Genomic DNA, 71807 nt, shown 5'->3' with positions numbered 1-71807 from the left:
TCATATTCATAATCATGCCATAGCTTGTTATTTTTGTGTAGGCTAATCTACTCATTCAAATACCATAAAAATCTGATGGTAGACTACTTAGGGTAGTACTGTGCTATGGTAATTTTCTAAGATTTTTCTACGCAATAAAAATAGATGTTGCTATTCAAACCTATTATTAATTAGGGTTTAATCAAGTGTTGCTTTATGTGTGATTAAGAAATTAGTGAAGTTTTGGTGTATCTTTGAAGCATTTAATAAGATGTGTTGACTTAGTATATTAGTAGTAGAAGAGAATGCAGTAGATGACATGTGCTTGTAGTATATGTTCTTGGATGATGTTGACTACCTTGCATTCAAGCATATCCATTGTATTCATTTCATCCGATGCACTTTTTGCATAAGCACTTACGTACATGCATCATACAGGATCGCAAACCAAGAACCCAGTCATCATACCCGAGGAGCCCGAGGAGCAGCTCGAGGTGCAGCCGCAGGAAGTGCCCGAAGCCGACGAGGAGGACGTTGAGGAACTTCCAGAGCGCCCCGATCATCGCCCGAGCTCCTTCGAGAGAGGCAAGCCCCAGAGCATTTTCTCCCGGTTTGCAATGATTAATTAAATGCTTTACTTTAATTGATGCATTACGTTCAGGAGTTGTTTGCAACCGTTGCTGCATTATACCTTGTCTACCTTTGTTATACTATATCCTTGTTACCCTGGTATCTGCAGTCGAGTCAATGCTTAGCTGGCTTAGACTGGTAGAAGTCGGGTGATTTCCTGTCACCTGCGAGCTATAGGTGGTTACCTAGATCTGCTTGGATAACTATGTAGTCATGGTATAACTAAGTGTTAAATGAAGTTGAGACCGGACGGAGACTTACAGAGTTTTGGACTGTAGTGCTTTCCGTCTGTGTCGATTAAGGACCGACCGTTGTTGGGCCTCGAGTCATGTTGAACGCATGCCTTACATTTAGCTGGCCGGATAAAGTACCTTCCGACCGCGAAGCTGGGAGATTATTCGGGCTGAGTAGATTGCCCGCAGCGCACTGTACCGGAGCAGGTGTGGTAGGACACGGGGGCAAGATGATAAGACCAAAGTGCAGTCGGTTGGCCCCTGGGTACATGTGGTTCCTGGCAAACTCGAGATACCTGGATAGTTGACTCGGTGATCAATACCTCACTTTAGCGGGTGAGTGAGGTTTGTGTAAGGAATAAATCACCAGCTGGTTAGGAATCGATTCGAATCGCCATCGCTCCTGTATAGTGAGCACTTGACTTGAGTTACTTCATTGTAGTAATGTTAATGGAACACTTGGACAGTTATAATGAATATGACAATATGGAAGTTGTTAATGATCATTGGTTATCATTATTGGCTTAATCACATGTTTGCTCTAGTATAGGTGCAAATCTAGTCGACAGGTTAATGATAATTAACTTGACAATAATGCTTTTGGAAAGGTTCTTGAAATGCTAAAAATGCTTTCTTTGCAAATGAGTCAGCTACCCTACTATAAAGCCCTTCATAATCCTTGGTGTCACTTATTTTGGTTATGTCGGGTAAGTCTAGCTGAGTACCTTCTCGTACTCAGGGTTTTATTCCCACTTGTTGCAGATGGGCAGATGTATTATGGCTACTGTATCAACTGCCTTTATCCTACGATGGGTGATGCTTAGGACCATGGGCATGGTCATTCCTTACGTCTCGTCTGATGCTTTTGTTGGAGATGATCATTAGCTGGCACTGTATTTGAACTCTGTGTGAGTGCGTGTGGTTTTGAACAAATGGCTTCCGCTACTTTTATTTGAACTCGTTTTGTAATAACTATGTTTAAAACTCTGATGTATCTGAGATGTGAACTTTTATGTAATATGTGATGGTGACCGCTAAACTTATTACGATCTTGGCTGGGATGTGAGTTGGTTCAAAATCTTTCGTGATTTCACGGACTACCGGGTTATATGGGCTTAAGTTTGCTAAATCGTCTGCTCTGGCAGATGATTTTCTTACTTAATTTCGTATAATTGGTCGGTTCTGTTACAGCTGGCATCAGAGCATGGTTTAGCGTGTTACTATTCACAAGTGTATTTAAAACAAAAAGGCATTTGAAAAACGTGATTTCCAAACTAAAAAGTGTGCCAGTGGTCATATCCTTTATGCCCAGTTAAGGACTCTAGGTGGCTTAATTAAGTACTGACTTGGGGTCTTGCATCATATTTCTCTTTCGTCGCTCATACGGCGTGCTATTGTATGAGTGCCACTTGTTTGAGTGGTAGTGTATGGATCAATTGCCTCTACGCCTCGGTAAGTGTGAGTTGTGAGAGCATGATCGGATACACCGCCGATCTAGGGTGAATGCTTATATGATGCTAGAGTAATTACATGTTTGACGCATGTTTTACAAAGGTATCTCATATGTGGGTCTTCCGTCTGTTGAGGCAATGCCGTCAATAGGACGATGGTTTGGGTAGTTACTACCGTTGTACACGTATCTGGGGATTCGTGTAGAGCGTATAGATAAAATTTACTGCTTTTATGCATTCATTGGGAATTGGGCTGAAATGAATCTTCTGCAGGTACATAACAACACTATCATGTAGAACGTATTAGCTACGTATTTGAGAGATCATTTGTATGCCACCGAATTCATCGCTAGAAATTATTTATTTCATAAGTTTGTGAGAACGTACGGCACGTACATACATCATATTACTTGTGCATTTCATTCATGTCATGCATTCCTCCCCTTATAAATTGATTATCTCGTTTTGATAAAAGTTGTATCACCTAAAATATGTTTCCCTGGGGTAATAAAAGAACTTTTGCTACAGATGGCCCGCATGAAGCAGACCGCCCGTAAGTCCACCAGAGGAAGAGCACCTCGACGTCCGTTGGCCCTGAGGGAGCACCGCACCACGGACACCTTCCTGAGTGAGTTTGGCATGCCGACCTTGCTTTGGAGAGTGCTCCATGATGTGGGGTACCCAGAGGGTCAAGAGCCGGCGTACTCTTGGAATGAGAGCCAGTTAGCAGAGGATGGACTTGCAGTAGTGGAGATCACGGTTCCTGCTCTCGGTGATGCTCCAGATTAGGATGGTTGGCACTTGGAGTTTGAGGGTCACACTCCTGCTGAGGGTGCAGAGGGAGCAGCCTTCCGTGTCATCAGGGATATCATGAGCAGATTTCCCAGTGAGCTTGCAGCAGCTCTAGCTGGCACTTTTTCTAGGGATGATCCTCGTGATGCTATTTGGGTTCAGCCTCAGGGAAGTGCCTTGGTCAGAGGTCCAGCTGAGGGATAGGCTAGCGACAATCATGCTATGAGTGCTATGTTTGCTGCCATTAGAGCGTATGAGGGTCTTGAGAGTACCTACTGGACTTTGACTGGCTTACATGGTCAGGATAAGCTCAAGGGGAGAAAGTAGAAGAAGAGACAGGCACGTGCTATAGCTAGTTTGCAGGAGCAGTTGGCCGATATGAACTTACAGCGGAACCAGGTGGTTGAGAGAGGTGATAGAGCTATGCAGCGGGTGCATACGTTGACTCAAGCCAACAACAATGCAGACCGCATGATTGGACAGTTGGTTCAGGAAAGGAATGAAGCCTGGGATGAGAGGGGCCTTCTGCTGTAGAGGGTCGATGAGCTAGAGGAGTACAACGTCAACCTGCACGAGGAGTTTCACGCGCTCTACAATGGGGTTGGCCCATATGCTCCTCCAGACGCCGCTGGCATGGACATCGACGACAACAATGAGGACGAGCCTGTAGTTTCACCTGGGGGCGATGGTGACGTCTCCGATCCCAACAATGGCCCCGAGGAGTAGGCTAGTTGCCTTGCGCTAGTATCTAGGTCCTGTCGCGATGACCTTTCTTTTGTTGGCATGTAACCTAATGTATTTTGCTTCGAACCTGTGAGACTTGGCATGTGATTGGAACTTGGCTATGAATGTGATATCTGAACGCATAAAAGTCTAGTGTATGTATGCTGGCAATTTGGTTGTATGGACGCGATGTTTGCTGTTGAAGTAATTTGATTAAGTGATGTTGTTTTAATTGGGATGCGATTGTTGTGCCTCTGTTTTATTGTATGAATTTATTCTCTCTAGTAAATTCATTACGGCATAATTTTTCCTTCACTCGCAATTATTACAGCCTCACTCAATCATTACTTGTTGCTGAAATATGCAGATGACAAATACTCGCCGTACCACGTATGAGGCCGCTGAGACCGGTGCTAACGGTGCGGGGACCGGTGGTGGTGGTGGAAACCACAGCAACAACAATGAGCCTCCCCATGAACCGCATTTGCCACCTCCTCCCCCGTTTACCCTAGAGATGTTCCTCGCACGGTTGCTCGGGAGTCAGCGCAACACGGAACAATCCCAGAAGAACATGGAGGATTTTCTGCGTACCATCGCCAACAACATTCAGCGCGGTAACAATCAGGGTGGTGGCATTGGGGTGAACCAATATAGCAGCTTCAAAGATTTTATGGACACCAGACCACCAATATTCAAGGAAGCAACAGAGCCACTCGATGCTGAGGAATGGATCAACACTATGGAAGATAAATTCCGTGTGTTGAGGATGACTGATGTATTGAAAATGGAGTATGCTGCACATCAGTTGCAAGGACCAGCGGGAATGTGGTGGAAGCACCATCGCACCACCTTCCCTCCAAATGCTCAAATTTTGTGGAGAGAGTTTGCTGAGGCCTTCCGTGGAGTTTATATTCCACCTGGGCTGACCGAGATGAAGTTGGGAGAGTTCTTGGCATTGAATCAGGGCACCAAGACCGTGATGCAATATTTGCATGCCTTCAACAACTTGTGTCGTTATGCTCCCGACATGGTTGACACTGATGCCAAGAGAATCGCCAGTTTCAAGAGGGGCTCAATCCAAAGATGATGAAGCATGTGGGTACCAACAACCGCGTCAGATTCAATGACTTCATCAGCGATTGTCTGAAGCATGAAAAGAATAACAACGCTAGCACCGCAGCTAAGACTCGCAAGAGAGCCCTAGAAGGTGGTCCTTCCCAAGCACGAGCACCTATAGGAGGTCATCCTCCCTATCATCCATCTACACCTGGCGCTAGGTTCAGGCCACCACAGCAGAGAAGTCAGAATTTCCGTGGACCCCAGAAGCCTTACAAGATGGCAGTACAGCCCAACAAGGCAACCACAACTGCGGTACAAGGCAATTCCAAGGGAGCTCTGGGATCTGCTAGGACCGTGAGGGGACCCTGCTATAATTGTGATCAACCCGGCCACTTCTCAAGGTTCTATCCTTATCCACCCAAGAAGAAGCAGACCTATAATACCCGGGTGCATAGTACGACTGTTGATGAGATTCCTGAGGGAGAGCCCGTAACCGCTGGTAAGTTTCCTGTCAACCAAAACCCTGCAGTTGTTCTCTTTGATTCTGGATCATCGCATTCTTTTATGAGTCAAGCATTTGCACAGAAATATGAACAACTATGCACAGAATTGGGTTATGGTTACCGTATAAGTTCAGTAGGGGCTGATGTTTTGACCAACCGGATGGTTCGAGGGGCAACCCTTGAATTAGGTAGCAGTAAGTTTTGAGTGAACTTGATAGTTATGCCTGGACTAGTTTTGGATATCATTATAGGGATGAATTGGATGAAGGATTGGGGAGCAGTCATAGATACCAGAAGTCGGGTACGTACCCTTAAGGATCCCCTGGGTGAGGGTACTTTCCAAGTACCATTGCCTCAGAGAACAGACCTTATAAGTGTGACATGTGCTACGGCAGTCATTCCTATTCATCAGATTCTGGTAGTGTGTGAATTTCCGGATGTATTCCCGAATGAGCTACCTGGTCTTCCGCCGGATAGGGATATTGAGTTTGGAATTGAGTTAATCCCCGGAACAGCTCCGATTTCAAGGAGACCCTATCGGATGCCTCCAGATGAATTAGCTGAGCTGAAGAAGCAACTAGAAGAATTATCGAAAAAGAGGTTTATCCGGCCAAGCAAGTCTGAATGGGGATGTCCCGCCTTGTTTGTGAAGAAGAAGAAAGAGGGCACGTTGAGAATGTGCGTAGATTACAGGCCACTTAACGCTATAACCATTAAGAATAAGTATCCCTTGCCTCATATTGATGTTTTGTTTGACCAGTTAGCCAAGGCTAAGGTGTTCTCAAAATAGATTTGAGATCCGGTTATCATCAGATCAAGATTAGGCCACAAGATATACCGAAAACTGCATTTTCCACCAGATACGGGTTGTATGAGTATCTTGTCATGTCCTTTGGCTTGACAAATGCTCCTGCATACTGAAGGGTCGAGATGATGGACTAGAGGGGGGGTGAATAGTCTTTTCTAAAAATAATCTCGTCGGCTAACCGATATAAATGCGGAATTAAAACAATCAGACTAGCCAAGACTACACCCCTATATATGTTCACTAACACCTTGCAAATATACTAATTATGCAACTAAGGTGTCGGGGTAGGTAGAGCTCTCCTAAACAATTCTAGGAGCAAGGTTATATAAACCTATGCCACTAGTACTTTAAGCAACAAGGGAGCTCATACACATGCTAGTAAGCAAAAGCACAAAGCTAACTAAGCTCACTAGCAATGCTCAATAATAAGGCAACAAATGCCTAATTAGAGAGCGCAAATACTTAGCTACACAAGCTAAGCAATGTGACTAACAAGGTTACTAAAACCAAATTAGCCACGCAAGGAAGCTACTTCTATGCTACACAAGCAAGAAGGTAATTAGCAAGCTACACAAGCTATCTAATTACAAGAGCAACTACACAAGCTTAATAAGTATAAAAGTAATTGCAAGCTTGTGTAATGGGGATACAAACCAACGGGAAAAACAAGGTTGACATGAAGATTTTTCTCCCGAGGTTCACGTGTTTGCCAACACGCTAGTCCCCATTGTGTCGACCGCTCACTTGGTGGTTCGGCGGCTAATTGGCATCACCCGCCAAGCCTGCATGTCGGGCGCCGCAAGAACCTACCCCTTGAGTGAGGGTAGCTCAATGACACGCTTTACTAAAGTTGCTCTTCGCGACTCCCATGGGGCGAGCACAATGCCCCTCACAAGCTCTTCTCCGGAGCGCCGCACAAGCTTCTTGCGGGCTTCGACGGAGACCACCACCAAGCCGTCTAGGAGGTGGCAACCTCCAAGAGTAACAAGCACCACCGGCTTGCAACTCGATCACCTAGTGCCACTCGATGCAACCTCACAATGCAATCGCACTAGAATCGCTCACTCACACAATCGGATGATCCATATCAAGTATGTGTGAGATGGAGGGCTCCTAAGCACTCTCAAGCATGGACACAAAGTCCCCCAAGGTGCTCAGCACCAGCCATGGCCGAAGGCCACTTCTATTTATAGCCCCAAGGGCTAAACTAGCCGTTACCCCTTCCCTGGGCAAAAGTCAGGCCGACCGGACGCTCCGATCGTGTTGACCGGACGCTAGACCTCAGCGTCCGGTCGCCCACAAACGACCATGTGTCCCGATTCCAACGGTCACTTGACCTGACCAGACACAGCAGCTTCAACTGACCGGACGCAGAATCCTCAGTGTCTGGTCATTTCCAGTAAGCTCCCCGAGGCGTATTTCTTCGACCGGACGCGTCCGGTCGCACGTGATCGGACGCAGCCCAGCGTCTGGTCACACTCCAGCTTCTGCATCACCGTACGTCAGCCTGACCGGACGCACCCTGCCAGCGTCCGGTGCTTTCAGACCCAGCGTCCGGTCAGTTGACCGACGCCAGCGTCTTTGCGATCAACTCGTTTTCACTTCTAACTTCTTCACCCTTGCTCCAATGTGCCAACCACAAGAACTTGCATCCGGCGCAATAGAAAATAGGCATTCCATTTTCCCGAAAGCGCCGAATCCCACCTCGCAAGCTCAACGGGAGGGAGAGAGGGACCCAAACCTATCTCAACCCTGCAAACACCACCTCCTTTGTAAATGTGCCAACACCACCAAGTGTACACCACCATGTGTATGTGTGTTAGCATTTTCACAATCATTTCCCAAAGGATGTTAGCCACTCAACTTGCCACGCCACTCGATCCTAGCGACAATGCAAAGTTAGATCACTCGAGTGGCACTAGATGACCGATATGCAAACAAGTTTGCTCCTCTTGATAGTACGGCCATCTATCCTAAACCCGGTCATAAACTTCTCTACACACCTATGACCGGTGAAATGAAATGCCCTAGGTTATACCTTTGCCTTGCGCATTCCATTCCATCTCCTTCAATGTCGATGCAACACATGCACCAACACGATCAACAATGATATGATCCACTTCATATCATCACGTGATCATATTGGTTCATCGATCTTGACTTCACTTGCTCTTCACCGTTGCCATCATCCATCGGCGCCAAGTCTTGCTCAAGCTTCACCGCCACGCGGTCCATCACTCCAAAGCCTTTGACTTGCCCTTCACGCTTACAACCGGTCCATCAAGCCAAGTCTTGTCTTGATCTTCTCCACCTTGATCACATGACTCAATGTCATGTCTCATGTGCATTTAAGCTCCTTCATCATCACATGTGTGAGCTTTGCAACATCTCCAAGCCATTTTCACCTTCATGGCATATGTTGCTCATACACATGTACCTGTGGACTAATCACCTGTGTATCTTACATAAACACAATTAGTCCACCTAAGTTATCACTCAATTACCAAAACCAAACAAGGACCTTTCACATACTTTATGTTTTTAATGAATACAGTTTTCATGCCAGAATTGGATAAGTTCGTGGTCGTGTTCATTGATGACATTCTGGTGTACTCCGAGAACGAGAAGGATCATGAAGAGCATCTGAGAATTGTCTTGACCAGACTTAGAGATCATAAGTTGTATGCTAAGTTTAGCAAATGCGAATTCTGGTTGAAGAAAGTTCCTTTCCTTGGTCACATTCTGTCAGAAAATGGAGTTTCAGTTGATCCAAGTAAGGTGCAAGAGGTTATGGATTGGAAGGCACCGACCACAGTTCCTGAGATTAGAAGTTTCTTAGGACTAGCCGGTTACTACCATCATTTTATACCAGACTTCTCGAAGATTGCCAAGCCTATGACAAGTCTGCTACAGAAGGATCACAAGTTTGTGTGGACAGAGGAGTGTGAAGCAGCTTTCCACACTTTGCGGAAACTGTTGACCACTGCTCTTGTTCTAGCACAACCAGATATCGAGAAACCATTTGATGTGTTTTGCGACGCATCGAAAACTAGATTGGGCTGTGTTCTTATGCAAGAAAGGAGAGTCATTACTTATGCCTCATGTCAATTGAGAAAGCACGAGGTCAACTATCCGACACATGATCTTGAACTTGCTGCAGTTGTGCATGCCCTAAAAATTTGGAGACATTATCTACTTAGTAATGTGTGCAATATTTTCACGGATCACAAGAGTCTCAAGTACATCTTTACCCAACCCGAGCTGAACATGAGACAACGCAGATGGTTGGAATTGATCAAGGATTACAACTTGAATGTGCGATATCATCCCGGAAAAGCCAATGTAGTGGCAGATGCTTTGAGCAGAAAGTCACATTACTTGAATGTGCAGCCATTACTTGAAGATGGGTTCGATCTGATGCATCCTGCTATGTTACATAGTATTCAGATTAGTTGCTCTTTGGAGAGTAAGATAATAGAAGGCCAGAAAACCGACAAGGGAATATTCCACATCAAAGAGAAAATAAAAGAAAAGCCATCTCAGCACTTTAAAGTGGATGAACAGGGCGTGTTGTGGTTTGACAACCGTCTTGTGGTTCCTAAGGATCGAGAGCTTAGGAATAAACTCATGGATGAAGCTCACCTTTCTAAGCTATCTATCCATCTGGGAAGTAGTAAGATGTATCAAGAACTAAAACCTCGTTATTGGTGGATCAAAATGAAGAAAGAAGTTACAGCATATGTTGCCAGATGTGACACGTGTTGTAGAGTGAAAGCTATTCATATGAAACCTGCCAGTTTGTTGCAACCTTTGTCCATACCTAGTTGGAAGTGGGATGATATAAGTATGGATTTTATCTCGGGATTACCCACTACTCAAAAGGGACATGATTCGATTTGGGTGATTGTGGACCGTCTTACCAAGACCGCTCATTTCTTGCCTGTCAAGACAGAATATCGACCACCTCAATATGCTGAGAAGTATATCGCAGAAATTGTGAGGTTGCATGGTATACCAAAGACTATAGTATCTGATAGACGGCCACAGTTCATGGCTCACTTTTGGGAACATTTACACAAAGGCTTAGGAACTAATTTGATTCGTAGTACCGCTTATCATCCTCAGACAGATGGTCAGACTAAACGAGTGAATGTTGTTTTGGAGGATATGTTAAGAGCCTGTGTATTGTCTTCTAAGGGATCATGGGAGTCATGGTTACCATTAGCTGAGTTTTCTTACAATAATAGTTATCAAAAAAGCATCAAGATGGCTCCATTCGAAGCTTTGTATGGCAGAAAATGTAGAACACCATTGAACTGGGTTGAGCCTAGAGATAGAAGGTATTATGGCATTGACTTTGTAGAAGAAGCCGAGAAGAAAGTTCATATTATTCAACAAAATATGAAGGCGGCTCAATCGCGTCAGAAAAGTTATGCAGACAGAAGAAGGAGACCCCTTGTGTTTGAAGTTGGTGACTATGTTTATCTGAAGGTCACGCCAATGAAGAAGAAAAGGTTTGGAGTCCGAAGAAAGCTTGCCGCTAGATTCGTAGGACCATATAAGATCTTGGAAAAAAGAGGTCCAGTAGCTTATAAGTTAGAATTACCTAAGACAATGAGTACCGTCTTCCCGGTTTTCCATGTATCACATCTCAAGAAGTGTTTGCGTGTCCTGGAGGAAAGAATAGAACCTCGAGGTATCCAACTCAAATCAGATTTGGTGTATCGTGAGCAACCGGTCTGTGTGTTAGACACTAAAGAACGTGCTACTCGGAATAGTGTGGTGAAAACATACAAGATACAGTGGAATCATCATGATGAGGGAGATGCAACTTGGGAAACGGGAGAATATCTACAAAAAGCTTATGAAGATTTTTATAACAAATGGTTCGTAACCCAAATCTTGGGACGAGATTTTTATAAGGGGGGAGGGCTGTAACACCCCAGTGTTATGCCAGCATTTAGGCACTGCAAATCATGCATATGATGCATCATCAAGCATCCTAATCATACATGCCTAATCATGTAAATAATAACTGAAACCCTGTCTCGAAACATATGAAACATGCTCGTGAAACATGAATGTTGCATACACTTGTTTAGAGTTGCTTTTGCCCAAATTATACTTGCTAGGTTAGTAAAACATGTTTGGCTATGATTGTAAATCATCTAGGATTATTTAGCACAATTTTTGGAGCAAAGTTTGTATTCAAATTATTGCCAAATTTTGCTTTAAAAATAATTCTCCAAAATTAGGGTTTTGAGTTAAAATTGACTTTAATTTTATAATTCAAAATCTAGCAAGAATTGGACTTTGGTCATAAAAGCAAAGTTGTAGAGGATTAAATTCTAAGCAACTTTTATTTTTGGGCCATTTTCAAAAGAAGTCATTTTCTTGCTCAAAAGGGTATTTGAAAAGTGCTATTTGAAATTTCCTTGAAAATCAAAAATTGAAAAATGCTTTTCTTCTTTCACGGGCCGTCGCCTCCCTTCTCGGCCCACAGCCGAAGCCGGCCTACCTCTACGCCGCTCGCCCATGCGTGTCTGGCCCAGCAGCCCGCCGCTCGCCCGCGCGCTTCTGGCCCAGTAGGCCGTCGCCTCGGCCTAGCCCCACGTCGTGTCTGGCCTGCCTCCGCGCTGTGCCGCGCCATTCCCTCGCGCCACGCCCGACCGTGTCAGGTGACGCTCGCCGCGTGGCGACCATGCGCCGGCGACGCCCGCCGCATGGCAGCCACGGCCTGACTCCGCCTCCACGCGCACGCCTTCTTCTGCCCGGCAGCGCCGCGTTCCTCACTCGCCTCCCCACTCAGCCAGCGCAGCAGCCTCAGCTCCCGCGCGCAGTGAGCTCTGCCATCGAGCACCGCAGTCGCTCCGCCGGTGACGTGCTCCTCCTCCCATGCCTCATTCCTCGATTCCTCCCGCCAGCAGCTCCGCCTCGTCAATCTCCTTCGGTGGCGCCCGTGTGTGTCTACCGTGGGCGAGGTGAGAGGCTGTGGTGGCCGACTTTCTTCTCCGCACCGCCATGGCTGAGCTCGCCGGAGCTCGTGCCCGCGCAGGCGACCCGCTCCACCTCTATCCTCCTTTTCTCGCGCATCAGCACCGCTTTGCCCCCGCGACCCTTGTGCGCGCCTCCCTGTGGCTTGCTGTGGCCAGGAGTGCCCACCCGCGGGTATGACGCGCCGCCGTGTCGCCATGTGCGCCGGCGAGCTCGTGTCCGAGCTACTCCAGTGCCGCTCTTGGCACCTCAGGTCCGCCTCGACGTGGGGAAGCCGCTGGTGGTGACCTCACCGCCAGCAAGCTCACCGGCGGCGAGAGCCGGTCGGTCAACGGCGACCTCTGCTTCGGCTCCGGCTGACGCGTGGGTCCGGCTTGACCGCGGGTCCCGTGAGGCAGCCTCTCTAGGTGCACTGCACCGGGTGTACCTAGCCTATTTGGGTCGCTGGATTTTTGTTTTAAAGAAAGGGATTTCTAAAATGGTTTCAAAAATTGATTAAAATGCTTGGAAAATGTATATCTCGAGTTATAGTGCTCCAAAATGGATGAAACAAATTTTGTTGTGTTTCTTGTGACTAGATCTATCTGATAAAAATATTGCATGTCATTTTTGAGATACTTTTCTGTAGATCTTTATTTAATCCTTGATATTGCTGATAACTTGAAAAATGTGTAGAAAAACCTATAGGCTTCAGAAAAATATGATTCCAAGTTTGTTAATCTTCTTATGTAATGTACTTCCTAGGAAAAACATGTGTCATGCATGTACTGTAGAAAAATTATGAGGTGTAGTTCAAGTGCCTTTAATGGCTGATTTTTGTTATTTTTGCTAGAGAGCAAAATTTGTATAAAACATGCATGTGATAATTTTTGTACAGTGATTAATTGTTGTGTAGAACATAGGAAAAATATTTCATCTAGTGTTTGACACTTTTCACAGTACAAAGTATTTTCATGTTCATAATTATGCCATAGCTTGTTATTTTTGTGTAGGCTAATCCACTCATTCAAATACCATAAAAATCTGATGGTAGACTACTTAGGGTAGTACTGTGCTATGGTAATTTTCTAAGATTTTTCTAAGCAATAAAAATAGATGTTGCTATTCAAACCTATTATTAATTAGGGTTTAATCAAGTGTTGCTTTATGTGTGATTAAGAAATTAGTGAAGTTTTGGTGTATCTTTGAAGCATTTAATAAGATGTGTTGACTTAGCATATTAGTAGTAGAAGAGAATGCAGTAGATGACATGTGCTTGTAGTATATGTTCTTGGATGATGTTGACTACCTTGCATTCAAGCATATCCATTGTATTCATTTCATCCGATGCACTTTTTGCATAAGCACTTACGTACATGCATCATACAGGATCGCAAACCGAGAACCCAGTCGTCATACCCGAGGAGCCCGAGGAGCAGCTCGAGGTGCAGCCGCAGGAAGTGCCCGAAGCCGACGAGGAGGACGTTGAGGAACTTCCGGAGTGCCCCGATCATCGCCCGAGCTCCTTCGAGAGAGGCAAGCCCCGGAGCATTTTCTCCCGGTTTGCAATGATTAATTAAATGCTTTACTTTAATTGATGCATTACGTTCAGGAGTTGTTTGCAACCGTTGCTGCATTATACCTTGTCTACCTTTGTTATACTATATCCTTGTTACCCTGGTATCCGCAGTCGAGTCAATGCTTAGCTGGCTTAGACCGGTAGAAGTCGGGTGATTTCCTGTCACCTGCGAGCTATAGGTGGTTACCTAGATCTGCTTGGATAACTATGTAGTCATGGTATAACTAAGTGTTAAATGAAGTTGAGACCGGACGGAGACTTACAGAGTTTTGGACTGTAGTGCTTTCCGTCTGTGTCGATTAAGGACCGACCGTTGTTGGGCCTCGAGTCATGTTGAACGCATGCCTTACATTTAGCTGGCCGGATAAAGTACCTTCCGACCGCGAAGTTGGGAGATTATTCGGGCCGAGTAGATTACCCGCAGCGCACTGTGCCAGAGCAGGTGTGGTAGGACACGGGGGCGAGATGATAAGACCAAAGTGCAGTCGGTCGGCCCCCGGGTACATGTGGTTCCTGGCAAACTCGAGATACCTGGATAGTTGACTCGGTGATCAATACCTCACTTTAGCGGGTGAGTGAGGTTTGTGTAAGGAATAAATCACCAGCTGGTTATGAATCGATTCGAATCACCATCGCTCCTGGATAGTGAGCACTTGACTTGAGTTACTTCATCGTAGTAATGTTAATGGAACACTTGGACAGTTATAATGAATATGACAATATGGAAGTTGTTAATGATTATTGGTTATCATTATTGGCTTAATCACATGTTTGCTCTAGTATAGGTGCAAATCTAGTCGACAGGTTAATGATAATTAACTTGACAATAATGCTTTTGGAAAGGTTCTTGAAATGCTAAAAATGCTTTCTTTGCAAATGAGTCAGCTACCCTACTATAAAGCCCTTCATAATCCTTGGTGTCACTTATTTTGGTTATGTCGGGTAAGTCTAGCTGAGTACCTTCTCGTACTCAGGGTTTTATTCTCACTTGTTGCAGATGGGCAGATGTATTACGGCTACTGTATCAACTGCCTTTATCCTGCGATGGGTGATGCTTAGGACCATGGGCATGGCCATTCCGTACGTCTCGTCTGATGCTTTTGTTGGAGATGATCATTAGCTGGCACTGTGTTTGAACTCCGTGTGAGTGCGTGTGGTTTTGAACAAATGGCTTCCGCTACTTTTATTTGAACTCGTTTTGTAATAACTATGTTTAAAACTCTGATGTATCTGAGATGTGAACTTTTATGTAATATGTGATGGTGACCGCTAAACTTATTACGATCTTGGCTGGGATGTGAGTTGGTTTGAAATCCTTCGTGATTTCACGGACTACCGGGTTATATGGGCTTAAGTTTGCTAAATCGTCTGCTCTGGCGGATGATTTTCTTACTTAATTTTGTATAATTGGTCGGTTCTTTTACAGCCATCCATATCGACAATGGCACAAACATTAATTCTTACATCTCCTTTCCTATTTATATGGTCAATTTTGGCCTCCTTATTCACCTTAACCTTAACATGAGTGCCATCCAAAGCTCCGATGCATCTATCAAATAATGGTCACCGCGGAAGGCTGTCGACAGCGACGGGGCGCCCTCACGGCGTTGCGAGGCTGGCGGGGAGGGATTCGCTTACGGCGGCCAGGACGGGCACGGTGAAGCGGAGCTCACGGCCGCCACGGCCCGCGCGGAGGAGAGAGGCTGAGGGGCGAGCGAGTGCAAACCCTAGCGGCTATCGGGGGAACGGAACAAGAGAGGGAGTGCGAATACGGCCGGTTGGTTGCCTTTTATACCAGGCGTTCGGCTAGACCTGGGCCGCCGAACGGCCGGGCTGAACGGCCCAGCCAAAACCAGCCCAGCCGAACAGAGCCTGGAAAACAGGCCGCCACCGTCGCAACGGCCGCAGAGAAGGAGAAGAAGAAAAAAAAGGACAGCCGTGCTCTCGTGTGTTCAGTTTACCCTGCCGGCCGGCCACCGACGGGAATGGTGGCGAATTGGAGTATACAGGGCTACAGGAGTTTTTTTTTTGTTTTGACAACACAGGACTACGCGAGTTGGCGATTTGCCGTGTGCTAGTAGCAGGACGCCTGGTTAGGTTTGTTTCAGTTCCGTGGTGTTCCTCTCCGTTCCTGGCGCAAACGTAACAACAACACAAGCCGACTGAGCCGGTGACGTCCGTATTGAGATCTGCTAGTAATCAATGTCTCTTCCTTTAATAATCAATCAGCTGGCTCTTTGATGTACTAGTACCAAATAATGTCCAGTTGTCCACCCAAACAATATATATACTCAGTTTTTGTAGAATATACATACAGAGGGAGCATTTGGTTCCACCGATATGTGAGCAGTAGATAGTTACAACGTGGAGCCTGCGTACAAATTTAGAGTTTGATTTTTAGTAACAACAAAACAAAATCGTTGGAAGGAGCCGGATCGATGACCAGTGGAAAACAGCACCTTGCCGGACAGCAGCAGCCGAATGGACGAAATGGTCCAGCCCCGCAGCACGGCGGCGGCGGCACGCGGCATTCATCAATCCCCACTGGACCCGACGGCACTTTACGCCGGCCGGCCGGCCGCATATATAGGCTTGGTACGGTCTGTTTCTACTCTTGTCCCACCTGTTTCTACGTTTGTGGCGTCCCGTTTTTTTATTTCACGTTGATTTGTTGTGAAGAAAAATGCTATTATTTTATCAAAACGGTACAGCTGATAAGTTTAAGCAAACAGGTCAAAATACTATGATGTTCTCTGGCTGTTTACGTGGGATCCCATTTTAATGCAGATTGGACCCGTATTTGTCCTGTTTTTATTTTATGCGTGACAGTTAATGTCCTCGTGTTAGGTTAATACACACCTACTAATAATCAAATATATACATGTTAGCATGTTAACACACGTGACATGAAGTGAAAATCATATCGATCCATATATATCTATATTTTTGTGACTCTATACATGCATACTTGAGAATATTAGATTATGTGATTCTAATTTAATTTTCTCGTTTTCTGTCCGTATTTCTCCGTTTTCTAATGTCCGCATATCGATTCTGTTTCAAACCCTGGCTATTCCGAATCCGATCCCATTTCCGTCGATCAAAAAATATGAAAACAGAAATAGGAGAGGGGTTTTCTGTCCATTTTTATGAAAAAATATGTTCGGCTTACCTAGAAACCAGCTTGTTCAGCTTGTTTTTTTTTCAGACGGGACAGTGTTTTTCTTTCACAACAATTCAGCCAGAACAGTGTTTTTTTAGCCAGTTTTAATCAAGTTTCAGCAAGCCGAACGGGACCAAATTGTTGTCCCCACCTAGCTTCCTGGCTAGTTTTGCTTCACTTTTTGTAAAAACCTAGAGCAAGAGCTAATAGTGCGGAGAGAATTTCTTTAGAAAGAAAACCAGAACTAGAAGTACCATGACAAAGAAAATCAACCGTACCAAATAAACAGCAATATATATATATATATATTCCCTCCGTTTTCGTTTACTTGTCACCAACATTTTACTGTAGCAGATTTGACCAGCCGTTTTTTTCTTCTAGAAAATCTTAGATACTTCGAAGTATATAACATTAATCAAGTATGTAAAATGAAGAATCATATATGTGAAAACTTGATGTATCTAAAAATCTTTTGCAAAAAAAAAACGCATGGTCAAAATTGCTACAGTAAAAGTTCGGCGATAAGTAAATGAAAACGGAGGGAAGTAATACTTAGGTCCTATTTAGCGGAGCTTTGGCTTCTCGGTACATGGTAGCTATGTTGAAGTAAAGAGTTTTATTTTTATCTTTTTCTCTCAAATCAAAATCAATCGAGAGTCGATAGATAGATCCACTATTTTAACTTCACGAGCTTTTTCTCTGGCTCTATCTCATCCGCTCCCACAGCAGAGACGGCCTAATGAAGTCCTACGTACCAAACATGCTTTTCCCTGGTTTGTTTTATTATGCTATATAAGTATATAATATATGCCAGTGCCACTCGTGTTGTCTACGTTTTTGTATGGCGCCCCGGTTTCGTTGCTTGCTGATTGAGGCACAATTCACGCTGGGGGTTGGTTGGGTGGGGGGATGCTTTGCCTAGTCTCGCGAGCTCACGTCGAAATCAAAACGCTAGAAGACTATCAAGAGAGATGACGGGGATTCCCGGTCCCACCAATTGATGATGGGTCAATTATTTTGAGGACTACCGATAGGGTGTTTGGTTGCTGAACATATGTAGACTAATTACGAAATTAATTGCATAGTTTGTAACTAATTTGCGAGACGAATCTTTTAAGCCTAATTAGTTCATGATTTGACAATGTGGTGCTACAGTAATATGTGCTAATGCCGGATTAGTTAGGCTTAATAAATTCATCTCGTGGAGTGCCGACGAATTCTGTAATTTATTTTTTTATTAGTATCCGAACATCCCATGCGACACCCTCACGTGACACCTCCTAAATTTTAGTCATCGGATCCAAACACCCCCTTACATACGTCGTTGTATTGTATTCCTGTTAACAAGGAAGGCTCTCTTTGGCACAGTTAACAGTAGGATCGACTTCTCTGAATATTGGCGCGCACTGTTTATTTATGTATTGTAGCATCATTGCTCGTGGAGCTATTGCTACAGTGCCAAAAATGAGAAGCTGAAGCCAACCTAAGCTAACGAAGGAGGCTCTAAGTAACCTTAACTAGCTATAATAAGATATACGCGCTTCCGCAATGTCTTGTAGTAGTAGTTCAACTTCATTATTAGCTGACTCCATGAGGAATACTAGATGGTATGAGTTCAACTTGACAACTTCATTTTATACTCCACGTCCATGAGCCATACTCCATTTTATTCTTCTCTCTCTCTCTCTCTCTCTCTCTCTCTCTCTCTCTCTCTCTCTCTCTCTCTCTTCACGAACTTTTATTTATATGGTTTCCCGTCCAAATAAACTACCATTACTTTCCCTGTTGGCAACGCAACAAATTGGCATGTTTGGCGACCACAAACCAAACAATATATATCTCTGCCAACGTATCAGCCTTCCCACGTCGATAGTGGCACTAAGTATTGATCATCAAAACATACTCTCTTTTTTTTTTTGAGAAAGACACTCAATAGAGGAGGAGATTCATCCATCCTTTGTTCTCAAGCTCTGCTCTTGCCAACCAATCTCGGCGTGCTGTGCCGGCTGACCTTGGCAACGCCCATCAAGCCTGCTGCCCTGAAAGCAAATGGACCCATCAAGCAACGTTGCTGGCTGCCTAATTAATAACCACATGGACCAGAACGTCAGCCGGCCATCAATCCCATCCCAGCCGCCGTTGAACTGGTACAGTACAGGTGGTAGGTTTCAGCTGGCGGGTCGGAGCTGTCAATCCTTGACTTTCTTTGAGGAAACAAGAAAAAAAGACCACCGAAAGGATCGCCATTTTTCGTCACAAACAGATAAAAGAAATAGCAGACACTTCTTCCTAAGTTCGGATCAAAGAAAATGACAGATCCTCATTTTCCTTGAATTCCAGGTCCCATGCAAAGAGATTAGAGAACCTTGCACACAAATTTATTCAAGCTATAAAATTGTTCAGGGAAGCATGAAGATCGTCGTATCTTTCTATATAGCCTCAAAAATTTCATAACTCTAACCAGGGAAGCATGAAGATGAATCGACTAGCAACCAACCACTAACCACTAGTGGTAGCAAACGCATCATCGTATGCCTCTACATCTTGACCTATATGAATGAAGCGTTACAAATTAGGCCTTGTTTAGATGCCACCAAAATTCCAAGTTTTTTCACTCTCTCTCCATCACATCAATTTTTAGCCGCTTACATGGAGTATTAAATGTAGGTAAAAAAAATAACTAATTACACAGTTTAGTTGGAAATCACGAGATAAATCTTTTGAGCCTAGTTGGTCCACGATTGGACAATATTTGTCAAATAAGACGAAAGTGGTACTATTCATCGGTTTGAAATTTTTTCAGCATCTAAACGAGGCCTTAGTAGTACATCTGAATCTTTCAGACTGTGAGGTTCAGCCGGTCATAACTTAATTCACTAGCGCCCAACCACCTGAAGTCGCTGCAGCTGATTTAAGTTGGTCCACGTGTAACCTGGAAGATTTTGTCACCCAGAGGCTACTACTTCTCCGACTCCGGTGAGGTCAGCTGCCTTAGGTTGAACTTTGAGAGCTCTTTGTACCTTTCCACGACTCCAATCACGCATATGGTCTGCTCAAGTGTCAAACAATGATAGCCCATCAGAACTTGCACTGAACTTAGCTTTATGAAAATTCATGCTGACATGACGATATGACACACACAGAACAGAAAGCAGGAAATACTAATGGGATAAAACATAAAAGCATGATGTACCACATGCACTTCAGAGAATTAGGAGCATACAAAGTGAGTCAATCTGTATTAAAATTTGGTCATTTGCTTGTAGTGATGAAGCTATCATTTTTTGCTTGCCAGAGGCAGGCCGCAGGCATGTCCCCACATAGGCACCTATGAATGCACTATATAAGTGACAGTGCAGATTGCTGCCTGCATGAAGATCCAGGAGCAACATTTGGTATTTTCAAAATGACAAACTAGAGCATCATGCAAGTCAACATTTTGAGTAAGAATGGTACACATTATACTAATGTGGCAATTCTGGAGCAACCATGAGGAGAGAAGGAAGATAAGGTAGAGGATGAGTTCCCCTGTCTACTACGCTTTGTAAATACCACAGGAGCGGTTGCCACATGCACAACAGATTTTTGTGCTATCAATTAAATCAGATCAAGGCGGGTGCATTAAATGGGATCTAAGTGGGACCAAAATTAGTTGCCCCTACAACTAATGAAGATGTGACATAGCAACTAATTCAAAACCATAATAGTGCTGATCCCAGAGCTTTAACTGTGAATGCACTTGACAATCATGTTTAAATTCGAAGAAAAATGGTTGGAGCTTAGCATGCCTTGTAGAACTCAAGTCTAAAAGGGCAGTTCACTCATTAATTTCAAGGTTTCAAATAGCAGGCTATAGCACCACTATAGCATTTCTAGAGGGTTGCCACTAGGATACGCAGCTACTACTGATATTGCAGACAATTGTGGCGCTAATCAGCTTAGCTGCAATGTTAATTTTAGCAATGCTAATCTGGTCCTCCAGCAGCAGGCAAGCGCTGCCTCATCGTTGACTGTCTGCTCGACAAGCCCCTCATACGAACCTGCAGCCCTGCACCGGCGCGGCGCCAGCTCCTGGAGCATGACATGCCCGGTCACACCCAGGCCCAGCAGCGCAAGGGCTCCGCGCTGCCCATGCAGTGCAAACTCAGAGATCAGAACAGGACGTCGCACACAGCGGGAACCTCTAGGACATGGGCGCACATCAATGCTGGGGCACTTGTGCATGATCACTACCGGCAGTTATGGACGGTTCTTGAAGGAGCACTAATGCACATTTTTTTTTTTATCGAACACGCAGGAGAGCTGCGTATCATTATATTAGTAGAAGAAAAGAAATAGTCTTACAGAGACTGAAACCCACAAACACCCACACACACCCACTAGACCATAGAAGCTAAATCACCGGAAAAGAGTTACAAGGACGACCACGAACCCCCCCACCCCCTGCAGAAACCTAAGTTGCAGTTCGGGCAGAGATTAGGGAAATCCCCTTAGCCCCTGCCACACTCCACCAAGCAGCCTCCTCCTTGGCCAGGTACAGGACCGAGTTAACATTTGGGACTGCTCCATTGAAAAGACAGTCATTTCTGTGCCGCCAAATGCTCCAGGCTCCTAGGATGACCAGAGAATTCAGACCCCTTCTTAGATCACCTTGAACAGCACCATCAATCTTTCTCCACCAATCATCAAAATTCTGATCAGCAGGTGTTGGAGCAAGGGTTGCAGCACCAAAATGAGAGAGGAAGGAGAACCAAAATATTCTTGAAAAAACACAGCCTACAAGAAGGTGATGAAGATCTTCCTCAAGCTGGTCACACAGGACACACATTTCTGGATGAGGGAGGCCCCTCTTTGCTAACCTGTCTGCAGTCCAGCACCTGTTATGGACCACTAACCACATAAAAAATCTGCATTTTGGGGGCGCCCAAGTTTTCCAAGCACTAATGCACATTGCGAGCCAGAGCTTGCTGCACTGGAGAGTAATTGCAAGGCGATAGCAACTTTGCGGTGGGTGAACGATTGGTGGAAGAGAAGGGGAAATGGAAGGATATAAAAAGCTAGAAGGACCCATACTGAAAAAGGAGATGCTGGGAGTATGGTCATGTGCGTGTGCAGCAGCCAGGAAGCGAGATGCTCTTTTCTTTTGTCTTTTTATAATCCGCTGAATGGAAAAGCAGTGCTATAGCAGCTGGAAAAGCTCATCACTAAACCATTTAGCCTGCTATTATTGACTAATTTATATGAACATCATGTCACCATCATATACAGATAAAACAAGGGCACCAGGAAAAATACCTTGGGAGTTTGTAAACCCCAAATAATATAATGGAATTAGTTATTTCAAGAGAATAATTTCAAAACTCAAATAAAACCTGAGCTGTAAAAACTATGCTATACAAGGACATACAACAACAACAACAACAAAGCCTGTCAGTCCCAAACAAGTTGGGGTAGGCTAGAGTCGAAACCCACCAAAAGCGCCTAGTCACGGTTCAGGATGCTATACAAGGACATGAAGGCAAATATTTGGAATTCAAAAATTAATTAGGAAACATGAAGTAAAATAAGTAACTGCGGAGTTTGACATGTTCTCTCTTTATTTAATAGATGTTGAGTCATTATTCCCTCTATTACCACATGCACATCACCATAGCAAGTATATATCACAAATAAAAGGCACAATGTATCAGTCCAAAAAAGTATATATTACAAATAAAAGCATTTACCTTTGCAATCTGGACAACAATAGTCTTGTCTGGGTTCCTCAGGTCAACTTTATGAGGTTGTGGTACAGATTTCGCTACTGCATTTATGATTTTCATTCTATCAATTCCTGTGTTTGACCTTGCTTCATATAACACTGCAAACTGTATGATTAAAGTTCCGAGTTAGAAACCATGTCCAATTCCAGATAATGAACAAAGAGAACAAAATACTTGTTCAGAATATATGTTTGGGTGTTATAGTTTGTCTGGTTATGTTTCATGCACTTCATTGGATGAGAAAACACAGAAGTATAATTGCAGGGTGATTCATATTAAGGAGCATGACACTTATAAACTGATTCACTGAACTAAATGAAACTTATCTAAGAGTAGCACTGTCATCGCAAAATCAAAACTGTACCTAATCCATTCATAACATGAACATATATGATCTAACACACTACCTCCACAAAAATTAATAGTCAGTACCAAGAAAAGTAAAATAGTCTTTTTTTTGCAAACTTTGTTGGCAACCGGCCTCCCTGCACAGGTGAGCAACCAGATCACCCTTACACAACACTTGGCTAGAGGTAGAAGGAGTTGAGCACAGAACACAGCACACACAAGTGCAGCAACTGAACTGCCCCTCTATTGCATCATATGGGGTATATACTATATATACAAGTAGTGGTAGGAATTTACCAACTACACAAGGTACACTAGTACCTGGGCAACTGCTCTACATGGCTGAGGCAAGCCATGACCAAGTGGCCTATTGCCATACCTACAGCAGTAAGGTGGGTGAGGGAAAGGATAGGCAGGAGTTGACCCAGTGCCAACTCCCTGCAGCAAAACAATCAAAGGAAGCAGCAGATTATCTTACAAACTTCAGACCTGGCTACCATGGGATAAGCTATATCATTCAAAGTCGAAATCCATCTTAGCCTACCCCATAAACCCCTATGATCTTTTTAATACAATGAACAGAACATTTAATGGTAGGACATGAAACAAAAACATTAGACATCATTTTCAAGTAGAGTGCCAAAAACTTCTGACTAAAAAGATAATGGCATTTGAAATAGTGTTCGTATATTAATTCTAGGACTTCAACAAAGTAACAAAGACACTGACTGTGAGGTGCTGTAGGAAAAACTCAGTCAGTAATCTTTCAGCTCGGTCACCAGACAATTCCTCCCTAACAAAAGGATTATAAGAAAAATGATGAAGCAAAGAGGTAGGCAACTTGCCTTATGGCCTGAAGGGCATTCTTTTGGGAAGTATTTTTCAACAAGGGGACTAATTGCCTTTGTTATTTCCTCTTCGGATGCATAGCATGCCACCTCAGCAGGCAAAACTCGCAGAATAAATCTAGTATGCATTCAGATGGGGAGTTTATAAGTGTGAACTGTGAAAGCAACTCAATAATCTGTATCAGCAAAGAAAAACTGCATCTTTAAAAATGAGAATTAACAGTGACAAGGGAAGATGGGCTGCAATAGCACCATATCTGAACCTTGACATATGTTTACGAGTCGAAGCAGCAGATGACATCATGTTTTGTACAATCTCAACTGGACCAGGGTCTCCTGCTCTTTTATGCATTTGAATGAATATGCATCCATTGCAGCCAGACTCAAGGCTTGCAAAGAGCCTCTGTTCATAATACAAAAAGTCATATAAGTTAGCATATAATGCCATAAACCATAGTAGAATTTTTTTCAAAAAAAAAACCAGATACATAGCTTAGTCAATATGTGCTGTTTTTGCATATAATATAATAAAGGGATTGCCAGAAAGATTTCCAGCAGAACTGAACAAATGAAATACACAAGCAGATAAGACCTGGGATGATGACTCAGCTCAAGGTTCAAATAAATAGTTGCTAAAAAGGTGCATATAATACCAATTTCCACCACTTCATTAGTCAAGATTTCCTACATGATCTTCATCCCACAACAAATTGTTTAAGCTGAAGTGTACTGATCTACTTATACATGAACACTCAGTGATGTTGCAACAAGATTAAATCTAGTATAAAGTGATTTGTTAGATACAACAATAATCAACCTCCAAAGTCATGCCTGAAACAATTTTATCCTGTACAACCTAAATTGAAATTTTGAATCTGAGCTAGAGAAGATTATTAAGCACGAGAATATTTGATTGCAGTATCCTAAGGGTCACTATGGGACTTGGATCTACAGTATAAAGTTGTATGATAATAGTAAAAGGATGGACAAGTCTACAGTAGTTTAAAAGCATCCCTAAGTTCCTATGCTGAAGCCCCTGCTTAATAAGAACAAAATTTAGAAAAGATAAATGGATCAATCAATCCTCAACTATGGAGAAAATGCTAGAAACTTCAGTTTATTCTTTGGTATAAATTATATGCACTATACCATAACAGAGGAGCACTGTAGCAGATATCTTAAGCTGTAACCACACCAGAAAGCAAAGATACCTTTTTCCTGTCCCCTATTTCTTTCAGGTCCTCGTCTATTAAATCATCAATATTTTTTTCACTAGACTCTTTTGGTTTATCAGTGGACTCCTTTAGTTCATCAGCAGTTTCTTTTTGCACGGTCTGCTCAGAAACTGGAGGATCTTCCACACGTTGCTTCTTTTCTTTCGGTTCATCAGCAGTGACTGCTTGTTCCTCATTGTCCTTGCTCGCGGTAGAGGTATCAAGTACCTCCTGTTGCTTCTCAGATGGAGTGGTATTGTCCTTGCTCGCGGTATCAGAGGTATCAAGCACCTCCTGTTGCTTCTCAGATGGAGTGGTTTCACCTTTCTTCACATCATTCCCAATCCCATTGTCGGCTTCCTCACCAGAGTGGTCTTCATCCTCATCATCTGAAGAATCAGAGTCCTCAAACTTTATCTTTTTGTTCAGTGGCTTGTCTGGAATGTTTTTAGGCTTCTCATCCGATCCTTTCCCATCAACCAGGTCTTCATAGAACTTTAGAAACAACAATGCAGTACACAGCGTAATGAGCCAAAAGCAAATTAGAAAGCATGGTAACAAAACTTGTAATAGCAAGGCATAATGGCCATGTATAAACCAGGTATAACTGTCTTTGTGGAATTGTGCACATAAAACCCTACTAATGCCTCAACCAGGTATCCAATGGCAACCAAAACACAATCTAAAATTCAGGGGGCTAAGGGTAACGACCTACATCATTAGCTGCTTTCCACATTTCAGGCTTTTGGCCAGTTAATCGAAAATGTGAACAGAAAAACATGCAATATGTGTTGCCACAGCAACACCGAGCACGGCATGGTGCTTCCGCCCACACACCTGATGATAAGCAATGGGATTAATCGACGGCACGAACTCATCACCAGGAAAATCACCAGTGAAACCAGCGACGAGTCCGCTGCGACTCACACCGCCCTCAACCAGACCAGGCAGGCGCGGGAAATTCGACGAACACCTAGCGAGCGTGCAATCGCAAGGAACGGCCACACTACACGGGGGGCAATGACACGCACGGAGAAGCGGAATAGTGGGGGGCAGCTTACGGAGTCAAGGAGGGAGAGCGCCTCGCGGGTGGCCTGGCGCTCGCGGCCGCCGTCGCAGGTGATGAAGAAGCCCTGCACGCCGGGGCGCAGCGGGTAGGCCCCCTTCCGCACCGGCTTGCCGTGGGGAAGGAACTTGCGCTTCCTCCCACCACCCTTGGCGCCACCGCCGCCGCCGCCGCCGCCCGTGTTTGGCTTACCCTCGCCACCGGGGGCCATCTCGTGGTCTCGGGTTTTGTTGGGGGATGGCGAGGTGGCCGTAGGGTTTTGCCCTTTTGGGGCCCGTGGGGATTGCGGCGGCGGCGGCGCTGCGCGGAGGGGAAACTGGTGAAGTGAGGCCGTTGAGGCGGAGCACGAGGTTGGTCGAGCGCTAGATCACCACCGTCGGATCATATGGTAGGGGAAAAAATATACTCCTAATAAGGCCTGGTTTAGTTGAAAAAAAGTTCCAAAAAAGTGCTACAGTACCCATCACATCGAATCTTGCGATACGTGTATGGAGCATTAAATGTAGACGGAAAAAAAATTAATTGCACAGTTTGGTTGGAAATCGCGAGACGAACGTTTTGAGCCTAATTAGTCCATGATTGAACACTATTTGCCAAATAAAAACGAAAGTGCTACAGTACCCAAATTCCAACTTTTCCTCCAACTAAACACAGCCTAAATAAATTGTAAGTTTTTGGGCTAGTTTCAAATTTCAAAACAAGGTAGATTTAAATGAATATGTTCAAGATTCCGTCAAATCATATTACATTTCTCAAATTTAGGAATTGTTTAGAAAATGTTCCCAAGTAACAACTGTCAAAGCTCAGGAAATCTGTAGCAGTTTCCTACCATATTGGAGTTAAGCAAAAAGCAAAACTAAACTTAGGCTGTGTTTAGTTTGGGAAAATTTGGGAATTTGGCTATTGTAGCACTTTTGTTTTTATTTGGCAATTAGTGTTCAATCATGGACTAATTAGACTCAAAACGTTCGTCTCGCGATTTCCAACCAAACTGTGCAATTAGTTTTTTTTTTCGTCTACATTTAATGCTCCATGCACGTATCGCAAAATTCGATGACACTTTTTGAGAATTTGATTTTGGAACTAAACTTGGCCTTATGGTGAAAACTCAAACAAAGTAACCGTTTTCCCACCTCAAATCTCAAGTAACAACAAGCTGGCATGCCATTGAAACAGCTCAATTACAGGAATTTACCCGCCACCAAGCACCACAATATTTCAGCATCAGTTGAAATGAAGTCATACAAATGACTAATCCACAATTATCTTGAGAAGCCCGGACAGAAATTCTAGTCCTGGGAAATTTGCGATGTGTCATCAATAACAAACAGAAACTTGGATTGCCATAGCACCCGAAGAGCAGATGAAGAAACTATTTCAGTTCACATCGGTCCTCATCCTTTACACAAAATCGCTGGTTCTACAGAAGCATGTCACCCCAAAATACACACACACATCTAGCAAAGAGCAGCCTGGGCACCATAAAGCAGTAGTACCAATGTACCATGCAGGTCTCTCTAATTAAGTTTTACTGTCAGGCAGGACCAACAAGGACTCCCTGCGCAGTGCCTTCCTTCTTGCCGCTTTCGTCCTCGGCGTCATTATCAGCCTTCCGGATCCTGATCTTGTACTTGAGCTCGAACTCGGTGATCTCCTTCTTCTTCCTCTCCAGCGCCTCGTGCATGCGAGCAATCACCTCTTCGAGGCCCTCCTTGTTGCGCTTCACCGCAGGCAGGACCTCCCTGATGGTCCTTTCGACCAGGACACCGCCGATCATCCTGTAGCAGCGCCTCGAGGGGTCCAGTGGCTCGATCGCGCCGATCACAAGGGAGTGCTCACTGACCTCCATCTCCAGCTCTGTGATCTTGGTGTAGAGCTGGTTCATTTCGGTCCGCATGTTGGCATAAGTGTTGGCAATTACTTGCTCGTTTATGGTTTCTTTGCCATCACCACCTGCTTTGTTTGCCATTTCCCTTGTGATGCAGATAGCTGGAGTATGAAATCACGAATGACAAGACCTGCACAGAGAAAAAGACATCTTTTAACCACAGGGCACCAGCCCAGAGTTCATCAGAGCATCTGAGGCACACAATAAAAGAGTTACTATAGCATTAAAGAGTACGAGAACTAAACAAAGAGAAAACGAAGATATAATGTTACATTGCAAAGGTAAACATATCGACATAGAGAAACACATTTCTGTGAGACTACATAAACATTACCGAGCAATCAATTATCAATATAGGAAGCAGTACATAAAAGCAAACATGAGCGCGGGGGGGGGGGGGGGGGGGATGGGGGGTCTATGGCTTCTGTGCGCTATGCTGCCCGTGTGCGGCAGTTCCTAGGACCAACCAGGCACACCACGGCACCAGGTTGCAAGGCGAATTAACTCATGAACTACTGAGTAATCTTTCTTACGCACATCTCATAATATCACGATTTCCCTGATTTTTCGTAATCTATATTTGGCCATGTAGAATTAAATAGTCTTGCCTATTCGCTGAGTAAGTTGACAGCTTTGTTTAAGACTTTAAGGAGGAATACAGTATTAGTTAGCGATGCACATCCAAGCTGTCACCCTTTTTATGACAATAACGGTATATGAATAAGCAAACACAGACTTCATACCCCGTGCTCTCATGGAAATGATGAAAGAATAACATACCGGAAAAGATAGTTCACTAACGTCAACATTTAATGAGTTCAGCAGATCCCAAAAATAGAACAACATATTCAAGTTAAGTGAGCACAGAAATATCTAATAAAAATAGCAAGGAAAATACTATAACCAACTAGCAAAGAGAGAAAGAACTTGTATAGCAGAGCCATCCATTGGCCTACCATCTACTAGCACCATTCTGCATTACTTGTGATGCAAAGAACTGCGCACGCACACCATGATTTGTATAAAAAGATGCTTCCTTCCAAACACACGAACTAGCGTGACCTCAATACGGGATTCTAGATGCAAGTGGGAAATGTCAATAGTTAATTTTGGGACACAGATTTCTCAGGATGGTTGTTCAGGAAGAAAGAAATATAGGAGCCCCCAAAATTACCAGAATGGTTTCAGACTTACAGTAAGAAACAAGTATATAGACCCCTGATTTTTTTTTCAGAATGGTTTCAGTACGAAGGAAACATGGGATTCAATAGGTTAACCTTTGACTCTTGCTGATGGTAAGATTACACCTAAAAAAGAAGAGCACAATTTACCCTTACAATTCATCTTCAGTAGTTCCCTTCATGCTAGTTGGACAAGGCATAGGGCATAAGATATGAGGATTCCGCGGGTGGCAAAATTGCTGGCCCATCAGAACTCCAGCTTTTTCTAGACAGATAGTAGATACTAGAACTAGCAACAGTTGAAGGAAGAAAAATCTAACTGTAGCCGCCGAATATACCCAACCTAACTCGGGGACGGGGTCAATTGAGCCGCCGAAAATAATTCGAAAAATAAACTGCTACACTAATACGGCCGCAGCACACAAATCCGTAACAAACTAGATCATGGATGGGCAGCTCAGGGGGCAAAAAATCTCAGTTTGGGTGCTCGGGATAGCGAAATAGATCCTATAGAACGGAACTCACTGTCAAGGCAATCGATCCATCCAACGGCTTGCTTACCAAGAAAAGGAGCAGCGATCCAAGCTCGGATGGAGAGGGAAGCCCTGAGTCGGAGGAGAAGAACTCCTTCAAGTGGCGGGACACGCCTAGGCGGCGCGGAACGGCGGAAGGACTCGGGCGGTCGGCGGCGGCCGTCGCGGGTGGGATGGGGAAGTCCGGAAGAGGTCGAACCGTCGAAGGTGGCTTCGTGTTGGGCCACTTGAGGTAGACTGGGCTGTTAAGAAGGTTGCCTTTGATTCATAGCTGACGGCCCAACAAACAAAAATAAGCCCAGCAGTTAATAACAGCAGGCCTATGTCACGCCTTTGTTTAGTTCCACCCCAAATTTCCAAAAAAGTGCTACGGTACCTATCACATCGAATGTTTACGGCCCATGTATGGAGCATTAAATGTAGACGAAAAAAAAACTAATTGCACAGTTTGATGGGAAATTGCGAGACGAACGTTTTGAGCCTAATTAGTCCATGATTGAACACTAATTACCAAATAAAAACGAAAGTGCTACAGTAGCCCCAAATTCCAACTTCCTGGAACTAAACACGCGTTCAATTGTCATACATCCATATACGAGAAAAAATATTAACCTCCGTTGATTATGGTTGTGGTCCAATTTACCTTCGCAGACTAGAAAAGTCGATGTTTTGACTCTTAATAACTAACAGCAAACATGCCCATGTGCTGTAAAAGGAGAAAAAAAACACATCAAGCATTTATAGTAAATTATGAATATAGTCTCTAATTAAAGTTAGTAGAGAGCTCATTACCAACACGTCAAAGGACTGATCTCTCTGTTTCTTTAAAAATATATGGGGAGCACGTCGAGCATACTCGGAACACGTCTATCAAACACAACTCGCGCACACCACGTACACTACTCAACACATGCTTCGTGCTCTCCGAGAAAAACCTGTAGCTGGTTCTTCCCAAATTAAAAATGCGTATACGTCAAGGATTGATCTGTCTACCGATGATTATGATAAAAGACTTCTCTCGGTTTTTACATGGCAGCCCTGGTTAGGGATTGCAGAGATATATTTATTATATTTCTTGTGTGAGAGCATTGTATTCATCAAACCGTGGAATCGGATTAGAACTCCTATTGATAAAAAAATCTTCACGTCATGTGGTGAGATATACAATAATTAGGTATATATAAGAGCCGTGTTTTTCTTATCTCGATTGAAATTTTTTCTAATTAATAAAATTCTAGTTCTAACTAATATATATTTAATGTAGACCCTTATAGAGCTTCATAAAATCTAGTGGTACATATTATTTTTTAGTTATTCTCCTTTATCATTAAATATAGACCATTAGGTTATCATAAAATTCAACGGTGTATAATCTGCTATTTTTTTATTGATTTCATAATTTCTAGATGCTCTCAGCGAATGTGGGAGCTTCTTTTAATATTGTGTCTATTATCAGGCTTAAAGAAAAGTCTGTCACAGAATATATCTGGAGTTGACGGTATGAGCGTGGCAAGAGAAAAACCTGAGAGCCATAGGTTGCAGCTTGTAGCCATATTTTTTTGTTTTAAAAATGGTGAGTTTCTTCTTTATTTTTTTGCAAGGTGCAGGCTGTTGTCTTCGTGAGGAGAAGCAATTATTTAAAGTTATGATTTGTTCCGTAGTGTCCGATATTTATACAGGTTGAATACTTGTTATAGTATTCTATACGGATTGCTTTTCATTACTAAAACTTCTTTTTTTCCTTTTTTTTGCGAGATGAAACTTGTGTTTCCTCATGCAAGAATATTTAATTGTTTTTTTTCAAATGTTCAAATATGGATAGCTAAGACTCCGTCTGTACGTCTATTTAGAATTGGAGCATACTACACGTTGCAATACCATGTTCTGCTCATCTACTTTTCAGCCGACTTGTGTTTATTTTGGCTTATTCTCCCTCACAGAAACACTATTGAATCAGCCGAAATACCACTAACAGAACATGGTGAAGGACTTTGACTTTATTTAGGTTAGAATTTCTATTCAGCTTAGTTAGGACCGAAGAGATCTATTTCGATTAGGATTCCTACTATCTAGGTTACCTTGAAAACCTGTATAATCCAGATTGAAAGCCACCCAGTCAAAGCACTGAAGTGGTGCCTGTCTGAAGTTGTAGATCGAGTCACTGTACATTACATCCCAACCTTCATGTATTCTCGTGTGTGATACAATAGAGGCAAGAAGCTTACGTGAAATTCATGGTCTGTTAGTATATTATTTATTTATACTTTTGCATTTTATTTGGATTTAAGAGATGCAAATCAATCGATGTCTCTTTGCAACCGTCATGATGTTTTGATGCAACTTGAGCGAGTTGGGTTCGTTTACGACACGTGCTGCCTTTGTTTCCAAAACAAACACAAAAAGAATCCGATCAGAACTTGAATTTGGATTTGGATGAGGATTCCTACTTATATTCAAGTTATTTGAAGATGAATATATATAACGTGAGAGCTATAGCTAGACGTGAAGAAAGACAATTTTCACATTTACGGAGTTAGTTAGGGAAAGACAAAAAAAAAGGATGAACAAAAAAAATAGGCTAAAATTTTACCTCTTTATTATTAGGTATAGATAAATTAAAATTAGTTGCTTTTTCCTCCTTATAAATGGTTTTCAAGGCGGCCTAATCTAGATATGGCATGATGTCAGAAGTTTAATACCAGCACTAAACCATAAAAAAAGTCGGTTACTTATCATTTAGCCATTATTTGGACAAAACGGACGATGAAACGAGGAGAACAAACGTTTAAATAGACAAATTGACCAATTAAATGAAAACAGTGTATCACAATATAGCATCTAAACGGTGTGTAAACATGCTAAACAATTGTTTAGGAAAACAATACCTATAAGGCGCCTCGTCAGCCAAGAAGGAGGTGAAACAAACTACGTCAGATCAAATAGACTTTACCAAAAAAAATGGAAATAAATTTCCAAGAAAACTACCTAATTTTTTTTAAAAGCTAAAATCCAAAATATGGTTTAATCTTAGAAAATTTGTAAAAAAAATTATTTTAGATCATAAAAATATAAAACCAGTTTATTTTTTTAGTTGGCCTGATTGTGGCACTAGAAGAGGCACTAGCGTCCAGATATCTGGCGCCAGCAACGCGTCCGAACGCAGCTCAGCCAACCGAACCGTGGGCTGCCGTCATGGCCCACCAATAGGACTGTCCCATCTCAGCATCTTGCGTAACAGAAAAACTGAAGGGACCAAAGCACTACCGGTCCACGTAACAGAAGGGAAGAGCATGCGGTCGCGTCCACGCTGCCATCCCTCGATGCGCCCCCTCCATCGGCCCCCGCCGCCGTCTAAGAAGGATGCAAGGCAGCAGAAGACAAATAGGAGACACCAAGGCGAGGCAGCAGAAGGCGAGGAAGAAGATGCAACACCATATCTACTTTCGAAATATTTAGATACAACACTTGCAACATACGTCTGAAGACAGATAAAACACTTGAAATATGTGTCTGGAACACTTGCAAAAACATAAGCAACATCTAGATAAAACACTTGCAACATATGTGTAAAACATATGCAACATTTAGGTAAACACACTTGCAACATACGTCTGAAAAACAAATGAAATGCAACATCCATGTATAACCATTACAGCATGTGCAACATTATGTTCTACTTTTGCAACATCCATACGAAACACTTGCATCATACCTCTGAAACACCTGAAACACTTGAAACATACGCTTGCAACATTCTTTTCCACGCAATGTCACCTTTCTGCTTGGACGAATGGAGCTTGTTGTTGTGGAGCTCGACGCCGGGGCGGAGCTCGATGCCACGGAGTACGTGGAGGTCACTGGTGTGGAGCACATTGCCCCACGCATGCGGATGGAGCGTGGCCGCGACAGGAAGCGCAAGTCCGGGCAGGGGTTGTGCCGGCAAGTGGCGCGGGCGAAGTCCGTCCCACGAGCGCGGTCGCGCAGCGCAGAGCGAGCCTAGGTCCGCGGATGGGTGGATGAGTATGAACCACGTCCGAAGGAGAGTAAAAAAATAGAATATAGAAATAGACTTTGAATTTGAGTGATGGTCTGGACCCTCACTCGGGGCCTCTATAGATCTGCCCCTCGACAGGAGTGTCGGTGTTTTGGACCGGCAGACCCTCAACCGACTAGTAAAAGTGTACTACGTGCCCCTAATCCCGGATGGTGATACAAAGAGACACAAGGTTTATACTGGTTCAGGCAATAGGTGCCCTACGTCCAGTCTGAGAAAGCGATCTTGTATTCCTTGCACCGAGGTGCTTGTAGTAGGGGTTTACAAGTTGGGCGAGAGAGAGAACTAGTCCCAGGTCTCTGTGTGGAGCGGCGTGGGTTGCTTGAGATGTTGATCTCGTGCAGTGAGAAAGAGTGTGTGTTACAGAGCGTTGTGCGTTGCTTGTCCGTGTGGCGTCTGTCTGTCTATGTCCGCCCCCCTAGAAGCGGCCCCGGTCACTCCCTTTTATAGTCAAAGAGAGGCACAGGGGTGGTACATGGACTCGCTACGTGGCGTTTTATGAGTAGAGGCGGCATGTCCGAGCCCTATAGCTTATCACTGTGGCAGCATGGTCGGTGGAGCGGCCTTGTCCTTGATGCACTAGAGCGACGCGCCGGTCACGCCCGATCCTATGCGACGTGGGAGCTCTTGTGATGGCTTGATGCAGGGCATGGCGCATACTGTGGACGACGTGCCGGTCGTTGTATGTTGACAACGTAGAGAGCCGAGGCCTAGTTGGTGCAGAGGCTAAACCATCGGGGGGGGCTCGGCGGGCGCGAGTCCCGAGGCTATCGAGACCCCGAAGCGGATAGCCGAGGCTCGGAGGGAACAGTTGGTCTTTATACGTCGATTCTGAGGCTACAGGGACCCGAACATGACTCTCCACATCGTGTTGTCCTCGGAGCAGGGGTTAGGCAGCACAGTACAACACGGGTGTCAGTCGAGGGCACAGTGCCGAGCACAGCGCCCGGTAACCCCTGCCCCGTCCTATCCCGGACAGCATGGCGTCGATGTGACTTATGTCTCGTCGGCCACTTCGCTGTATCGAGCCGTCGTTCGGCTAATGTCGTGGGAGTGGTTGAATGCGTTAGTTGGACGTGACGTCCTGTCAGAGAAGTCGGTCAAGACGGAGGCGACGGGGTTGTTGCCAAGCCGGCTTTGAGCGAGGAGGAGAATCGATACCTCGTATGAGGCCTTATGGGCGGGGCCTCAGGCGAGGCAGAGAATTGATAACTCGTCCGAGGCCTTACGCGCGGGGCCTCGGGCGAGATGGAGAATCGATACCTCGTCCGAGGCCTTATGTGCGGCGCCTCGGGTGAGGCGAAGAATCGGTACCTCGTCCGAGGCCTTACGTGCGGAGCCTTGGGCGAGGCGGAGAATCGATACCTCGTCCGAGGCATTACGGGCAGGGCCTCGAGCGAGTCGGAGAATCAGTACCTCGTCCGAGGCCTCACGGTTGGGGCCTCGAGCGAGTCGGAGAATCAGTACCTCGTCCGAGGCCTCACGTGTAGGGCCTCAGGCGAGGTGGGATACTATCCGAGGTGGGCCGGGTGATCTAGCCGGGCCTCGGATAAGGTGAGGATTTGTCGGTGGTTGTCTCTTAGTTTCGATTTTTATGAGGTCTAAGCGATTTTTTCGGTTCTTACTTAGGGGACCCTTTTTTATGGTACCCGACAAGGAGCAAACAAATATGCAACACGAAAACTCGATTTGAGACATAGAAATTAGAGTGTACCAAAATAGGGAATACCTGCATGCACAGTACATAAAATGAACTAAGCCTTATTTAAATACAGGGGCTAAAGTTTATGGATATCACATCAGGACACCACATGGGAGTATTCAAATAGTAATAATAAAATAAATTGGCCCCGTTCGGCTTGCTGAAACTTGGCTGAGAGTGGCTGAAAACACTGTTCTGGCTGAAATATTATGAGAGAAAATACTGTTCCGGCTGAAAAAAGAAGCCGAACAAAACGAATATAAGGTAAGCCGAACAGGGCCAAATTACAGAAGTCCTTAGTACTCCGCGAGACAAATTTATTAAGCTTAATTAATCCATCACTAGCACATGTTTGCTGAAGCTTTACTGTAGCACCACATTATCAAATCATGTACTAATTAGACTTAAAAAATTCGTCTCGTAAATTAGTTACAATATATGTAATTAGTTATTTTTTAAGTATATATTTAATACTCCATACATGTATCAAACATTTGATGCGATAGGAACTAAACTTTAGTGAGATGAACTAATGGCAGTCCCATTAATAAAAACTATGCACAATATCTAAGAAAACCACATCAGCAAAGAAAAAAAATCATCAGCTACCTCCTATAGTGCTAAGTCTTTAGGTAGTAAATATCTAACTTTTTTTTTTCTCTCCCTTATCCCTTACCCTCTCCTCTCTCTAATCTCCACTCTCCCAACCTCAGATGCAGAACGCACGCATGTGTGCTACACGCCGTGCGAGCGAGCGCACTGCAGCACACGAGCGCGGGCGAGTGCACAGCCAGCGGAGCTAGCGCGCGCAGCGGCGGCGGCCGGCGAGCGTGCAGAACGCACGCAGGTGGGCTAGCGGCGTGCGATCGAGTGCACTGCAGCATGCGAGCGCGGCTCCGGCGAGCGGACACGGCGGGCAAGCATGGCGGCTCCGGCGAGCGGACGCAGACAACCAGCGCAGAGCAGAGGAGCCTCGCTTGGCCTCCACCTCGCCATGGAGGGCCGCGTGCTCGCGGGCTTTCGTCGTGGAGCCCGACCTCAGCCAGAGAAGAGCGTCGAGCGCGGCAAAGGCGGATGGCGAGCGGCCTGGGCGGCGGCGACCTGTGTGGACCTGCGGCGGCCTAGGTGAGCGACTTGCAGCAGCGGCGGCGTGTCCGCTCAGGCCTCGGCACTTCCCTACAGCAGCGGCAGCTTGCAGGACGACAGCGCGGCCTTCGCGGCAGCGAGCGCAGCCTCCTGCATGGCGGCGGCTTGCGTGACGGATGCGAGGAGGCGATGGAAACTGGTAGTTTCTCCCCAACGCAGTTTTTCTCGTTTCTTCGTGCATCGTTTAGCGTGTCGAAGAAACGATTTCTTCGTTCTATACCCTCTCTCCTCGATAACTCCTTTTGCCATGTTAGCAAATTGATGAGTTGTATCCTAACTAAGAGGGATAGAAACTACCATTAATATTTCATTAGATTGACCTTACGAGGCCTAAATATCTGATTATCCATCTCGCCACTTTGTAACAATGACGTGGCATTGCAACTGCAATTCCACGAAACATTCCCCAAGTTCCCAAGATCCCAACCACAACTCGAGGCCACCAACACAAACGGAAACGATCAAGAAGCAATCTTCTCATTCGAAATCGAAATTCAAACGTTCGAATTCAACGTCTCTCTTTGCCCGTCCGTAAGTCCATTCGCTTTCGATTTCACGGGATTTATGGCCGTCACAATCCAATAGACGATTTCAAAAAAGGGGGAAATTGGCCATCTAAAGATCACAAGATTTGAAAAATACAACTCAAATATCACGGTCGTGTAAAATACCACCGAAAGAACGATTTGTTACCCGAAACTACCATTCGGTCACGGTTTGGTCTAACAACGTGAGTCCACCGTTGCTTCTCCCTTCTTTGCACGTGAGCACCGGTAGAAGTCTCATCCCCTTCGTCTTTCTTAGCTCCGAGGTAGGTCTTCAATCCATTGTAGGATGGAGTCCTGGCGTATCAGCACAGCCTCTGGCGAGGGGAAGGCTTCAATGTCCTGTAGCTTAGGCGGTAGAGCTGATGTGCCTTGGCTATGGACTCGCTGTAGCCCTCATCGGCGAGCACCTGCGCCTCTTCCAACGCCCAGCATCAAGGCCACGAACCCTGCGACGTCCTCCTGGCCGTACCCTAGGTGGCAATCCGACGCCGTACATAGCAGTCCGCGCTCCGCCCCAAGTTCCACACCAACGGACTCGATGGGAAGGATCTCATCCTTCTCAGCAGTACTAGTACACATGCATCTAGGCACATCTAGCTCTTTTCTTATATGCATGGAACTATGGAAAGGTACCTAGCTGATCTAACCCACGAGGCCACGAGCGGACACGATTATGCAGCTGCGCACATGGTCGGGCTGGCGTCATGCTTCTTAGCCTTCTTCCTCCAGGAACAGCTATACAACTTCCCGCGGCACCGTGCGAGCTCTGCAGAGGTGGCGGTGGCACGAGCGCAAACTCGACTAGCCGGGAGGCGACGGTGGCGCACACGCAAACTCTGCCAGGGAGGCGGCGGCCCACTAGGGAGCTCGGGCGGGTTGGTGTTGTCACGCGTGCGAGCTCTGCAGATTAATACATATTAGGTTCATTAATTCCCAAAGATGACGTCAAACGTTATGCAATCATATATGATTAATACATATTAGGTTCATCAAAAGTATCAATCATGCAACATAGTTGGTCCATCCATGATCATATAGTTCCAGCATACTAACTAGTTGCTTGCCACCACAAACTTAAAAAAATCCACATATTCAATGTCAGCATCATCATCTTCTCCATAAAAAATAATCCATAAAATCAATAATATTTAAGTACCAAAACAATTATAAAATTAAAATTCATATGAAATAGATGAAAATAAGGATTACATACCAATAGAATAGCAGCCTGTTCGGTTGGCTGGTTCGTTTCGTTGCTGATTTGTAAACAAGTACTGCTGTCTGTTTTGTGTGAGAGAAAAATACTGTTCCGGCTGAAAATTTACGATCATTTAGTATAAGCCACAGCCAAACGAACAGACTGTAGGTATACACTTCTAGATCAACTCAGCTCATGAGCATCTCATGAGATAGTTCATTAAAATAACGAGTTAAACTTTTAGCAACTCATGGAAAAATTAAAACGAGTCGAGTTAAGTCGAGGTGTGTCGACCACGAGTCAAACGAGTTGACGACGAGTATTTTGTTCGGGCCTACAGCCAGCTAGCCCAGCTAGGCCACTCCCTCTCTTCTCTGTAGGCTGTAGCCCGTTGGGCCGTGGCGTGACGAAGCCAAACACAGGTCTGCACTCTCGAGCGCCGAGCGCGGCAGCGCGCGCTCTCTCTCCCCAGTTCCCGCCTCGCACGACCACCACCCAGCCTACAGCCACACGAAACCCGACCCTCCCTCTCAGTCCAGACGCCGTGACCTCCGCGCCGACCCCACCTGTCATTGACCTACCCAGAACCCAGGCACTCTCCTGTCAGTGACGGAAGAATTGCGCGGGAAACCCGCTGGTCGATCCCGCGCTCCCGTCCCGTCATCGCGCGCGCTCCGACGCCCGCCCCCGTACCCGCCCACCACGGGCACCCCGACGCGGTGACGTGCATCATACTCCCTTCCACCGACAAGTGGCCCCGGCGGACGTCAGTGTACTCTGGTCCCACGAGTCAGCCGCACGGGATGAAGCGCGGCGGGTGGCGGCGGTCGACTCGCCGCAGCCCGCCCATAAACCCACCACGCCCCCCGCACGGCCGCCCCCCATGTGACCGTTGTACTTGCCGCTTCCCCCTCGTTCCCCTCCACTCCGCCTCCTTCCTATTGGGCGCGCCGGCGCGGTTCCCTTCCCCTATAAACCACGCCGCACGGCCCGCACCGGAGAAATCCCCCAATCCCAATCCCCGTCCCTCGCTTCCCGCTGCCCGGAGAGCCATGGCCACCGCCGTTTCCACCCCCGCGGACCTGTCGCCGGCGCCGGCACCGAGACGGCGGGGCCGGCCGCCGAAGAACCCGGCCCCCGCCGACCCGGCGTCCCCGCTGTCCGCGCCGGCGGAGGAGGTGATTGGGGACTACGAGCGGCAGAGGGCCGCGAGGATCCGGGAGAACATGGAGCGGATGCAGAAGCTCGGCATCCTCGACCTCGCGCACAACCTCAGCCAGTCCGCAGCCTCGGGTCGGGGTGCCGGCAGCGGGCGGCGGCGACGGAAGCCCGTGGAGCCGGCGTCCGTTGACGCGGCCAGGGTGAAGCCCGCGCCGCCGGCGCCCTCGCGGAGGTCGCTCAGGTACGGGCCCAATCGTCTTCTCTGGGGGTGGTGGATGCGTGTCCTGATGATTACGTTCTTGTGGTGCCTGCGGGTTCTTGCCTCCGGAACGCTGGGGCTGCGTGGCTGTGGAATGTTCAAAGATCTGTTTTTTTTTGTTCAGCACGTCCTGTGTCTTCGTGAATCTTAATGTAGCGATGACAGCCGTTTATTTTTCGTCATCTGAACTGATACCTGCAGTTCCTGTTTGAGGAATGTTTTACTATTCTTTCACCCCTTCACTCCTACTCCTTAGCTCAACACAGTTCAGGATAAGTATCGCTGTCTATTTCATCTCATTGCTTCTAGTTTCAGTATTTATGGATCTGAATGGATGTGGCTGTCCTTTCATTTTTCCATAGCGGTCCTGTCAATAACATGTGCACAATCTTGTCCTAATGACGTTAACTCCTAATGCCTTTCCACGACGCACTACAAAATTTTCAGTTATCTTTTCTGCTCCAAATTTGTTTGCCACATGTCAACTAGATAGGTTTACTAAACACTGGATGTAGATGTCCTGCAATCGTTATCTCATTGGATCTTTCATGATATTAGCAGTAATCTTCTTGAAATCCTTTTTTTTGTTTTTTATTAGGTTGAAGGACGTGGAACTAGTAAGCTATTGTGAAACTGAGCCAAAGAAAGAGAAGCACTCTGCAGATGGCAAAACAGTGGTAATAGAGGTAGGAGCCAAGGAAGAAATATACACCGAAGAGCATGACAAGCTCTTGGGTACATGCAACACTCCTTGGACTCTCTTTGTCGATGGCTATGGCAAGGATGGAAAGCGCATCTATGATCAAGTGAGGGGCCAAACCTGTCATCAGTGCCGGTAAGTTTCTACTGGTAGTGCACTGTTAAATATTTTTTTACTACCTCTTTACTACTATGATGTGGTTTGGGTATGTTAGATAAACATCAATTTGCAAACTGAAGTGTAGAGGCGAATTTTAATATTTGCTCAAGTTCGTTTTTGCTGTATTGTATAAATGGCAAGTTAGTTTCTTTGTTCAGAGGTCTTTATGGTTAATGATCTGGAGGATGTTTGTTGTGTATAATCTTATAGCATATTTACTGTATTAATTTTCTTCACCTTTGTTATAATGGCATAATGCTTCCATGTTACAGACAGAAAACTCTTGGTCATCGTACAAGCTGCTGTAAATGCCAGATTGTCCAAGGGCAGTTTTGTGGAGATTGTTTGTACATGAGGTGAGCATTTCTTTATAGTAATAGTAATTTCTCATTATTATGGTTAAATGTTGACCTGCTATGCTAGACAAAATTAAGCATAGAATTATCAATTTTACATTCATGAGATGTGTTATATCTGTCATTTTCTTAAGGACATGTGTTCAGACGCAATTTATGATTTGCAACGAATTCCCTCTTCTGTATGTGTTAAGACGCAATTTATGATTTGCAACGAATTCCCTCTTCTGTAGTAGCATATACACCTGAAAACAAAAGGATAATTTTACCTCTAGAAGTTTAGCTGTATTTTCCAATTTACGGTTTATCTGGTTTTTCCTAAGTCAAACCATATTTACTTGGACAATGTTTTATATAGATTGCCCACACAAGACTGACATTAATTAGACTTACAATAAAAACTGCATATCACAAGTCTTTCATTTGAGAAGCTATATTTTCATAGACATTGTTAGTCAAAAGTTAAAATTTCAGTGTTAGGACAAACCTAGATGGACTTATTTGTGATTACAAAAATATAACAGAACTTTCCAATTTACGGTTCACAAATTAAAACAAATTTACTGATGCTGAAGCTGTATTTTTTTTTCTTTTTTTTTGCACACCTCTGTAGGATTTGGGTTGCAATATATATAGAAAGTACTTAGCTGACTTAATTTTGTGAGAAATTTTCAGTTGCAGGTCTGTGCTAATTAAAAAGCATTCCATGTGTTCCCTATGCTTAGTTGAAAAATGTTAAAACACTACATGCATCTGAATGTGAATTGAGCTCTGTTTTCTTTTCTCCATGCAAGGCTGTACTTGACAGTTAGTTTGTTTCTGGATTGACACTTTGTTGCTGATGCAGGTATGGTGAGCATGTGTTAGAAGTTAAGAAGAATCCTAACTGGATATGTCCAGTTTGCCGTGGCATCTGTAATTGCAGTATATGCAGATCTAAGAAAGGATGGTTCCCTACTGGTTCTGCGTATAGGAAGGTATATTTAATAGCATAATATTTCCTATTACCCAAACTGCTAACTGAAGCGGAAATAACTTAAAATAATATCTCCTTTGTTTCTGGATCATGTGTCTCTTGTTAGGTTCCATGTGTAGCCTATGTCTAACCTACTTGGTTGTGGCTAGAGGCTTTGTTGTTATTGTAGTTAATTTATGTTAGGAAAAAGCTAGGTAATAGACTGGATCCAATGTAGGTAGTATGCATATTTGGATCTAATGTTGGTAGTATGCATATACCAATTTGTCAATGATCCAAAAATTCTGACAATCCTGCATCTTCCTCCATGCAGGTGGTTGGACTTGGGTACAAATCTGTGGCACACTTTTTAATTGCAACACATCGAGCGTCATCAGTTGACTCAGAGGATTCAAGCTCAGCTGACAAAAAGAAGTTGCTGTCTGCTAAATCTGAAACCTCATGCATTTCTGATCATGATGGCCTGGATGCCAATGAGAGCCCAGAGGATGGAGAAACGAGCAGCAAAGCTAAGCTGAACAAAGCAACTCGCTGCCAAGTGAACAAGAGTTCTGATGGCGACAAAGATGGTAGCATAAGCGAGTCCGTGGTGACATCTGATTGCCAGGATGATCAAGCCAACAAGGATGCTGGGTGTGTCACTCCATCTTCCAAGCCAATGCCAAGGAAGAGGAAGTACGTTGAACGAAGCCCTGACTGCATCGCAAGCAGGCTGCGGTCTCGGCTCAACATGCCATGAGCCCATGAACAGTGATCAGGATCATGGATCTCTTTTGCTGCCCTACTGCTCAGCCCCTTTTGCGACGAAGTTCTGGCTCTTTTCACTTACAAAGCAGTTCATGGTATCCGAGTGAAGATGCTCAGTTTCAGCCGGTGATCGGCGCAGCACTCTTTTGCAGAGCTATGTTAGAGCCTAAAACTGTCTGCATCCATGTGTAATGAAATCGGCTGTACTTATGGCATTAGTGCCAATAGTTGATTGTGGATTTGTTGTGCTAGTCTCTCTGATGTGAGGTTGCGGTAGCCTGCAGTTTAATGTACAATTCATGTTGTTTGGGTGAAGATGTCCATTCTCAGCTGTTTTTTTAGACGACGGAGACTATCTTGTTCTGGTTTAAACGTAGAAGTACCCTTCTCATGGATCAATTGTTCTGGTTGAGATGTATAGATGCGACTTTCTCATGGCATGACTGCCATATGGAGCAGATTAGAGTTGTCTGACATGCTGAGGTGAGCCCAAGTCATGGCAAAATAATATCTTGTATTACCAGATCATTATTTTATACTTTACGAAGGAGCAGCCGGTTGCTCATCCTATCGAATATGGTCATGTTGACAGACAATATAGTTGAAATTAAACCTGGAAGTAGCCAGTTGCTCATCATATTGAATATGGCCATATCGACAGACAAAATATAGTTGAAATTAAAATTGTGTTTAGATCCAGGAACTAAAATTTAGTAGATCATCGGGTATTTAGATACTAATTAGAAAGACTAAACATGAGCCTAATTAGGCTTAGTAGATTTGTCTCGTAAATTAGTTTCTGCAATTAGTTTTATAATTAGTCTATGTTTCATACTCTAAATTAGTGTTAAACATCCGATTTGACGGGGACTAAATTTTTAGTAGGGAACCAAACACAAACCTGGAATTTATCTAGCAGTGATTGTCTGGCCAGTGCACACATACATAACAGGAATCGAACGACATTGAAGATGTGACTTCAAAGAAAACAATATACAACCAAAAGACTGGTACCGTGGTACATACATCCATGCGTCCACCTTTATTTCTAGTGTATATGTGGTCGCATTTTGCCCAATCTTACCAATTGGCTTAATGTGTAGTTGTCTGTTTGGCCCATCTTACCCATGTAACAACGGCAAACACAGAGACCTTGTCAAATGCTTTGTCGAATAGACGAAAGTGAGCAATCCTCCATGATTTCTTGAATAAGAAGAGACGGAACACCACCCAGAGACCAACCACATATCCTATGCCAAGTCCAAAGGAAAATGTAAGTACCACATGTTCATCTCTCTTTTCATCGCCATGCTTTGATTCTCCGTTGTCGTCGGTGCAATTCTTGTGAAGAGGATATCCGCAAAGACCAACGTTGCCATCATATATAAGAGGATTCTGTGCGTAAAGGGTGTCAAGCTGTGCCCCTGATGGGATTCTTCCCGTGAGATTGTTGTGTGACAAGTCCATGGAGCTTAAAGATGTTATATTTGACAGACTTTGTGGGATTTCTCCATAAAGATTGTTTCTTGAGAGGTCTAGCGATTCTAGTAATTGCATAACCCCAATCCTTTCTGGAATTTTTCCAGTCAAATTATTCCTTGATAGATTCAAGTTTATAACTGCATATAGAGAGGCTATTTCTTCTAGAATTCCACCGGTCAATTGATTTGATGACAAGTCAATAAACGCCGTGTTATAAAATGTTGAACTATAGTAGTAACGTTCTTGTCCCTTCATGGTCATAGACATTTTGACCGTTTCATGGTAATAGTCAGACAATATAGGAAACCCTGTTTCCGTCCGCCTTAAATTTGACAAATCATGGGGTAAGGTACCTGATATACTATTGCCTGCCAAATTTAGATGAAATAGGCTTCCAAGACAGGTAATAGTGGCTGGAATGCTTCCTGTGAAATTATTCCATGCTAGATCAAGGACATGTAGTTCTGTGTATGTTTCTAAAATCAGTTCTAGCTCTCCCGATAGCATATTGTTACCTAATATTAGTGGTCTGGCTCTCCTTTGCTGATTACACACCGGCAATTTTCCCTCTAAATGATTGTTGGCTAAATTCAGTTCATCTACATTCAGATCGCAAATGTTTGATGGTAGTTGCACTGACAAATGGTTCCTAGAGATGCCCAATGTACGCAGATTTACAGGCATTGTATTGGACCTGTTAGCTGGTTTGAATCCAATATGAGATGCTGTAATGAATTTATATTTTCCAAATTTGTTGGCAATGTGCCATTGATTCCATTGCTCGAAAAGCACAATTATGTTGCCTTTGAAAAGGTTGTAGCAAACCAGTCCGGAAGCCTGTCAAATATTGATGTGTTGGACATGTCTAGCAGAAGAATATTAATCTGGGACTGTAACCAGGTAGGGAATAGAGGACCCATCTGGCAAGATTCAAAAGATGCCCATTCGAGTCTGAAGGGAGGTAGCCACTCAGGATCGAGTGCAATCTTCAACGAATTAAGTGACAAGTCAATATGCTTCAATTTTTTTAGGCCAGCAAAATGTTGTTGGGTGATTAGACCATCGAGATTATTGTTGCTGAGGTCCAGGTACGCCAAATTATTGAGTGCACCGAGCTCATAAGGCACAGGTCCGCTGAGATAGTTACCAGAGAGATCAAGAATGCGTAAGGTGGTCCATCTGCCTATCCAATTTGGTAGTACTCCGCTGAAATTGATGAACCACAGATCTAGTTCCTTCAGTTTGTTTGGGGAGCATTGTGGTAATATCTGAAATAAATCTGTTATGTTGCCATAAAAATCACTTTCACTAAAGTCTATTCGTTCCAGTTTGCATAGATTTGTCATGTTTGCTGTCATGATGTCTATGCGTCCACAACCAAATCTAAAGTCAAGGGCTTGGAGGAACATCATACCTCCGAGCGCATCAGGAATTTGACCGTATAAGTAAGTTGCTGCAAGGCCGAGATGCTGGAGGTTGGTCAAATTCCAGAACCAACATGATGCAATTGGGTGATCAAAGTGGTTCCCAGAGAGACTAAGCTCCACAAGGTGTGTAAGATTAAGATGCGGGAGAGATTGGTTTGCACTTGTAAGCTGGCAATTGGAAAGACGAAGGACCTTCAAAGAAGGAATCATGTTGACAACATGAGCCCAATCAACTGTCCCATTGAGGATCACAGAGTCTATGTCGAGGTACATCAGAGGCAAATTCGATAACCAAGAGATATCCGTGGAGTACAAGTCTGGATCACCCCATGGGACATCAAAAGTACTAGGTGAGAGGTCAAGGTAGTGCAAGTTTGAGAGATTGCCGAGCTGAGGTGGCACCCTCCCGGCCAAGGGCATGCCAGAGAGATTGAGATATCTCTGTTAGGTTGATCTCTTCCGACTTGGTCCAATGACCGAGTCGGGCCTTGATCCCGCGCCTTGATCAGGGGCGCCCAGCCGTACACTTGGCTGGTGGGCCCCCGTCGCGCAGCGCTATATAAAGGAGGTGGGGGCCGGGGGCTCGGAAAAAAACGAGGTTCGCCGCCGTCCAAAGAACCCCACCTACAACCCTAATCCGATCTAGAGGGGACGCTGACAGCGATGGGAAGCTCCGCCGCCACTAGACTGCAACGCCCCTATCGTTGCTGGACACCGCTCGCCCCTCCTTCAACCGCCGACTCATCGGCGTCCTCTTCATCGCCATGGCCAGCTCCTCCAACAAGCCCGTTGGTCTGACCCTCTGCACCCCCTCTCTCTCTTTCTAGTTCATGTCTACCACGATCTACTTGTATTACCCGCTAGATTTGCAACTAGGTGATCCTAAGTTCTAACAATGGTATCTGAGCCAGGTTAGCGTGTAGATCTAGTATGGGGAAGAAATTGAACAGAATGAAGGAGATGATTTGAATCGGATCAAACCCTAACCCTAGTAGAAAGGATGGAGAGGGGAGGCCTACCCGGGTTCCCTTGCCGCCGTCGCCACCGTCGTCGTGCGCGAAGATCCCGCCGCCGCGCAGGAGAACGAGCCGAGCCACACGGGCTCGGGCTCAGAGCACTGCCACAGGGGCTCGAGCTCAGGGCATCGCCACAAGGCTGCTCGACGGCGGCGCGCTCACCCTCGGGCGAACGCGCTTGCCGGCGAGGGGGCCTGCGGCGGCGCCGCCACCTTTTCCCCCGCCCGCCATGGGCGACCGCCGCTGCTCGCCTGCAACGCTGAGAGAGAAAGGGGAGGAGAAGAATGAATTAGGGTTCGGGGGAGGCGGCGGCGAGGCGCGTTTTGTTTGCCCGATCCGCGTGGACGACCGTCAGATCAAGATCGACGGCCGACAGATCTCGGGCCGAATGCGGCCCAGGCGGGTTTTGGGAATTCCTGGCCCAGGCCCAGGTTGTGGCCTTGGCGCGTGGGAGCGCGGGGCGTGCGACTGGGCCACAGGTCGTTTTACTGTTGGCCCAAATGAACAGTCACGTTGAAGCAGTTTTTTGAAGAATTTGACTCAATTTTGATCTCTATTCAATTTGAACCAACAGGATAATTTGTTTAGAGTGTAGATAAGTATACAGTGATGCTTCTGAATAAGTATTATCTTTCAAGAATTTTTTTTCATGTTTCCGCCCCTCTAATTAAATTAGAACCAACAAAAAAATTTAATTGGAGTAGTCATTTTTTGTTTAAGTTAAATTATGATATTGCTATTTTTCTGACCAATGTTGATGATAACAATATTATAAGTTTATTCATGAGTTTTTCATGCATTAATGTAGAATTAATGTAGAAGAATGTTGTATTTATGATATTGCTATTTTGTGACCAAAGTTGATGATAGCAATATTATAATTTTCATTTATGAGTTTTATGCATTAGTTCTATTTCTATCCAACTGTAACGTAGAGTTAATGTAGAAGCATATTGTATGTTTTAATTTTGACCAACGTTAAAGTACGGCATGCAATTATTATGTCAAATGTTTCTAACTTTCTCTGATACTGTTTTTAGGATACAACCCAATGATGTTTATCTCGTCCATTCCACCTCTCAATGCAAGCAACTATAATGTATGGCGAGAGAAGTTTGAGATCGCACTTGAGCTATCCGACAATGATCTAGCACTAACCTCTCCCCGTCCCACTGAGCCTGAGAACCCGGTGAGGGCAGAAAATGAGACTGATGCAGCTTTCGCTACGGGAGCGTGACCATGCTTTAGTGAGAATGAAGTACAATCTTGAACGTGCAAAGTGGGATAGTTCAAACTGCAAGTGTTTGATGGTGATTAAGAGCTCCATTGAGGACCCAATAAGGGGATCAATCCCAGAATGTACCACCACCTCTGAATATGTCAAGAAGGTGGAGAGTCAGTTTACTGGCTCTTCAAAGGCTTATACAAGCACTCTTATTAAGACGTTAGTATATGACAAATACACTGGTGGAGGGATAAGGGAGCACATACTGAGGATGAGCAACATGGCATCCAAGCTCAAACCAATGGATATGGGGCTCAAGGATGAGTTCCTAGTTCATTTAATTTTTGCATCTTTGCCCAAAGAGTATGAGACCTTTGTTGTTAATGACAACTTACAGCTAGATAAGTGGGACATTGAGAAGCTCATTGCCATGTGTGTGCAAGAAAAGGAGAGGCTTAAGAGCTCACATGGTGACTCCATCAACCATGTGAAGGAAAATAAAAAGAAGAACTTTAACAACAAGAACGCTAAACCATAAGGGAAACCTCAGTGGGACAATAGCTCCTCCTCTAAGCCACAAGGAAAGGCCCCACAAAATGATCACCATCATAAATCCAACCATGTTCAAGTAGACAAGGATACCTACAAATGGTGCAAGAAGAAGGGACACTACCAGAAAGATTATCCAGAGTTCCTGAAGCACCTAATGAGAAAAGATGAGGACATTATTACCTTTGTAGATGAGTCCTTGTATTTAAGTTATGCAAAATCTACTTGGTGGATTGATTCAGGTGCAACTATTCATGTTGCAAATTCATTATAGTGATTCCATACGAGGAGGACCCTACAAAGAGGAGAAAGACACATTAAGGTTGTAAATGGAGTCAAAGCTAAAGTTGAAGCCATTGGAGAACTCCTATTACAATTAAATGACGGCTTTGTACTTAAGCTTATAGATGTTATTTATGTACCCTCTTTGCGTAAAAACTTAATAAGTGTCTCACGTTTAGATGATGATGGAAATGTTTGCCATTTTGGTAATGGCCAATGTAAGATTATGTTTAATCATAAGTGTGTTGGTCTTGCCTTCCGACAAGACGAGCTTTATTTGTTATCACTTTGTAAGAATGTGAATGTTGTAAGCACTAAGAATGAGAATGTCTCCTCGTCTATGAATGCAAGAAATAAGCGGAAGAGAATTCATGATGTATCATCGAAATTATGGCACTGTCTTTTAGGCCATATTTCGAGGGGGAGAATAGAACGATTGATTAAGAAATCAATTCTTCTGCCATTAGAATTTTCAGACTTAGAACAATATATTGATTGCATTAAAGGAAAGTATATTAAGAAAATAAAGAAAGACGCCAAACGAAGCGCAAGAATTTTGGAAATAATTCACACAGATATCTATGGTCATTTTCCTATGAAAAGTGTGGATGGTTATGATTCATTTATAACATTCATAGATGATTATTCTCGTTATGACTATATTTATCCAATTAAGGAAAGATTAGAAGCATTGGATAAATTTAAGACATTTAAAGCTGAAGTAGAAAATTAGCACAATTTAAAGATTAAGATAGTAAGATCCGACCGTGGGGGGAGTACTATGGTCGACATACCCCATATGGTCAAGTTCCTGGACCTTTTGCAAAGTTCTTACAGAAAATGGCATAGTTGCCCAGTACTCTACACCGGGCGAGCCTCAGCAGAATGGAGTAGCTGAAAGATGCAACCGTACCTTAATGGATATAGTGAGAAGTATGATAAGTTACTCCACTTTACCGATAAGTTTATGGATGGAGGCGTTAAAAACCGACATTCACATTCTCAATCGAGTACCAAGCAAGATGGTGCCCAAAACACCATATGAATTGTGGACAGGAAGTGAACCCTCACTTAACCACTTACGTGTGTGGGGCTGTCCAACTGAGGCTAAAGTATTTAACTTAAACATTGGAAAGCTAGACTCCAAGACAGTAAGTTGCTATTTCATTGGCTATCTAGATAAGTCGAAAGATTATCATTTCTATTGTCCTGACAGACATACGAGGTTTGTAAAAACAAGACATGTTGTATTCTTAGAGGATGAGATGGTTAGGGGGAGCATGGTAGCGCGAGAAATGAATCTTGAGGAGAAGCAGGTATACGTGCCCACTCCGATGGTTCAAGAGCCATTTTTCTCGCTACCTGTTACTGCTGCACCAATAGTGCTAGCCACTGTAGTGACAACACCTGTTGTTAATTCTCCCATGGCGACAATAAATGAATATGAGGAACATGTCCTTTAGGATCCTATAGACCCATTGTTGCTCCTGAGGAAGAGCAACAACCGCCCCACATGGAACAAGTGCCAACTAATGAGGCCCCCAGAAGGCCTCAAAGAGCCAGAAAATCAGCTATTCCTGATGACTACGAAGTCTATGCTAGTGAAGAATTTCAAATGGAGGGTGATCCTACCTCATTTGAAGTGGAAGTGGCTTGAAGCCATGCAAGATGAAATGAAATCAATGAGCACCAATGGTGTTTGGGACTTAGAAAAAATTTCTAAAGGAGCCAAGACAGTAGGCTGTAAATGGGTTTAGAAAACTAAATATGACTCCAAAGGGAATATGGAGAGATTCAAAGCGTGACTTGTGGCGAAAGGTTTCACGCAAAAAAAGGAATAGATTTTAATGAGACATTTTCTCCAGTCTCATGCAAGGATTTTTTTAGAATCATAATGGCGTTAGTGGCACATTACGATTTAGAATTACATTAGATGGATGCTAAGACGACTTTCCTTAACGGGGATTTGGATGGAAATGTTTATATGGCACAACCAAAAGTTTTTGTCATAAAAGGAAAAGAACGTATGGGATGTCACCTGAAGAAATCCATTTACGAATTAAAACAAGCCTCTAGAGGGTGGTATTTAAAGTTTGATGGAACGATAAGAAAGTTTAGGTTTAAAGAGAATGTGGGGGACAATTGCGTTTATGCAAAGTTCAAGAATGGGAAATTCATTTTTCTAACCCTTTATGTGGATTACATCTTATTCGCTAGTAGTGATGTTAATCTATTATTGGAGACGAAGAAGTTCTTGTCCTCAAATTTTGATATGAAAGATCTCGGTGAAGCTTCATTCGTTTTAGGAATAGAGATTCACCGAGATAGAAGAAATGGGGTTTTAGGATTATCGCAAAAGGCATACTTAGAAAAGATTCTAAAGAAATATAGTATGCATGCGTGTAAGCCTTCACCTGCTCCCATAGTCAAGGGTGATAGTTTTAGGGAATTCCAATGTCTCAGGAACCATTATGAGATCGATCAAATGAAAGTGGTTCCATATGCTTCAGCTGTCGGAAGCTTACCATATGCTCAAGTATGTACACGCCCTGACTTAGCTTTTGTTACTGGGATACTTGGTAGATATCAGAGTAATCTAGGAATAAAACAATGGAGAATGGTAAAGAAAGCTTTGCGTTATGTGCAAGGCACAAAAGGCCTCATGCTAACGTACAGAAGATCTGATTCCCTACATATAGAGGGGTATTCAGATTCAGATTTTGTGGGAGATGTAGATTATAGAAAGTCCACATCAGGCTATGTATTTACTCTCGTAGGAGGAGCTATATCGTGAAAAAGCTCCAAGCAAACCGTCACTGCATCGTCCACGATGTATGCTGAGTTTGTAGCATGTTATGAGGCCACGGGGAAGGTGAACTGGCTAAATAAATTTATGCCCGTGTTGAAAGTGGTCGACGACATTCATAGGCCACTCAAGTTGTACTACGACAATGAGCCAGCAGTATGTTTTGCTCACAACAATAAGTCAAGTGGTGCTGCCAAACACATTAACATAAAGTTTTATGTTGTGAAAGACAAAGTTTGGGATCATTCTATTAGTCTCGAGCATGTAAGTACAAAGAAAATGCTTGCGGATCTGCTTACAAAAGCCTTACTGCCCAAGGTGTTCAGAGAACACTTAGCCGACATGTGTTTATGAGTAAGCCTATGATCCCTAGACAATAAGGGCCTAGTTGAGAATCTATTTCAAAATAGAGAGGTGTATTGTAGCTGTTAATCTAATGGTACTAACTGTTATGACATGGCACGCTCTATACACTAATCTATGATGAAATGAGATAAGTATTTTAAGTTTAAGTCATAAGTTGAGATCAAGTGGGAGAATGTTAGGTTGATCTCCTCCAACTTGGTCTAATGACCGAGTTGGCCCTTGATCCCGCGACCTGATCAGGGGCGTCCAGCCGTACATTTAGCTGGTGGGCCCCCGTTGTAACACCCTTGGTGTTACACCCTAAATCATGTACTAAAATATGTCATGAGCATCATGTTTATGTGTTAATGTATGTGATAGAATGTGTAGATAAATTTCTTGTAACTTAAAATGATCAATAAAAATGTTAAACAAAAGTTGATTCAATAGTTCACATGGGCCGTCCTTGCGTGGGCCGCGCTTATGGGCCACTGCGCGCGCTGTTACGCGTGGGCCACGTGTGTGGGCCGCGTTGGAGAATTCATTTTTCTTTTTCATAAGGAATTAAAAATAGTTTTCTAATTTAATTTTTGAGCTGATCTTTGGTAAATCATATAAAATCATGCAGGTGTCCAAAAATTGTGAAACAAATTAGTTAGTTCCTAAAATTGTGCTCTATCTATTAGTGTATTTAGTTCATATATATACATGTTGATACTAGGAGTTATTAAATCATTTGGGAGTGCTTAATATTATTAAGTTAATTATTGCAGGAATTCTTGTGGTAAATTGGTGATAACTTTAGTCCTAAAAATTTTATAGTAGCTTCATGGTATTATTATGTGCTCACTGTAATTTTTGTAGCTTTAGAATAGACTAAATATTAGGGTAGTTAAATGCACTTTGTTTCAAATATACATTAAATCATTAGTAGAAATAAATATATATCCTTCATTTGTAAAGCTAGGTGTTTGTTAGTTGAATCCAACACTTTGCTTGATGAAGATGATAGTTAGCTTAGTACCTTAGTTATTAGAGCTAGCTTAGTAGCTTAGTATGCGTATTCTTATTTTAAGAGTTGCTGTTGCATAAATGCTAAGTGTTGCATCATCATCGCATGCATGTAGAGAACGAGTTGGCGGAGATCATGACCACCGGCGATCGTGAGTTCGAGGAGATCGTCAAGGAGTACGAGGAGGAGATTCTCGTATAGGAGGAGGTCCTGGAGCCGCCACTGACTGACTCAGCTGACGCGCCTGCCCAAGGCTAGCCCCGGTGCATAACCCTTAATTTTGATAATCACTGAATATATATATGTGATATGCATTTACGTTACAGAAATTTTATGAAAACCACATGCATAGATATAACTGTCCTATGAGTCCTACTAGTATAGGTTCGAGTAGCTGCTATGCTTAGGTTTTCGGTAGCGTGAGTAACCTGCCGTTACTCATAATAGGTGATTATTATAATTACTCTCATGATAAAATGATGAAAGGAAAAATGGAGACAGGACAGGGATAAGGTATGGGTATTGGTGGGTGTAACATGTTGTGTCCTACGGCCAACGGGGCTTAGCTTGGTTACACTATTTTCCCTATTCATGTCGATTAAGGACCGTCCGTTGCTGTGGATGGTAGTCAGGTCACAGACTTATTATCCTGAGCACATACTTGCTTATGGGAGCGGGAAGGCTCGTTATGCTCTTGTCGTGGGTTCTAGCTCTTTTCGGACCGATTGATTGGAGGCAGGGAAAGGTGGAGGTCTAAGCACCATACTGAGACCGGGTCTCAAGTGTGGGGGTTTGGAGACCAAGTTTGGACAGGGACCTGGACCCCGTGACAGGAGTGGAATGGGTTGGTCTTGTTTGTGCCTGGGGTACAAACGGGGCGTGTTTTTCAAGATACCTAGCTAGGATACATTGGTTCACGAATCACCGTTTTCGTGAGATGGTACGACTTGGCTATGGTCTAGCACCGTAGTAAGAATTGAAAGATGAAAGATGGTGAAATAGTTCTAATTGCTCAACCCTTGCTTGAAAGTAGAACATGTGTTTACCTAGAATGGTTAGCGAATGAAGTAATCATGACTGCTAATAAAACTGGACTGTAAGGATGAACTATTAGTAATGCTTTTCGCAAACAAAAAGAAAACAACTAACCCATATTGCTTGTCAAACTCCTTGGAGTCGGGAAACTATTTCAACTAGTCGGGTAAGTCTTGTGAGTACATTGTGTACTCAGGATTTATTTTACCTCTATTGTAGGTGCAGCTTGAGGAGTAGCTCTTGTGTGGAGGATTTTTCTAGTGGGCACAAATGGATCCTTGTATCGTTTCTGCTAGATGTTTATTTTCATTCCGCTATTTAATTATCATACTCTGAACTCTGGTATTGTAATAAATAATTTCTAAGAACTCTTGTTGTATAAAATGGACTAAGTATTGTAAGCTCGTACGCATTATTGGATTCTAGATGTAAAACATGGATTGTTTCGAGTTCTCCCTTGGGGTGTGCTCGACGGAACTGTCCGAGGTAGCTAACTTTGCTTAGTGTCTAGCGGAAGACGAGTGCCTCCGAAAGTGTGTTATTTCGGGCAGTTCTGCCACTTGTGGTATCAGAGCCCCATAATGAATCTACGAGTTTAAAAACTATTTTCAAAACCTAAAATTTGACCAACAAAAGCTTTACAAAATGTAGGATGCGATAAATTACATAAATAAGTATAAGCCCTACTAATATGGTCTATGTAGGATAGTTGTACTGGTTTTATCTAATCAATCTTCTGCAGGTACACTAACTTATGCTGCATAAGAATCGTTTAGCGTACGGGAAGTGAGTGTTCGCTGTGCCAAAAATTATATACGAATGCCGCTATATTCTGGCTTGGGTGAACGAATAGGCCGATCCATGCATCATGAAAAGAGAATCTTACTTAAACTAAACTCCCCCACATGTATAATTTTTGGGTAGCAAATTGATAGAATAATAACTAAAGAGAAATGCTTTAACTCTTAAGGAAAAGTCTCGCTAGTATCCATTTATTGGGCCTTATCATCTCCTTAGCCTTTTGTTTGTAAATATGGAGGCCTTGTCCCTAATGGTGGGTTCCTATCTGTTTATAGATGAACCTAAGGTCTGGTTGCGGGAGCACAAGTGCTAGGATGGGCCATGGTCTTGGTGAAGACCAGGGCGAAAATGGTCAAGGCGATGATCATGACAATGCCAACGGGGAGAGCCACGATGCCCCATTCCTTTGTCCTCCTCCTCCACCACCACCACCGCCTCCGATGACCCATGTCGAGATGATGGCTGAGATGTTGGCTGCTCATCACGAGTCATCCCGTGCCCTAGAGATGCTGGCATAGGCTATTGGCTGCTTCACCCATGGAGGCCCCGGTGGCAATGGCGGGAACGGGGGTGGTACCCGCGGTCCTAAGAGGCCCTGTTCCTATTAGAACTTCTTGGGGACACACCCACCCACGTTCATGTCATATTCTAGAGCAGAAGTTTCAGCTGCTCAATGTGATTGATGAGCAGAAGGTGCGCTTTGCCGCATAGCAGCTTTTGGGATCTGCTAGTGCTTGGTGGGACACTTTCAACGCTATGCAACCTATGGACCACCATGTGACTTGGTGGGACTTTACCACTATTTTCCGTCAGTACTATATTCCTGTTGGTTTGCTGAATAGGAAGCTGTCTGAGTTTCTGGAGCTGAAGCAAGGAAGCATGACTGTGATGGAGTATGTGAACAAGTTCAACCATCTTGTACTGTATGCTGGGACTCATGTGGATACTGATAAGAAGATGGACTGTTTCAATCACAGTCTCTCTTGCATCTTGCAATCGAAGCTGTATACAGGGGGCTATCAGACCTTTGGTGCTTTGATGAAAGCTACCATTGCTATGGAGGGACTTTAACATGACTCTTAGGCTAAGTGGAAGCATAAAAGGATGATCACCGGGTCTTCTAGTCACCCACAGCCGTAGAAGGTACAAGTTGTGAGGAGGGTGTCCTATCACTCTCCGGGTGGACAGTCGTCTCGCTAGACTCAGCAGACTCACTAGGCACTGCCCACTTAGTACTGTGCACCTACTCAGCAGGTGCAACAGCCTTAGGGACAACAAGTTCTGCCTCACCAAGGATAGGGGAACAAGCCGGGTGCTTGTTTCAAGTGTGGCAATGAAGGCCACTATGCTCGTGAGTTTCCCCAGAACCAGTTTACTTAGTCTTCTCAGCCTTCAGCCAACTCTCGTCTGGTTAAGAGGACTATTATCAGGAAGAAGGTGCCTGTGAGCCACTTGAGATAGGTTAACTTCACTGAGGCTGAGGAGATACCGTAGGGAGAGCCCGTGATGGCTGGCATGTTCACCATTGATTCCCACCTAGCATATGTATTATTTGATTCTGGTGCATCATATTCATTCATGAGTATGGGGTTTGCACAAAGGCATAATATATCTACTATGGCTATTCCTATTGCCTATAGATTCAGAGCTCTGGGTGCGTAGTTGTGCGTTAACACTCAAATGGACACAATGAGACTAGTGCTAGCAACTCACTCTTATCGTCTTCGGTTCATGTTATTGCCTGGGCAAGGCATAGATGCAATTCTAGGAATGAACTGGTTAAGAAGTTATGGGGTAGTCCTGAACCTTAGGAAGAAAATTGTTGAGTTGAAGCTTCCTTCTTCTAAGGATAAAATGTCTCTCCTTATGCCTTCAGTCCCCACCTTGCCAGTGGTTGCTCATACTAAAGCTTCTCCTGATCTTGCCTCTATTCCTGTGGTCTATTAGTTTTCCCAAAGATCTACCTAGGTTACCACCGAATAGGGATGTGGAGTTTTCCATTGAGTTAGAACCTGGTACCGCTCCTATTTCACAGCGTCCCTACCGCATGGCTCCAAAGGAACTAGCAGAAATGAAGAAGCAACTAGAGGAATTGTTGGAGAAGGGATTCATCTGTCCTAGTTCTTCACCATGGGGTTGTCCAGATATTTTTGTGAAGAAGAAGGATGACACTCTTCAGATGTGTGTGGATTATCGCCCTCTCAATGCGGTAACCATTAAGAACAAGTATCCTTTACCTTGTATTGATACTTTGTTCGATCAGTTGGCTGGTGCCAAGATGTTTTCAAAGATTAATCATCGTTCTGGGTATCAACAAATTAAGATCCGGCCATAAGATATACCAAATACAACTTTCTCTACTTGGTATGGGCTTTATAAATACCTAGTCATGTCTTTTGGCCTCACCAATGCTCCTGCATTCTTCATGTATCTCATGAATTCGGTCTTCATGCCAGAGTTAGATAAGTTTGTAGTTGTGTTCATTGATGATATTTTGATATACTCCAAGAACAATGAAGAGCATGCATAACATCTTCGGATAGTACTGACTCGGTTAAGGGAACACAAGTTGTATGCCAAATCCAGCAAGTGTGAGTTTTGGTTGGATCGAGTGCAGTTTTTGGGACATGTCCTGACACCTAAAGGCATCTCTATGGATCCTAGCAAGGTGCAGGACGTGTTAAATTAGAAATCTCCAAAGTCAGTGCATCAGATTTGTCAGTTCCTTGGTCTTGCTGGGTATTATCGACGCTTCATCCCTGATTTTTTAAAAAATAGTTCAACCAATGTCCAAGTTGCTCTAGAAGGATGTCAAATTTGTATGGAGTCTAGCTTGTGAAGAAGCTTTCCAAGCTCTAAAGAAGTTCCTTACCTCTGCTCCTATTCTTTCCCAACCAGATATTGATAGGCCGTTTGATGTGTATTGTGGTGCCTCTAAGACTGGACTGGGATGTGTGCTTATGCAAGGCGGACGTGTGATCGCTTATGCTTCACGTCAGCTAAAAAGCACGAGTTGAATTATTCCACCCATGATTTAGAGCTGGCTGCAGTGGTGCATGCTCTAAAAATTTGGAGGCATTACCTGTTGGAAAATAAAGTATACATTTTTATGAATCACAAGAGTCTCAAATATATTTTCACTCAGTCTGAGTTGAATATGAGGCAACGGAGGTGGCTTGAGTTAATCAAAGATTATAACTTAGAAGTTCATTATCACCCTGGAAAAGCTAATGTGGTGGCTAATGCCTTAAGTCAGAAGTCGCATCAAGTTGAAGAAGAATCTTTATCTCTCAACCATTCTAAGGTGTTAGCCCATATTGCTCGTCTCGGATCTACTTGAGCAAATTATTATAGAACAAAGGCAAGATGCTTTGGAAATTCCGCATATCAAGAAGTTAATTGCCGAAGGGCGTGATCCTCAATTTAGTGTTGATGATCAAGGTGTAGTGAAGTTCAAGAACTGATTGGTGGTTCCCTCAAGTGATGAGCTTAGGGGAAAATTTTTGGATGAAGCTCACAACTCCAAATTATCCATTCATTCGGGAAGTAACAAGATGTATCATGATTTGCGTCACTTGTATTGGTGGCCAAATATGAAACATGATATTACCAAATACATCTCAGAATGTGACATTTGTGGAAGGGTTAAGGCAGACCATATGCGTACGTCTGGATTTTTACAACCCTTGCCTATCCCTATTTGGAAATGGGAGGATATTTCCATGGACTTTGTTGTGGGTTTGCCCCGCACGACAAAGGGGTATGACTCTATTTAGGTCATTGTGGATTGCCTTACCAAGTCTGCTCATTTCCTCCTAGTGGATACAAGGTATTCAGCCAAGAAGTATGCCAAGTTGTATTTTGATTGGATTGTAACCTTACATGGGGTTCCTCTTACCATTGTTTCGGATAGAGGGCCAGTCTTTGTCTCTCATTTCTGGGAGCAACTCCAGAAATGTCTTGGTACTCGTCTCCTCAGAAGTTTAGCTTATCATCCGCAAACTGATGGTCAAACAGAAAGAGTCAATCAGGTACTGGAGGATATGTTGAGGGCTTACGTCATCTCTTTTCTAGAAAAGTGGGACGAATGCTTGACTCTAGCTGAGTTTTCTTATAACAATAGCTATCAAGAAAACATTCGTATGGCACCTTTTGAGGCCCTGTATGGCAAGAAATGTAGGACATCTCTTAACTGGGTTGAAGTGGGTGACTGTGGTTACTTTGGACCTGATTTTATCAAAGAAGCAAGAGAACAGGTCAGTGTTATTCAGAGTCATTTGAAAGCGGCTCAGAACCGTCAGAAAGCTTATGCGGACAAGAGGAGAAGACCCTTGCATTTTGAAGTTGGTGACCATGTGTACCTAAAGGTATCCCCGATGAGAGGTGTGCATCGGTTCAGAGTCCATGGAAAGTTAGCTCCTCGTTATGTCGGACCTTATAAGATTTTGGAGCGATGTGGTGCGGTTGCTTATCGTCTCCATCTTCTTAATATTTTGTTAGCAGTACATAATGTCTTTCATGTTTCCCAATTAAAGAAGTGTTTACAAGTTCCTGAGGAAGTGGTGGAAATTGAAGGACTCCCTCTCCATCCTAATCTTTCTTATATTGAGCATATTGTCAAAATCTTGGATGAAAAAGAGAGAGTTACTAGAAACAAAGTGGTGAAATTTTATAAAGTCTAGTGGCAAAATCATTCGGCGGACGAAGCAACTTGGGAACAGGAGAGTTATATTCAGGAGCATTATTCCCTTCTTCTCCCAGGTGTGCCAAGGTAATAGTTTATGTTAAAAGCTTGGTCTTACCTTTTTCCTACACTAGGCACTCACATGAAATCTCGGGACAAGATTTTGTTTATGGGGGGAGAGTTGTAACACCCTCGGTGTCACACCCTAAATTATGTACTAAAACGTGTCATGAGCATCATGTTTATGTGTAATGCATGTGATAGAATGTGTAGATAAATTTCTTGTAACTTAAAATGATCAATAAAAATATCAAACAAAAGTTGATTCAATAGTTCATGTATATCAAGTAGGGTTTAAAACCAATTTTTATTAAGCAAAATACTACAGAACATGTGTGTGATACTTAAATAAAGTTCGAAGTACAAACTTTGTAGATGACAGTGAAATACTTGCTGTCGAAAAATGATATTACTAGCTAATATTTCTACTAGCTTAGAAATTGCAAATTGAAATCAAGTTCAGCTCAAAAACTTAGAAAACTTACAAGTTTATCAACAACTAGACATTGCTATGCTTAGCAAATTATTTGGAGAGATTGGGTTAAGGGGTGGTGTAGTGTTATAGCTCGATTTAGTAGTCTCATGTGCCATCTTGAGCATGGTGAAGATGGTTTAGGTCCAGAAGCAATCGTTTAGTTTTTATAGGCACTTTAAAATTCGTGCACGACACGGTTTCGGGCTGGTTGGCCGCATGGGCGCGGTCACCATGCTCGGGCGTTCGGCATCGCCACGCTGACTGTCCCATGCGCATGCACACTGCCGCGCATGGCCGGCCATAGCTGCTCTAGCCTAGGCTGTGGCCTGGCCACCGCTGGCTCCTAGTGCGCGGAGCCACCGCTGCTGCTTGCGTAGCCAGGCAGTGCTACTGCTGGCCCCGCCACGCTGCCGCACTGTGACTCGCCCTGTGCCGCAGCTGTTGCCGGTGCCATCGCCTCGCCATCATGTTCGTGCCTCACTCTGCATCTCTGTGCCACTGCCGGCCCAGTGCATTGCCATCTCTGCCACGCACACGTGGTCAGGCTCGCCATCGCCTTGTCATTAATGGCACTGTGGCACACGGCCATGCCGGTCACAAACGCGCGCACCTGTCTGCTAGCGCCTATGTGTGGGCCACCATGATCATGTTGACCACGTCCTGCCAAGGCGAGGATGAGCCAAGCCCACCCATCGCGCCCCGTCTCTCCCTTTCTCTCTTTCTCCCTCTACCGCCGCCGCCGAGCCGCGCCATAAAATTACCCTGCGAACGATCACCTCTATTCAATTCATCGTATCCACGGCTTCACCATCATGTCCTCTCGCTGCCCGACCCTACCCAGCCTTGATGCGCGCACGGCCAAGCTCCAATTTTGGAGTTTCGCCGCTGCCGTGTTGATAAGGCCGCGTCTGGCTATGGGCAGCCCTCCTACCGTCCCTCCTGAACCAATTCGCCTGCACCACTAGCTTTGCCTTGTCTCCCTCTCCACCTTGCGCACACCAGCGAAACTGTTACCACCTCCCCGTCGTCGCTGGCATGACCGTGCCGCCGCGGTGCGTCGTCGCACGGCTCAGCTACACATGGTCCAGGGTAGCCTCCTGATGCTCACACACTAACCAATTAGGCCTGTAGCTACCCCAGCCCATCGAAACAGTGGCGCCGCTGTCATAGATGGCCACGCGCCGCTGCAGCCTTCCCCAGCCAGTCATGTCACCCTGCACCCCCGCTTAGTGTAGCCGCTCGGGTCAGAGATGGTGATTGCCTCGTTAGGTGGGCCCACATAGGTCCCAAGTGGCCGGCGTAGGCGCCTAGTGACGCCGCTCGCCGCGCCGTCGTTCATAGAGTCACTAGGGGTGCGCGCGGGTGAATTAGGGGAAGGCCAGGGGGTTAAGTGAGAAGTTCTGAGAGAGGAGAAAATAGTGTTAGTACTTAATTGTAAATTGGGAGGAGTTCGAGGTCTCTTTTGCAAAGTCTTCGACGCGTGCAAGATTCCCCAGCGCGAGCCATCTTCGCGTGGGCTGGCCTTGCGTGGGCCGTGCCTATGGGCCACTGTGCGCGCTGTTACGCGTGGGCCGCGCCAGAGAATTCATTTTTCTTTTTCATAAGGAATTAGAAATAGTTTTCTAATTTAATTTTTGAGATAATCTTTGATAAATCATATAAAATCATGCAGGTGTCCAAAAATTATGAAACAAATTTAGTTAGTTCCTAAAATTATGCTCTATCTGTTAGTGTATTTAGTTCATATATATACTTGTTGATACTAGGAGGTATTAAATCATTTGGGAGTGCTTAATATTATTAAGTTAATTATTGTGGTAAATTGGTGATAGCTTTAGTCCTAAAAATTTTATAGTAGCTTTATGGTATTATTATGTGCTCACTGTAATTTTTGTAGCTTTAGAATGGACTAAACGTTAGGGTAGTTAAATGCTCTTTGTTTCAAATATACATTAAATCATTAGTAGAAATAAATATATATCCTTCATTTGTAAAGCTAGGTGTTTGTTAGTTGAATCCAACACTTTGCTTGATGAAGATGATAGTTAGCTTAGGACCTTAGTTATTAGAGCTAGCTTAGTATGCGTATTCTTATTTTAAGAGTTGCTATTGCATAAATGCTAAGTGTTGCATCATCATCGCATGCATGTAGAGAACGAGTTGGTGGAGATCATGACCACCGGCGATCATGAGTTCGAGGAGATCATCGAGGAGTATGAGGAGGAGATTCTTGTGCAGGAGGAGGTCCCGAAGCTGCCACTGATTGACTCAACTGACAACGCGCCTGCCCAAGGCAAGCCTCGGTGCATAACCCTTATTTTTGATAATCACTGAATATATATATGTGATTTGCATTTACGTTACAGGAATTTTATGAAAACCACATGCATAGATATAACTGTCCTATGAGTCCTACTAATACAGGTTCGAGTAGCTGCTATGCTTAGGTTTTCGGTAGCGTGAGTAACCTACCATTACTCACAATAGGTGATTATTATAATTACTCTCATGATAAAATGATGAAAGAAAAAATAGAGACATGGTAGGGATATGGTATGGATAATGGTGGGTGTAACAGGTTGTGTCCCACGGCCAATGGGACTTAGCTTGGTTACACTATTTTCCCTGTTCGTGTTGATTAAGGATCGTCTGTTGCTGTGGATGGTAGTCAGGTCACAGACTTATTATCCTGAGCACATAGTTGCTTATGGGAGCGAGAAGGCTCGTTACGCTCTTGTCATGGGTTCCAGCTCTTTTCAGACCGACTGATTGGAGGCAGGAAAAGGTAGAGGTCTAAGCACCATACTAAGACCGGGTCTCAAGTGTGGGGGCTTGGAGTCTAAGTTTGGACGGGGACCTAGACCCCGTGATAGGAGTGGAATGGGTTGGTCTTGTTTGTGCCTAGGGTACAAACGGGGCGTGTGTTTTGGGGTACCCAGCTGGGATACATTGGTTCACGAATCGTCATTTTCGTGAGATGGTACGACTTGGCTATGGTCTAGCACCGTAGTAAGAACTGAAAGATGAAAGATGGTGATATGGTTTTGATTGCTCAACCCTTGCTTGAAAGTGGAACAGGTGTTTACCTAGAATGATTAGCTAATGAAGTAATCATGACTGCTAATAAAACTGGACTGTAAGGATGAACTATTAGTAATGCTTTTTGCAAATAAAAAGAAAACAGTGAACCCATATTGCCTGTCATACTCCTTAGAGTCGGGAAACTATTCCCACTAGTCGGGTAAGTCTTGCGAGTACATTGTGTACTCAGGGTTTATTTTATCCCTATTGCAGGTGCAGCTTGAGGAGTAGCTCTTGTGTGGAGGATTCTTCTGGTAGGCACAGATGGATCCTTATATCGTTTCCGCTAAATGTTTATTCTCGTTCTACTATTTAATTATCGCACTCTGAACTCTGGTATTGTAATAAATAATTTCCTAGAACTCTTGTTGTATGAAATGGACTAAGTATTGTAAGCTCGTACTCATTATTGGATTCTAGATGTAAAACGTGGATTGTTTCGAGTTGTCCCTTGGGGTGTGCTTGATGGAACTGTCCGAGGTAGCTAACTTTCGGGGTGCTTAGTGTCTAGCGGAAGACGAGCGCCTCCGAAAATGTGTTATTTCGGACGCTTCTGCCACTGGTGGTATCAGATGCCAATAATGAGTCTACGAGTTTAAAAACTATTTTCAAAACATAAAATTTGACCAACAAAAGCTTTACGAAATGTAGGTTGCGATAAATTACATAAATAAGTATAAGCCCTAGTAATATGATCTATGTAGGATAGTGGCACTGGTTTTATCTAATCAATCTTCTGCAGGTACACTAACTTACACTGCGTAAGAATCGTTTAGCGTACGGGAAGTAAGTGTGCGCTGTGCCAAAAATTATATACGAATGCCGCTATATTCCGGCTTGAGTGAACAAATAGGCCGATCCATGCATCATGAAAAGAGAATCTTGCTTAAACTAAACTTCCCCACACGTATAATTTTTGGGTAGTAAATTGATAGGATAATAAATAAAGAGAAATACTTTAACTCTTAAGGAAAAGTCTCGCTAGTAATCATTTATTAGGCCTTATCATCTCCTTAGCGTTTTGTTTCTAAATATGGAGGCCTTGTCCCTAATGGTGGGTTCCTATCTGTTTATAGATGAACCTAAGGTCTGGTCACGGGAGCACCAGTGCTAGGATGGGCCGTGGTCTTGGTGAAGACTAGGACGAAAATGGTCATGGTGATGATCATGACAATGCCAACGGGGAGAGCCATGAGGCCCCATTCCTTTGTCCTCCTCCTCCGCCACCACCACCGCCTCCAATGATCCATGCTGAGATGATGGCTAAGATGTTGGCTACTCGTCGTGAGTCAGCCCATGCCCTGAAGATGCTGGCATAGGCTATTGGTGGCTTCGCCCGTGGAGGCCTCGGTGGCAATGGCGGGAACGGGGGTGGTGCTCGTGGTCCAGAGAGGCCCTGTTCCTATCAAAACTTCTTGGGGACACTCCTGCCCACGTTCACGCCGACTGCTGAGCCTCTGGACGTAGAGCATTTGCTTCGTATTCTAGAGCAGAAGTTTTAGCTGCTCAATGTGACTGATGAGCAGAAGGCGCGCTTTGCCGCGCAGCAGCTTCTGGGATCTGCTAGTGCAAGTTGGAGGAGGAGATTCCTACCTCGGTGGGTATGCAGCTGCTGAGGAATTGCCTTGCCAGAAGGCACCGCTGCTGTTCTAGGGTAGCAGACTGGAGCATCGCCGCCGCCGCCATAGGCTAGAGTGGGGACGAATGGATGGACATGCACCTTCGATGGGAACCGCGGGTCTGGATTCTACTAGTTATGTGCGCCTCATCGTGCGCCACTCGTGCGAGCGAATTTCCAAGGTGACTCACTGACGGATGGACCATGGTATTGTGAGAGCCCACATGCAGAGAGGGGGGCTTAGGTTCTGGGTGCGTCAGCCAACAGGCCAACAACACGCGGCCCGTGGCCCGGGTGCAGCATTATATTTTCACTGGCCAGTGGCCCCCGGGGCGCATGGACCCACGGCTAGTGAGACGGGTGTAGAACCAAGGCGTGCGTGGTCTCCACGATGGGTCTCTGGCTCGTTGCTTTCCCCCCTTCCTCTTTCACTGAATATTTAACTAATTGCCACCCATACGATGGTCACCTTTATGTTTGTCGGTTTATTGTGACAACTACGTAATTACCATCGAAAATAGTAACTATACAATGACAACATGTCAAATCCCCTTAGGATGAGATTCCTAGCTCATGGTAGATTATTGTGTGATGGTGCAATTTTTTCAAGTTCGGTGTTGTGCACATATTCTGAATTTGATTGTTAAAGCTAGTTTGGAATTAATTGATACTGTTGTTGACAAGATTCACCAAGGAGTTCAATATATCCATTGTTCTAGTATCCGTAGGCATAAGTTTTACACTTATGCTTAAAATATATTTCATTTGGATACTAAAAAAGAAGCTATGTCTTGACATGCAATTGCGTTGGAATTCAACTTTTAGAATGCTTGAAAATGCATTGTTCTATAAGGGAGTTCTGAAGCATTATGCGTTGAGGGATGCAACCTTCTTGGCTCATTTCATCTTTCTAAACCTGAATGGAAGAAGGTATCAATCATGTACATGTTTTGATTTTTTTTAGATTAATACTTGTTCTCAGTTTAATATTATCATATCACATGTTTTAAATATGCGAATTTGGTTTTGATTTCAAACTGCACCTGCAGAAGCTACTGAACTTGGTGATAATGATGAGGTCATGGCTGTTGATTAGAACTTCAGGTGGTTTCCTTAAACTCAAAAGTTTAGATGTTCACATGCAAGTCAAAAAAAAATTACACTATATTGTTTTGCAAGGTTCTAATATTCTCCGGTCCTTTTGGTGAAGCTTGCAGCTGGAGAAGTGTTCTACCTTTTGTTGATAGACAAGAATCTTTTGGTTATGGATAAATAGAGATTTAGAAGGTCCATGCCTCTGCGAAGTAGCTCATGTCTGAAAAGTAGAGCTACATGCTTTGGGTAACATGAATTAGGCAGCAACTTGGAGAAATGTAGAGCCTATTTGGTTTCCTAGTTGAAGCCTGACTAGGATTGGAGCCTGGTTAGGCTAGTCCTGTTCCCAGCAAGCCAATATGGGCTTGTTTGTTTGGGTTGCTATCCCTGACCTGGTTTCGATAAGAGTTTGTTTGTTTGCTTTGTCTTGCATAGAATCACCACATCTTTAGCCTAGTAAGGTTACCCCTTTTAATCATTCTATCAAACAGGTGGTTACCTCTTCATCGCCTGCACGCGTGAAAGTAGGATAAAAGCTCCCAGCAGTGAGCGAGCTCAAGCATGGTGTAGATCTTGGAGCGGGCTCTGCTCACCGTTGAGGACCGCCGTGCTCGCCACCCTGTCACTCCTCGACAGCCCCATGCCAACGTCCATGTCCGGTCAGTTGGAGAAGGAGAACGGTGGGGATGGAGGTGCACGCGAATCCGTCTAGTCCGTTGGAGAAGGAGCTAGGTGTGGAGGTGTGGGCGGAGCAGTTACCCTCCTCGCGCCGGACATGCGTGGTGGCTGGCGGGGGCTCGGGTGGTGCTCGCATGGTGGCCGACGGGGGCTCCGGCCAAGTGTGCTTGTTGTAGATCCTGCGGGAGCTCCGGTGGACTGGTGGCCGGCGGGAGCTCGGGGTGCATCTTGCATGGCGGTCTCTGTCGCGCTCGGGCAGTACTTGACCGCGCCGCCGGAGCTCCATGGCTGGCTTGCACCGTCGCCCGCCTTGCGTCATCACACACCAAGCATTGGGAGGTGACGGTAATGCCAATCGGGTGCTCGCCAAGCCAGGCTTGCTGGAAACAGACGCCCGTCGCGTTTCTAGCTAGCCAGGCTGCGGGCTAGTCGGTAGCCCGGCGAGGACTGGCTAAAGGCCCTAAACAGGCAACCAAACAGTCTCAAGTTGGCTTCCTGGAGCCTGATTAGAGTTGGCCAACCAACTAAACAGACTTCGTAATAGTTGTCTACGTTTATTTGTTTGAACTTTAATTTGCTAGACTGCCAGGACTCTGCAATTTGCATAATGCAGCTTCATTGGATTATATTAAATCTAAGTTCGATTAAGCTATTCTCTGGTATTCTACTATTTGGTTCACGGATTGATGTATATTGCCTTTTAGTCTTGTCTGCGTACCTGTGATTGAAATCTGAGACTATCGGCAAGCCAGCTATGGTCATTTTTATATTCATGTACAACATGTAGACATGTAGCTTTTTTGAGAATTACACGGTACAACGTTGACACCCACAACTTACACGTACACTCACCTCTATGAACACACGTACGTAAACCATACCCCTATGAACACCTCCGAAGGACTGAGACGGCAAATCTTGAGATTCACGAAGTCACCACAGGCGTCTCGCTATTGACGGGGACATCGCCTACCACTGAAAGCATAGCGCCGTTAAATCCTGGAATAAATTCAGAAAAAATACGAGCACCCATGCCAAATCGAGGATTTAAGACCCAAGTCGATAGGTTCCACCATAAGTAACACAGCCAGCTGATCTATGATATGCCATGTCGTGTTTGTTTGGGCTAGTGGGACGGGCTTGGGCTATATTCCATATTTCATCATGGGACTTGGCCTGGTCTGGCCTGACCAGCTTAGTGGGCGGGCTTAGACACAAGTCTACAAGCCAGAAGGACCCGGGCTTTTAGTCGGCCTGGCCTGCCGAGAAATGCTCATTTCTACTCGGCGCCATTCGCGATGATCGAGAGGTCACCCTGATTCGGCCATGCCCATGCACGATGACTTTCTTCGGTGCTTGCTAGATCATGCGTCTAATTTCAGGTCCTGTTCGTTTGTAAACTTGTAGGGGATTAAATCCCCTCTATCCCTTCCAACCCCTTTGGTCTGAGGATGAAACATACAAGGCCTTGTTTCTTTTTTTTCCCGTAGCCATGGCCGTGGGATCTAGGACGTACTACATGTTATTGATAGCATGTTGATCGGACTTAGCTATTGGGATTTGCATATTCTCCGTGACAATGGTAGATTTTGCTTTGCACCGGTTTTCTTTTATGATTAATTTTAAAATCATTTGAGTATATTATAATAATATATATTATGATGTATCTAATCATACTAATTTGGTGTCATTAATCTTATTTCTTTTTTTATAAATTTGGTTAAACTAAACAAATTTAACTTAAATAACTTTGGAAATTGATTTATTCAGGGACAGCAAGGTAGTAGTTATCATCAATATGCACCTGCAAATGTTTTTTATTTGTCTTTATATTATGGGCGCCATCTTTAATTTCCCCATAGGCCCTCAAAACCATAGGACAACATATGTGCGGTAGGGCGCATGCAGCCATACATGCTAACATAGCTAAATTGAAAATCTATCCAGGGCAGGGGACCAACGCCCACCCTGTTGCTCATACGTAGTCTTGATGATACTCCACTGGCGTTTCTACATAGTCGGACGATACTAATTATAATAGATAACGAGAGCTTCTACTATCAAATAAGCACCAAAATAAGTCCATCAAGATTCAAACAATTTCAAGCTAGACAATATGATTTTAGAAGAAACCAGAAACTCTAGTTCCATAATTTTCTGGGGTAAAGTAAATTTTTTAGGGATTTTCTAAGATTAAACTAGATTTTAGAATTTTCAATTGCATTATTTTTCCATGTAAAAATATTTGGATAATTTTTTGATTTTTTTTATATTTTTTATATTTTTAAAAATATTTCTAGTATGATTTACCTCCTGATCTTTTAGTTTAGTCCGTGATCTTTTAGCTTAGTCCAAATTACCCCTGACGTGGCGCCATATCAGCAAAACCACCATCAAAACCAACTAAGGTGCAAAACCAATCGGTTTTAAAAGTTGAGGAGGTCAAAAACAGGTTTTGTAGTCCAGGGAGAAAAAAATGAACGACTCTAATAGTTGAGGAAGGTAAATTGAACTTTTTTCTTCTTTTATCCGATCATTTTACACTCGACACAAATCCACTCTTTTTTTATTTATTATAATTAATAAAGACTCAAATCCATGACATCATCTACTTACCATATCATCGAAGTTGTCTTCAAAACCATTTCTATGGATTATATAGATGGTTTTCAATACTTTGAGGGATATAAAATACTGTGTTTTCTATATGACAGTGAAGTTAACAAACACTAAGGCCTTGTTTCCTTCTATTGTCATCTGCATACGCCTTGTAGCGTTCTTGAGCTGCTCTTAATCCCACCCATGGACTATATAAGGTGAGGTGGGGAAGCCCCCGTACATACTTAGCTAGACAAACATATCAACATTCCTATAATCTTTGAGCGTATGAGATAAGAGATCGATTCTCCACTTGATGTAGGTCGTGCCGTCGTCAGGCTCCACCGAGTCGATCACATTGCCACCGGCAACTCCTCGACCATGACTGCTCGGACACACCATCATCAAACTTTACCCAAATCGTCACTAGGTATGCTTGTGCTTTTTCGCTTTAGGGGGTTGGTTTACAAGAACTACTTTTATAACTTCTTGTTATACCCATGGATTGGCTAGTTCCTATTTGGAAGGTTGTAATTTCTTAACCGCGGCGGTTTCCACGCCTGCCAATAGTTTAGCACACTTTTTGTTGCTACTATGGGGACCGGAAGCACAGGGGGGTTTTTATCTTTGGTGTCAATTAGGTGGTCTTTGGACTTTTGTCGCTCTCTATGGAGCTTTTACATTAATAGGTTTCATGCTACATCAATTTGAACTTGTTTGGTCTGTTCAATTGCAGCCTTATAATGCAATTCCATTCTCTGGTCCAATCGCTGTTTTTGTTTCCGTATTCCTTATTTATCCATTGGGACAATCTGGTTGGTTCTTTGCCGGAAGAAGACAACTACTTCAAGATTAGAACCTTAATTATTTTTGGATAGAATTTAAATTCTAGTAAATTCTAGTTGTCTTGGGACAGAGGGAGTATGACTTGAATAAGAAAAATGCTTATAAATACCTTACATTTTAAAACCAATGGAGTATACATGTGTAACACCGTACAGGTACTTTATTTTTATGAACATAGAATTTGTAATTAAACAAACCTGTTCTAACTATTATTCGATCAATTATATATTGGAGTCAGCCTAGCCAATAAGCTAAGGTAGGAGCGGCAGGCCAAGGAACGCCCGCCTGGCCTTGTTATACTCCACAAGCCTCTCCACGTCCGGAATCAGCCCCTTCGCAGCGTCCAGCGCGCAGAACCGCTCTGCCCACGCCGCCAGCAGCGGCGTCCTTGTGGCGTCGACGGCCTTCACGCCGCAGATGGCCTCGGTGGCGTACAGCCACCCAAGGAAGCCGCCAAGCACGACGTCCACCAGCCCGTCGGTGTCCCCTCCGAAGAAAGCCTTCCCCTTGGAGCACTCCTCGAACGCCTGCTCCAGTGTCTCGAGCATCGCGACGACCTGCCTCGCCGCCTCCACCCTCTCCTCGGCCGTCTTGCCACTGAAAACCGGTAGCCACGTGCTGAACAACTGTATGCCATGCAGCATGCATCGATGTTATATATATATATATATATATATATATCTGTGTGATTGAGACCTGTCTGCTAGTACACGTACCTTGTCGCCGACGTAGGAGGCCCAGAAGCGAGCAACCGCGCGGTCGTAAGGGTCAGAGGGAAGGATGGGAGGGCCGGCGGCGGCGGGGAAAGCCTCGTCGACGTACTGCAGGATGATCTGAGACTCGCAGACGGGCTTGCCGTCGTGGATGAGCACGTACCTTCTTGAACACAGGGTTCGACTTGAGGAGAAGCTCGCTCGTGTCGTAGAGGCTCTCTTCGGTGTAAGAGTAGGTGAGGCCTTTCAGGTTCAGCGCGATGCGCACCCTGATAACGAACGGGCTCGCCCACAACCCCAGCAGCGTAAGCCCTTCACCATCACCGGAGGCTTCTGCTGCCATATGCTACCTACGGCTTCGCCTGATACCTTTGAACTGGCCTTTTTTTTTTGAGAGAGAGAGCTGAGAACTGACCCTTGTTTAGAGTGTGAGCCGTGGTGGTCATGCGTGTGAGCATGTATATATATATATATATATATAGACACACACACATACACGCACGGGGACTAGTTCTTGACTTCCGAGACCTGAGAGTAGCAAATTCTGTTTCGTTCTCACGCGACACAGCTTGAAACAGGTGCAGCCCATATGTGGGTCCTGTGTTTTGGTTGGTTACCGTTCGTCACCGATGACGTACGCCTTGATCTGGATTTTACAGGTCTTCGAGCTTCTCCGGCAACACCCCTACTATACCCCCTATCCCCAATATAGTAGTGCAGGTAAAATAAAAAAACCAACTCCAGCGGACCCCATCGAAGCCCCACAGTTTTGTTGGCCTCCTATTTTCGCGCTTCCACTACCCATTCCTGTTGGCCCCTCACTGGACTAGCCAAATATTGTCTTTTACCCGCGACTGCTCCTCACATTGCGGCGTGCCTTCTTCCCTGCGACTGCTCCCGACGCGGTGGCTTCTTCCCCCGACACGGCGGCCTGCCCCGGACGCGCGGCCCTGCCCAGCGAGGCAAGCCCCGGTGACGCGGCCTACCCTGGGCGGCACGGCCCTGCCCAGCGAGGCCAAACCCCCATCGCGCGGCCAGCCCCCACGGCGCGGCCAGCCCCGGGTCGCCTCTGCTCCACCGCAGATGCCTCACCTTCTCGCTGCCAGCGAACGTCCCCGATGTCTATGGCGATAAGAACATGAGCGAGGATGGTTTTGGGTGGCCTGCTTTAGGTACTGTTGCTAGAGAAAACAAAAAAAAGGGTACCCAAATAGAAAAGTAGGGCGTCTGATTTGAGTAG

General features: G+C 44.4%; 3 protein-coding genes and 2 pseudogenes across 4 annotated transcripts; 2 read left to right on the top strand and 3 right to left on the bottom strand.

The window, feature by feature from the left end:
• Positions 1 to 19472: 19472 nt before the first annotated feature.
• Positions 19473 to 26493, bottom strand: LOC136482461 (uncharacterized). Of its 2 annotated transcripts, none has more exons than XM_066479674.1 (6): positions 26127 to 26493; positions 25063 to 25560; positions 24115 to 24254; positions 23849 to 23969; positions 22620 to 22760; positions 19473 to 19942 (listed from the first exon to the last, which is right to left on the bottom strand). In XM_066479674.1, the coding sequence occupies exons 1-6, from the start codon at positions 26340 to 26342 to the stop codon at positions 19853 to 19855; spliced, it is 1206 nt and encodes a 401-aa protein (XP_066335771.1). In that variant the 5' UTR covers positions 26343 to 26493; the 3' UTR covers positions 19473 to 19852. The 2 variants fall into 2 exon arrangements, with proteins under 2 accessions (XP_066335771.1, XP_066335772.1); XM_066479675.1 differs by lacking the exon at positions 19473 to 19942 and adding an exon at positions 21164 to 21770.
• A 957-nt stretch (positions 26494 to 27450) lies between these two features.
• LOC136482460 (prefoldin subunit 2-like) lies at positions 27451 to 29967 on the bottom strand. The gene is made up of 2 exons (XM_066479673.1): positions 29762 to 29967; positions 27451 to 28149 (listed from the first exon to the last, which is right to left on the bottom strand). The coding sequence occupies exon 2, from the start codon at positions 28098 to 28100 to the stop codon at positions 27666 to 27668; it is 435 nt and encodes a 144-aa protein (XP_066335770.1). The 5' UTR covers positions 28101 to 28149; positions 29762 to 29967; the 3' UTR covers positions 27451 to 27665.
• A 9255-nt stretch (positions 29968 to 39222) lies between these two features.
• On the top strand, positions 39223 to 43188 carry LOC136482459 (uncharacterized). Its single transcript, XM_066479672.1, has 5 exons — positions 39223 to 39783; positions 40400 to 40636; positions 40933 to 41016; positions 41864 to 41993; positions 42306 to 43188. The coding sequence occupies exons 1-5, from the start codon at positions 39434 to 39436 to the stop codon at positions 42729 to 42731; spliced, it is 1227 nt and encodes a 408-aa protein (XP_066335769.1). The 5' UTR covers positions 39223 to 39433; the 3' UTR covers positions 42732 to 43188.
• Positions 43189 to 47715: 4527 nt separating this feature from the next.
• LOC136480383 (uncharacterized) lies at positions 47716 to 48427 on the top strand (annotated as a pseudogene).
• Positions 48428 to 70105: 21678 nt separating this feature from the next.
• On the bottom strand, positions 70106 to 70910 carry LOC136482458 (probable glutathione S-transferase GSTU6; annotated as a pseudogene).
• Positions 70911 to 71807: the final 897 nt, after the last annotated feature.

Source organism: Miscanthus floridulus, chromosome 9 (genome assembly GCF_019320115.1).
Source record: "Miscanthus floridulus cultivar M001 chromosome 9, ASM1932011v1, whole genome shotgun sequence".
NCBI classification, from domain to species: domain Eukaryota; kingdom Viridiplantae; phylum Streptophyta; class Magnoliopsida; order Poales; family Poaceae; genus Miscanthus; species Miscanthus floridulus.
This window is presented reverse-complemented; position numbering and strand designations above follow the sequence as displayed.

Excerpts from the sequence above, each read along its gene's own strand:
- LOC136482459 (XM_066479672.1), top strand. The coding sequence starts at position 39,434 with ATGGCCACCGCCGTTTCCACCCCCGCGGACCTGTCGCCGGCGCCGGCA. Across the intron at positions 39,784-40,399 it reads CCCTCGCGGAGGTCGCTCAG|GTTGAAGGACGTGGAACTAG; the intron begins GTACGGGCCCAA and ends GTTTTTTATTAG. Across the intron at positions 40,637-40,932 it reads CAAACCTGTCATCAGTGCCG|ACAGAAAACTCTTGGTCATC; the intron begins GTAAGTTTCTAC and ends TCCATGTTACAG.
- LOC136482461 (XM_066479674.1), bottom strand. The coding sequence starts at position 26,342 with ATGGCCCCCGGTGGCGAGGGTAAGCCAAACACGGGCGGCGGCGGCGGC. Across the intron at positions 22,761-23,848 it reads AATGCCCTTCAGGCCATAAG|TTTGCAGTGTTATATGAAGC; the intron begins GCAAGTTGCCTA and ends TTAATCATACAG. Across the intron at positions 19,943-22,619 it reads TTGTTGTCCAGATTGCAAAG|ACCATATGCGTGATTGGAGT; the intron begins GTAAATGCTTTT and ends ACACTTGAGCAG.
- LOC136482460 (XM_066479673.1), bottom strand. The coding sequence starts at position 28,100 with ATGGCAAACAAAGCAGGTGGTGATGGCAAAGAAACCATAAACGAGCAA.